The sequence below is a fragment of the Nyctibius grandis genome, chromosome 19, assembly GCF_013368605.1.
Source record: "Nyctibius grandis isolate bNycGra1 chromosome 19, bNycGra1.pri, whole genome shotgun sequence".
Lineage (NCBI taxonomy): Eukaryota > Metazoa > Chordata > Aves > Nyctibiiformes > Nyctibiidae > Nyctibius > Nyctibius grandis.
Genome location: NC_090676.1, coordinates 6503922 through 6576010, shown reverse-complemented (window position 1 = coordinate 6576010; position 72089 = coordinate 6503922). Strand labels below are relative to the sequence as shown.

At 39.6% G+C, this 72089-nt stretch overlaps 1 protein-coding gene across 1 annotated transcript in view; it reads right to left on the bottom strand.

Annotated features, from left to right (window-relative positions):
- Nucleotides 1-70296: 70296 nt before the first annotated feature.
- The window catches only part of CBLN4 (cerebellin 4 precursor), a 5028-nt gene continuing 3235 nt past the window's right edge, over nucleotides 70297-72089 (bottom strand). Inside the window, exon 3 of the mRNA XM_068416337.1 lies at nucleotides 70297-70494. Within this exon, the coding sequence (XP_068272438.1) occupies nucleotides 70297-70494 (198 nt within the window). The remainder of the gene's footprint in view (nucleotides 70495-72089) is intronic.

Below are 72089 nucleotides of genomic sequence, written 5' to 3'. Positions count from 1 at the left end.
GTGTTGCTTTTTACAGCACTGAGCACAAACTTCATACTTTCAAAGTGATCTGTGCTACTCCAAATGTAAGGTGTGGTTAATATGTAGAAAATCATCCTACTCCAGATACTGGTAAAAGCTCAGCTCACATCTCCCATGTGATACAATACTTTTCTGAATATTGTACAGCTAGAGAAAAGGAGGTATAAAACTATGAAATGTCTAGTGCCATTGACTTCCGAGTGTCCTTAAACAAGACTCAGTTCCAAGTTACAAGTTCTAATTAATTGATGATGAACAGCAAGCCAAAAAAAAAGTCAAGTAATCCTCAAGCTCTAGCTTATGCCAAGTCTGCCTGTGAAATATTGATGGTGGCTGCTGTATTAAGTTGTAATGGCAGCATGTATTTTCTTGCATAATGTTCTTAAATATTTAGTGACAAGTGATAATGCTGTCCCACAGAAAATCCCTGGGATATAAAATGTCAATGAAATGCCTCTTGCAGAGACCTTTCCATTACAGCTTCCATCTCAGTGTAAGTGTGAGGAGAAGGGTCAGCTCCTACTGCTTCCCAGAAAAACCTACAAAACCCATTCTCTGAATCCGACTGTTTGTGGATTATCTGTCTACTACTCACTTGTCCCAGTTTTCTCTCCAGTTCCTCAGCATGTTTACTCAGCTGAGGCCACACTAACAAAGACCTGTCAGGACCAGTGTCCCAGGAACTGCTCCATGCCTCAGATAATGCCACCCCACACTGTCACATTGCTGTGTGCCCACATCTCAGTGATGCCTGGTGGGAAGGGCTGAGAGCTGGTTCTGCCACCAGTTAGAGGGAAACACAACTCCCCAGGATGAGTCAGGCCCAATGCCCACATCTCAGTGATGCCTGGTGGGAAGGGCTGAGAGCTGGTTCTGCCACCAGTTAGAGGGAAACACAACTCCCCAGGATGAGTCAGGCCCGAGTCAGTGTGATCTCTTTAAAATGTATTCAAAGCTGCCTAACACGTGTGAACTCCAGTCTGTCATGCTGTGTGCCATATCTGGTAAAGACACCTAGAGCCTCTCTCCTCCATTACACACAATAGTACTGTCTGTACTAGCTGTAAGGATAAAACACTAAATAATTGAACAGTATTGATCTTAAAATTGAGTTACCAGAATGAGCATTTCCTATATATTTTCAAAATAAAGTCACTGTGTTCCTGTCTATAATCATCGCATGAGGCCATTGACGGATTTAATAGTCTCAGCTTGGCAGATTTTAAACGTCAATACAGAGAATGAGTGTGTGTGTTTTCAAACATCAAATACATTTTAATTGTTCTTATTTAAAGCTACAAGCTCTCCATCAAACAATGCACATTCTATCTTAGAACAAAGCCTGCGGAGGTAACGTAGGCATGCATTACCTAAATCAAGTTTAAAGACTTGCATTAGCCATGAAAACTGTAGCACATCTTAGAACGCCAGTTCCCCCATGTTCAGTTATGTTGCCAACTTTACGAAGACAGGTTTTTTCCTTTCTTTTCAGGAGATGAGCACTACAGCTTTCAAAGGTGAATATGGGCGGTATTCCACGTGGTGTATGGGCTGCTAAGGATAGGTCAAATAATGTGAGTTACAAATTCAGGGTTTTCAAAATATCATTTTACAATGACAGATACAAGTTAGTTATATTTATCAGCTATGTAATACAGTAACAACTGTGCTGCTTGAAACATGGGAACTTGCCTGCATTTTCAAAGGTTTGAATGCCAGAGTTGGACATAAAGTTCCCTGTGCTGTCACAATGCTGTGTCTTTAATTGTAGTTTCACTTGTGCCTTATCCAAGAAAATATTTGCATGTGTTGTGATCACCTGACGTTTTTTCACAAGATTTATTTCTACATAGAAATGTTCAGATATAGTGCTTGCAGAGGCCCTTATATTTTTGGGGCAACAGCTTTCCTGCCTTTCTGAGAAGCTCTGAGCAGGGCATGGAGGGGATTGCAAAGAGGGCCAAGGCAGCTGCAGGCAAACATGTAGATTGCCTGTTAGTAATGAGCCAAGGTTTCACAAAACTGAAGAAAGCTGCATGCTTGAAATTATTCTTGTCCCTTTCTAGGTGGCTCTGTGTGCAGATTGTGCTAGAAAAGCTCACAACCACTTAGATGAATCCTCTTTGTTCTCTAATATTCTTGCTGTCCTTCAACTACATCATTCTGTGGAAAGAGGTGTGCAGCCAGAAGAAATGGCTGTGGTCAGGATTTCCATTTTTGCTGATGTCCAAATTTTTTCAAAGAGCAATTCAGTTTCCAAGTCAACTTTGTTGTTGTGTTTGGTTTTGTTTTTTTTTTTAATAAAAGAAAATGTCTGCTTTTAGGGTAAAACATTAACTTTCACTGTGGAAATCTCCAGACCCAAGTGATAAAAAAAATCTTGGAGTTGGTCCAAACATTTCTTACCGTTAGTTTTGTTTGAGATGTTGAAAGGTTTTGTTGATTTGTGGTTTCAGCACAGTCAAGATCTTCTGTTAGGAGTTGAAAATGAGGGGGGGGAGGTGGTGGTGTTTTGGGGTTTTTTAAGTTATATTGTAGTAAATTTATAGATCGCCTTAATAATTGCCACACTATGTACATACTTTTATGTATTAAGGACAACAAATTTGGCAGGTGAGAAGCAACATAGAGCTGTGTATGTCAGATGAGCTATATTGACTTACTGTACGTGTTGCACTGGTCCCCCAAACCTTAACTTTGTGTTTAATTATTCTCACTTGTAGCTCTATAGACTTAATATAGGAAAGAAAACCTGTGCATTCCAATGTGACAGTAGTAACCTGGATTGCAGCTTCTTCAAGGTTACAGACAAAGTGAAATGACTGCACTGTAAAGCTGTCACAAGGGTACAGCTTTTCTAACTGTTACGGAGAATCTTCTGCTAAACTTGAAATGACAGGCTCATTGCCAGCTTGGGAGAAGTCTACACAAGTTTATTGGGAGCTAAACCTTGTAAGAAGCATCTCCAGATTCATTTTGATACAGAAATGTTTTACAGATTAAAATCTGTTAAATGTGAAAATAAAATTTGCCACATCCATCATCAGCAATTGAGAAAAGCCCAAACCTAGGGAAATAACTTGTAATGAAATCACTCTTTTATAGATTTTTGAGAGTGGCATTCTGGGACAATTTTACCTTTTATGCTCTCATAATTTCCTATTTGACTTTTACTGCCAATTGCTTTAGCTATTGATTAGGAAAGGAAGAATGTGAACACATTTTTGAATGATTGTTACAGAATGCTGTTAAATATGACTTGCAAATATCAGCAGTCATGATTTATCCATCTAAGGAACCATTGCATCATATGAAAAACCCAAATGCCAGAGAAATGTGAGGACAAATAGGAAATTCTGACTATTGGTAAAACTTCTGGGATGGCATTGCAAGGAGGGCAAGTCCCCATGCATTGATTCAGCGAAGTACTCTGGTCTAAGCCTTTAGTTTTAAGCAAGTGAGTTCTTAGGTACTTGGGTACTCTTGTGAGTACTAAGTGCACGGGGTGCTCCTGTTCAATTAAGTAACTTGAAATGGCCATTAATTATTAAATAAACTTGAATTGTACTAATGGACTTCATAAACTGAAGAATTAACTCAGCACTTCTCATTATAACAATCTTTTTGATCTGAGGTCCTGTATATATATAGAGAAAAAAAAACCCAACTTAATGAGGATCAGAAAGGGTTGTAAAGTGAGCAGTCTGGTGCAGCGTCATTGTCTGAATACCCAGTACAAGGACAAGAGTCTTACAGTACTATAGTGCCCCATGAAGTGGCACTGACCCAAGCACCTTAGGGTCTGGCCTTATGGACTCTTAGGAGTGCCAAGGATATTCCGATTTCTCTGTCATTTTTTTCCCAGTTGATTTGGAGTCTGCTGCCTTCATAGCATAACAAGGCTGTGGGTCCTGGGAGCTTGGACTCAGTGGGAGCTGGCACTCTTGGGAGCCTGCAGGACCTGGGGTCTCTGTCCAGGCAGAGAGCAGGGGCAAAGGGTGGTCCTATCTCATATGTTTTGGCAACTGCTAACTAAAACTTTACTCTTAAGCTTATGGCTCAGTGCTAGGAGCTTTGTATAATAGAAACATTGTGTGATCATCTCCCATTCCTTAAATTGCTGAATGCACCATTCAGGAAATGGAAAGACTGATAATCCAAGCAATGTGAACTTCTCCCTATGTAGCTTGATAATATTCTGTGTTTCCCGCTAATATATCACCTCTGGGTAATCTCTTGACCAGAGGTAAAGTCATGCCAAGGTTCTGTGATGGTGGTGATGGCTCTCTTCTGAATGATGATGAAGGCTTTTGCCCTTTAAAATCTAACAAAAAAATCTAATCCCAGCTTTCCACGTTCTCTGATTTTGTCTCCCTCATCCCTCTATTACACATTCCTTAACTTTATTCCTTGGGGGTCTGGGGAAGGAAGGCAAAGGTGTCTTTACTGAACAGGTTTTGAAATCTTATGCTTCTATCACTCAGTTTAGCCCAAAAGAAATAAATGATCAGAACTTCCTCTGTTATTAGAATCATTTCTTTAGGCAGATACTGGGGAAGCAGGGACTGGAGGTAAGGAGTTAAAATTTAGAGGTTTGAAACGAACAAAATGATCATAACAGTGCAGGAAGGGAAAGAAAATCTAAGAACTGGGATTTTGGTTCATTTGTTAAGAGCAGTTTTTCTCTCGGTCGTCTTTGCCTGTATAATTAGTTCTCTCTGGAGATATTGCTAAGAGATGTAGCTGGAAAAATTATAAGGGTGCATACTGTGAATCACAGAGATGATGATTCAAATAATATCTGATCAAGAAAGAGGTACAATGGACACACGTATCTCTTTTAAGGCTGAAAGGCAATTTCTGTAAATGAAGGAGTAGTTTTATATGATCATATTTGCCTACATCAGAAGCAGAAGGATATAATTTATCCCTCAGTTTTTCCTTCATACAGTTGTGTTCCACCACAAAAAATTTGCTATTTGTTAACCATACAGAGATTTGTTTTGGCAATTTTTCAGGTGATGATAACCATTTTACTGCCTTTCTTACTGTTATTCAATATCAATATTGCAGTCTTATTTCTCAGCCAGCAAGATGGTTCAAAGATGAAGAGAGAAGCTGTTCAATAACCACAAAGAATTCAAAATTATGTATTATAAGGATTAGGACAGTTGGGGGAAAGGGAATAAAAGCTGTGAGCTGTGAAGTTTCAGGTCTGTTTCCAAGCAAAATTTCTCAAGGGAGAGGGGAAAAAATTACACTGCAGCTAAAAATGAAAACGACAAAATAAAATATACACGAAGGTGAGAATCAGGTATTAACTTTGAAATTTGATTTTGTGCTTTCCCAGCTAGAGAATTCGAGCTTTTTGGGAGCAGATCACAAACCAAAACACTGAGGGGGAAAAAAGAGAAAAGTAGATGAGGAGGTGATTCATAAAAAGGGTTCAGTATCCAGTCTTTTTTAATGAGACATCTCCATTTATGCTGTGAGACTCTGAAACTTGGTACCATTTAAGTACAGTGTGTATCGTCATCTCTGGCAGCTTGCTCTTGATTAATTCCTCATACGCCACACACCATTTCTGACATGTATGGCTGAATCCTTACATAAGACAGCCAAAGGGGGCAACAGTATAAGCAAATAGTCTGGGTTTTTCTATGAAGAACCTAGAGGGTGGTTCTTTATTTGCCTTTTTCATGATATATCCAAATGTGTTTTATTTATCTCGACATGGGTGTCAGAGCAGACAAGGCTGTGCTAATAACCACTTTAATAAAGCAGTAGAAAATGGCACTGAAACAGAAACAGAAATAAATAACAAACCATCATCCTTTTTCTTTCTCACTCATGTGCCACACTCTATGTGAATCCAAGCCCCAAATCTTTAAAGATTTTTATGGCGGAGGGCTGGCAAAGAATTAATCAGGACAACTCATACCTCTAACATTCAGCATATGCCCAAATGCTTTGCCGATATGGGGTACCAGCAAAACTGTTGGGCAAAGACTTCTTCAAACAGAGTTTTGAACATCAGTGGAAGAAGCATCCTCCCAACCCTACATTTTCTGCCTCAATTGTCACCTGTAAAATTGAGAACAGGCCTCTCCACTGAGGTTTTCAATGAGGTCGCTAAATGTGCCAAGATATTTTAGGTTGTAGGTACTCATTCCTTTTTGAACTGAGCTCCTTTCATGAAGAACACCAAAGAGCCCTCAGATGACAGCAATGTTCCATTATATTTGGGCTCTGTTTTAACAGCTACTTAGAAACCTAAACCAAATCACTTGAAACTGAATTTTCTTTTCACCATATAAGCCTGAGACAGTGAAATTGCTCTATAATCTGTGCAGGAAAAATAAAACTATAATAACCCTTAAAGCAAAAGCCTCTGGACTTTTCCCTTCTGCACTCTCAGACACGGTTTGTATCTTAGACTGTTAATATCAGTGCAGGAATTTATCAAATTGCAGCTCTTTAGGTGTCAGGGATGTTGCAATCAAGTGGTTGTTACAGAGCACAGTTGCCTGAAGTGACTGTTCCCCTGGCCACATCCTCACGCTGTCCCTTGGCCGCAGACGGACTGGGGCCATTACTGCACTGGGGCAGTAACAGGGTCCTCAAAGCGGGATAAAGGGGGGTCCCAGCGGTGCACAAATCCTGCTGCAATTGGGTATGAGGCAGCTTCTACCTGTCCTGTGGTGTCTACAAGTGGGCAGTCTGGGGACCTAAATTGAGTTGTGCATCTGACATTAGTCAGTTAAGTGCTACTTTCAGGTTAACCTCTAGCATTGCACCCTGTTCGCTCTCTGCCTGCCTTCAGAATGAGGGCACAGCCCTGAACACCCCCTTCTTTTCTCACTTGTGTCCATTACACATCTCTGGGCTGGATCTCTTGCACAGCCATGCTGGAAACAGCTGAAACCTTAACTCATAGTCCATCTTTCACAGCTATAACCCTAACTGAGCAAACCACTCAAGTACATGTTTTATTTTTATGCATACTTAGCTCTCCCTGGTTTCAGTGAGACTATTTACATCTTTAAAAGTTAAGCCAGTTCCTAAGCTGGTGCCATGCCATCACATCTGTCTGATGCTAGAAGAACAGCAGATGGTCTAAGGAAAACCACATTAATCGTAATGGATATAGGAGCTTTGGTGGTTTATAAGGTATATCATTGGTAGTGTATCTTGGAAAGGTCAGAGGCCAGGCTCCTACTGAGTATTGGTGCTTGTTTAGAACTGCCCAATGTTGTCCTTTAAAAGTGCTTTTATATATTCTTACAGTAACTTTATTCTACATACTGAACAAATAGCAGTGGGCTCAAAACTAGAGAAATGCGTTCTGGTTTGGTTTGACTGATAGAAATCTGATTCTTAGTCCCAAATTCAATGAGTGGTTATTTCATACCAGGTGAGCAGGTGATATGGTTGGAATTTCCAAAACACAAAATGCATCTGCAGCATGCTTGGGTCTAACAGACCTATTACCTTTATGATCACTAAATTACAATAATAAGAGAATAGAATCAGCAGTTTAGCATGTAAAACCTACTATACACAATTTTTTCCAGAGCAGTAAGTACTGGCATAATGGTGATTTATCCATCAACCAGGGACTGCCAGTGTTAAGTGTGAGAGGCCTCCAGGAGGAGCAGGATTTGGCTGAAAGGAGTTGCTCTTTCCTAGCTGTGTTATGATGGAAGTGGGCTGTAGCTGGGGTCTCTCTGGGCTGAAATGAAAAGAAGCCACTTTAGGAGCACAAAAGGCAAGAAATCAACAGAAAAAAAAAATGTGTTTCTGTTGTCATTGCCTTTAGAGCTCTTTTTATCCATGAAGTAAATGCTGATTACTACTCATCACAACAGGCCATGCCTACCAAAATGCTGTCAGGGCTTGTGTGATTGCTCTCGGTGCTCGGAGTGGCAGTGCAGACGTGAGACTCTGAAGTCTGTGCCTTCTGCTTCTGAAAAGCACCATGTACATGCTGGAAATGCAGATACTTCATGTCAATGTGTATTAATTAGCCCATTTGACCCCTCACTGCTGTGTATATTGAGCTACTATTGATATTTTCCTTGCTTATCCATCCTGTGTCACATACCATCTTCCACTGCTACCATTCTCTATCTTGTTAAACTCTGGAGGAAAGGCAAATCCCTGTTCTCTAAATGTCACGGGGGCAAGAGAAGTTAAAAGTAAAATTTTCCCAGGAAGCGTGTAACATGCAAAAACTGGGTAAGGTTTCCATTAACTAGTCAGTCTCCAATGAGCTGAACTATCACAAAGCATTTGATCTCTTTGTAGCAATTTGTCATTACTATCCTTAGGTTTAGAAATTTCCAAAATCCATTATGGCACTTGGATTTTCATTGCCAACTGATACTCAAACATTTACAACCTTCAAAATCTAGAGGAAGAAGGGGAAGACATTAGATAAGCTTCTAATCCAAAGCACTTTTAACAGCTGGTGAAAGGGAGAATATTTTTATTCAGATCCCTGCAATGCTGTAAAAGAGATCCAAGCCTTGGTTCTTTCTTGGTTTTCCTTTTTTTTTTAATTTGTTTGAACAGCAGTTGTAAAAAGAAAATATTAATTGGGGTAGACTCACTGATTTTCAAGCATTAATGTAAACCATTTTAAATCTACCTTGCTGCTGCCTGATGCTTGAGTAACTTTCACTACCTACAAAGTCTTATTGTAATCTAGACATTAAATAATTTCATATTATGCAGATTAATTTTCTTTCCAGTTTTAATATCAAGTTAGGGTTACACTGTTTTTCCCTAGGAAGAAGATTATGCCTGCTGACTATGTGTAAATTATGTTCCCTTAGTATTTAATGTGGTTTAATAAAATAATGATACTTTCCTAATTGGGCTTACTCACAACTTGGCTTAAAGTCCATGATATAATAGCAGCAAAGACATGGAGCAGACACTCTCAAGGGACAAATCCTGATTCTCTGGAGTACCAGAGTATCCCAACAGGGAGAGAGCTGACCCCTACATGTGGAGAGGCACCGGGTGTGCGCTCCACAGTGCTTGCTGGGTGCTTCCACCGCTGCCACCGAATGCTGTGCACGGAGCTGCCGCAGCAGCACATCCGCAGGCGTGTTACCTTACAGAAGGGCTCTGCTGTTTCCCTTTGATGAAGGCAATATGTTGACCCACACTTGCAAAGCATGAAATTATATAGGCTTGTGGCTTAGTACCTTTCTCTGACTTTTTATTTAGAAGATGTGGACAAAGGCAGATTTTCAGACCGTGTGCCACCACGCTGCGTGTGAGCTGCTGAGTGCATTTTTAACTCCAGTTGTTCACACAGGAGTACAACACACGCAGAGTGAAATCTGGTTACATCCTTGTAGTATGTGTTTATGGTTTTCTGCATCTAAAAGGGTATAATAGCCATCACCTATCCTGGGAATCTTTCACTCGTAAGTCCTTAAAGAGGCCAGAGACTCACTGGTAACAGAGAGTTTAGCGTTAAAAGGTGAAGTATTTTCATGTTCAGAAACTGGAGACAGAGGAAAGCAATTTCTAGTGATCTATCTTGACCTTTTTTCTGAATCCTGATAGTCTCCCACCCTGCTTCATCCTTTCCTGGACATCTGTGCTTACAAAGGTTGCTAACAGAAGTGATGAGGGTTTCTGTGATCTTTGCATGTGTCGGCACAAATTGCTCTGGCATCACCAAGGCTGACTGCAGAGTCTGGCATAGCAGCTGGCAGATGCTAATGACAACACGGTGGCCGCTCACGCCCTGGATATGCTCCAGCCACCAACCTCGCCGTGAGCAGGAGCTTATGCCACTTCAGCACTGAGTAACCAAGTCCCTGGCACAAACTGAGGTTGCGCTGCTTTTTTGCATTACCATTTGTGGGATTTCTATACTAAGGACTAATTATGTGTGTCGTATGCAGAAAGAAATCTATTGGAGGTTTCTATTTCACAATCTTCCATTTAAAAAAAAAAAAAAAAAGGAAAAAACGAACCAACCAACCAAAAAAAAAACCAACCCACTCGTAATGCGACTTCTTATTGCTTGAAGCCAACAGAAAATCTGCTGTTTGCATCCAGTTGATGTTAATGTAATTTTGAAAGTTAATTCGTTCTTGAGTAAGTCTGAAAGGGGAGCTATCCCATGGGATGGATGAGCGAGCAAAGGATGGAGAGGCACTTGAGATTTCTGGCTTGTATTTATCCTCTCAAACATACTTGATACAAATATATGGTTTCCTGGACAACATCTTCAAAGGCCATCTGGTTCAGAGGCATTGGGCCCACTCCTAACTTTGCCAGATTCCCTCCTTAGAGGGTAAATAGCAGTAATTGTGATTTATATGGGAAGCCTGCGTAACAGTGCAACTGCCCTGGCTCTCCGTAGGAAGTCTGCCCTTCTGGGATCCGGCAGCCACGCTGTGCCATATGTACCTATCAATTAGATCCTACTTCTTGGCACTTATGTACCGCCAGAAATTGTACTTGCTGGAGGAATGAGGAAAGGATTTGAAACTTGTGAAGGCCATCTGGGCAAGGCCAAAACATACATAGCAGGAAGCTGCTGCCTGCATGTAATTGGGGACAGGAGAGTCTCAGGTAGCAAAAAGTCTCATGAGCAAAGAGGCAGGCAGCTGCAGTAAGGGCACAGGCTGAATATCTGCTCTCAGAGGTCGGTTATAAACTGGGCATGATCTCTGACTGGTCATTAGGGTATACACCACTTTCTCTCCTGAAGCAACTGTCACATTTTATGTTCCCCCCCATGAAAAAGCTTCTGCAGACAGGCAGGGACAAGCTCTGCTGGCCCTGCGAACCATGGGGAGCTGCCCAGGACTCATCCCGAGCCAGCTGGAGGTGGCGATGCTGGGCTGACACTGGAGAATAAGCCCTGGTCCTCAGCCCCATGGCAGTGCTGCATTGTCACTGCTCAGCTTTCTCTTTGGATCAGGTGTATGTTTAAATGTTTCAAGCCCAATCAAGGCTCCCAGGCAACTGCCTACAAACTGTCAGGTTGATTTACCCCAATCTGAAAAATCTAGTTTAACAGATAGAGGATCATTTAGTCCTGTAAGTTGAAATATAAACCGTAAGAGACTCCAATAGTTATGGGTAACCCAATCCACAGGTCACGTTGCTGTGCATTATACCACCAGATGATTCACACAACTCAAAACTGAGCTGGTCAAAGCTGTTCGGTTTTTCAGCTTTTCCCTTACACTAGAAAATCCCTATCCAAAGTCAGGAGAAAAAATGGTTACCCACAATTCATTTACTAAAATACGGTGCTTTTAAAAAGGCATCCATAATGAAAATCTTAAGCCTGGTTTCATTTCATTGCGAGGGTTTTATTTTGGGAAACTGTCAGGAATGTGCCATTGAAAGAGAGAGGTGGAAGTGGTTATAGATGGTGTTTAAGGAGAAGTCTGAGGCAGTGCCTTTAACTATGCCAGGAGCCTCTTGTACAGCACCAGGTAAACTAAAAAATAGTAGCAAGAGAGCTTGAGAGGAAAGGAGAGGCACCTGTGGGTCTCTCAGCAGGCTGCTAAAGCTGCCCAGAAGGGGTCTAAAGCGGAGGGCATGTCACATCAACCCAAGCCTCGCAGCATCCAGCATCCTTATGTGGAGAGGGGCAAGAGACTACTAATACAAAAACTTTATCAGGCAGTGAAGAAAGCATTTTCACTTACATTTAATTTACATTGCTTTTTAGTATTTTTCAATGCTGTAAATGAGCCCTTTGGCCCTGCTGTAGCTTTGTTATCATTACCTGCATGCATGAGAGCACTTACCATCTTCCTGGTAGGCACAGATGAATGTCATACATAGAGTAATAGGTACGTGCTAACATTTGCAGGCACGCTTCCTTAAAAAGTAAGTAAAAGAAAATGAATGAGTCAATCTGGAAAAGAGTGTTCAGCAGGGAGTCAAATGGCAGGCGGTGTGTCTTTGTAGTATCCCCAGAAACTCGAGGACAGATTGCCAGTTCCCCAGCACATTGCAAAACTGGCCTCAAAGCTGCTCATGTAGTTACATCAGCATTTTGAAGACTTTGTTGGGATTTTCTTGGTTTTGTTTTTCTAACAGATGTGGCACAATGGCAGGTCAGGCAGGGTCAGGGGAGACCTAAACCATAAAAGTTATGAGAGCTTGATTTTGGTGCATGTAATGGGATGGAAACACTGTGGTGTTGGGTTTGTTTTGTGGTTAGTGTCAGGACAGCTGCAGCCTGGGTGGGTCTTCAGGGCAGTTCCAGTGTGAAAGAGGTTTGTTGTGTGCAACCTGTACGGAGGGGAATTAGCTTCTGCGTGTAATGATCTCATCCTACACCTCCACCAAACAGTATTTTGGTGGTGCCATTTATGTGCGTATTTTGGTGGGGCAGAGGGTCTTACACTTCCTCACTGAAGCAAACTCCATGGTCTTCCCCATGAGAGAGCAGGTGGAGTTGGGGTTGAAGCAACAGCCCATAAATCTGATATTTCTGTAGAAAATTGTTAGAGTCTCTTTTCTGCTTGTTGTGTTATTATCTTTAGAGTGTGCTGCAGACCTCGAAAATTAAGCTGAGGTTTTGGTCAGGAAAGGTTTGCCATTATCCAAATTCGCTGTGGGGAAAGAAATTTGGGTGTGAGCAGTGGTAAGGGAATTCTGGATTTCATTATCGTTAGTAACTGTTCTAAGGAGACCTGTCATGAAAGATACGCTTTCCTTTAAACAATATATCATTCAGAATCAAGTGAGAAAAGCTTTTGTTTTTAGAACCCTGCAGATAGCACTAAAAGCCATGTGGTATCCCGGGATAATAAAGGAAATACCCTTCTGTGTATTATACTCTGTGCAGCATTTGAAGCTGAGGGATTTATAAGCCATCCTCTTTTCACTAGCACATTTTGAAATGGAATTTCACTGTATACTCACAAATAAAATGCTATTAAGAAAACATCACAATGGTTCCCAGTCAACAATTTTTCTTTTATTTGGGTGGAATTATGGATAAAAACTTGAAGGGAAGCATTGACTTCAATTTATTGTTCCTCTTAAGGCAGTTAAATATTCCATTAACTGTAAGCTAAGGCACAATACAGGAGGTGAATGATGGAAGATTAATGACCCAGTTTAAAGGTACACATTAAGTCATTTTATTTCAGCAGCACGGAGTAAGAAGTCTCCAATTGAACTAAGTCCACGTAAGGGGAAAAAAAATATGAAGCTTATGAGGGAAAATGCTTTTCACCGTTAAACAAACCAGATTGGAGTCTGAGCCACACTGCATTTTTCAAAAGAGCCATTAAGTTTATTGTTCCACTTAATATTTGTCTGAACTGGTACCCAGCCACCTCATACAAGGTCATTGACTACCCCACTGCAGTAACTGCACTGCAAACAGGTCTCAATTTCTGTCCAAGGATTTTGTGTTTTAGGTGCTTTGCTTCAGCTTACCAGTGCAAGGGATTCTGGAAACCATAAATCCTCACCTCTAGTTCTTGTTGATCATTTAATGAAGTGAATTGCTCTTGCTCTTTGTCAGTGACTTGTTACAGCCACAGGTAGACGAGGTCCCTCTGGGTGACCAAGAGGAGGAAGGCACAAATGCTCCGCTAGTGAGGATGCCCATGCGGGGTGCAGATGAGAGGGTTCGGGCTATGCTGTGGGTGACCCGCGCTCGCTGGGTGGGCAGGTCTGGAGCTCAACTCATCGTGTAGGCTCCTTCTCAGGGCCGGAGGGAAAGCAGGGCTCTCCACTGACGTTAGACCTGCATGAAGGCTGAGGAAATGCTACTGAGAGGTTTGTGTTTCCCCTCTCTCAGCTGTGGAGGGAGCAAAGCCGCCCGGCTTTCCCTACAGGTGGATTTTTTTTTTTTGAGGGCTGAAATTAGATGAGCGGAATCAGAGCCTCAATGTCTGGAGCAGAGGAACGATAGTCTTGTTGTAACAGCTTATGGAAAAACGTGCAGCAGTGAATCTGCATGAAAGAGCTGTGAAAAGATTCTATTTAGAGTGAATTATAATCTAAGGGAAATACATTTTTGTAAACAAGCCTTCGGTTGCAACGATGTGTTAGAGTGGGATATTTTGTTTTTTGTTTTTTCACTCCTAAATCTCTACAGTGTTTTGTATTTATAGGATGTGAAACTAGAAAGGAGGAGTGCTTTTTGAGGCATTTTCCTCCTATTTGGCAAAGCTGGGTGGCATTTCAATAGCACGTTGTTATTCAGCGCTTGGAGAAAACAGCGACTGTAGGGAATTATGGAGGTACTGGAGGTAAACTTTTATGACTATGTAGTGCTGAGCTTGATTTACCAAAAAAATGTTGATTTTAAATAACAAGGTTTAGGCTGTGAAACCATGATTTTCTGTTAAGTAAGACTTCATAACATTTGTGAAATATGAAATATAAGTCACACACTGCTGCCAGTAGGTTCTACACTAAAAGCTTTATTTTAGTAGCAGTGTAGAGCATAATATTTACTTTAAGCCCTAAATTGAGCACAGAATCTGCAATAAAAATATTTTTAAATGCTCCAGCAATAAACAAAGCAACAGAAGAAAAAGGAAAACAAAAGTCCTGGGTGTAGTGTATTGGGTTTTTGTCATCAAGGCAAATACACTGCCAGAAAGAGTTTAACAAATAAAGCAGTTAAACTGTTATTAGTTCCTTCTTTATCAACATTAGAATAAGTAAAGGAAAACCTTGTAGAGCTCCAGCTCCAGTATCTGGTGGTGCAGCTTTTCAGAAAGACCCCCACAAAAAAAAAAGGAAAAGAGATCTTTTTCAATGGCATTTTAACAAGAAATAGTGATTTCTGGAGGCATTTGGGAGATTTTTCTTTTCCAGCTCCTGGGTGAATGTCTCCTGTTGTGAGGTTGTCAGCTGGCCTTGGTTTATCCCATGTGCAGGTCACACCTGCGAAGAACACAAATTAAAATAGTCTGACGCACCTTACATGGTATAATGCAGCAGAGCACAACTGCCCTATGGAACTGGGGCACATTTGGATTGTACTGGTCATTATTGAGGTAGAGGACTTACATATGGCGCATGTAGGTTCCTTCCAGGAAATTCTTAAAGAAACCAGTCTGTGTATTAAGTAACAAAAAAAAGTATGAAAAAGTGAATATTGTAGGGAAACTCTAAACCAATGATCTTGAGGTTTTTCTTTGTGTTTTTCTACACCTATTACATCATTTGTATAAGCATCCTTTTTGCTTCATTTCGGGAAGAATACTTTTTAATATTAACATTTGAGCTAAATACTGGTGATGACATTTTTTCTGTAAACTAGACAGGACAGTAAAGGAATGAAAAATTTTGCTTATAGATATTCCCCACTAGAATGACCATGGCCATGAATATGCAAAAGAGATTTTCAACAGATTTCTGCACAGATATATGGAAGCTGAAGATATTGTTGGTCCCTCAGTGACAATAATGTCTCAAAGTACATTTTCTCCCCTAAATTTATTTATTTGCTATTAACAATAAATCAGTGGAAGCTTTCATATTTTATCAGAGTCATTTGAGTTTAAAGCTCCCAAGAGAAGCACAGAGAGAGACAGAGAGAGAGTTTAAGTGCTTTTATCAATAAAATGCTGTGCTTTTTAACACTTTTAAAATATGGCATATATCTTCTGGTATATGTGCATTTTTGCACATAAAACCTGTGAATTTTTACTTACTGGGGAATCTTTACTGATGCATTTATTTTAACAAGCGGTGAATGATAGTCTTTTTATTCCGAAATACTGGAACCAGGATTTTGAAGCAGGATTCTGAGCAGGATTAATCCTCCTTGAAATCAGTACAGAACTGTTGGGAGTGAAATTTCTCCGTGGCTGCAATTAGCCATGTATTCGCTTGGATGCTGCATGGCTCCCATACATTAAATAGTGGTGTTTGACTGGGAGAAGTAAATGATACCTGTTAGATATTGAATCAGGATCAGGTAGAGAACGTGCGACAGTTCAGGGCAGGGAACATGTTAAGCATTTTGAATCTCCAGTTTCTGCCCAGCAAAGGCCAGGCACACATCTGGAATTAGACCATCCCATGGACCAGATTTTCTCTCACTCCATTTTGAACTGAGTGCCAAGGAAGAGTTTGCCTTTGGGCTGCATCTGTCAGAAAACTGTAAGAGAGAAATAGCTTCACTATTACACAGATTTTCTGCAAAATTTTACAGACCAAAGATTTTGGGGAAGATTCACTGGTAATCTGGACCTTGATGTTTTAAATTTTGTATGCAGAAGTGCCTCTGAGGAAAGGTTCTTTTTTTACCCAGCAATAATTTTGTATGAGTGTGTACATGATTGTGCACACACAGTTTTAACCATGTTTTAACAGTTTTAATTGACTCAAATTTCAGTTGAGCTAAGTCTCCAAGGTTTGGGGCAGTTTCAGTAGACCTTGTAACTACTAATTTTAAAAAATAATTAATTCTCTAGTTTTCAGCTACACAGTGAAATCTGAAATTAGCCTCTTTTAATGGATGGGTGGCTGAAAATTAAGTGACAGAAGCATAGAAGATTAAGTGATATTGGCTCTTTGTCTTTCTCTTGCTCTCACACACACACAAGTTCTGTATTAAAAGATTAAAGCTTAAAGTTTTGGATCCTTTTAGCACTTCATTACATTCTATTTAATTATTTGGCACCAACTAAATGCAACCTCATTAATTTCTAATGTTGTTCTGATAAGCCAGCAGAAATCATATATTAACTGGCCCTCTGAGAGACATCTCAATAATGTGACTATGTCCAGTGTTTGCCATGATATAGAACCGAGACAAATAATGGGGAAGGTAATTTATAATCTTGGCCTGTAGGTCCTAAGATTATTTACATCTGAGTAATATCACAGAGTGAAAAACTAATTGCATTCTTAAAATTTTGTGACACCAGTCTTTTAACATAAAATCATTTGGGATTCACAGAACTATGGCTGAAATGAGAATTCATCAAAAAAGGTTTTTGCTTGTATAATGACTGACTTTTTTGAATCAATGCAAAGATTCCTGTGGATTTCGAAAAAAGCTGAGCTGGGCTGGGCCTGTAATTCCCAGACTGTAAATTACACACTGTGTCTGGAAGAACTTCAACAAAAAAAAGAAAAAAAATCCCCTAAATAAGAAATGTTTGCTAATGAAAAATGTGCAGTATAACAAGTCTTCAAGTTTAATCAACCCTTTAATTAAAGGAATCATTTGGTTTCCTTTTATTACTTTACCTTCACACTCTCACCTCCTGCTTTTTCTTCATGCTCCTAATCATTTAACCAGCAAAAACTTTGCATTTTAATAATCCTCCCTTCAAACTTTCTTTGTAATATGTTGATGTAATTTGTCTGTAATAGAGGGAAACGTTGGACCTGTTCAGACTTGCTCGTTATTTTGAAATTCTTCTCATACAGTAGCTAATATAAAGTGTGTGAGATGCTGGTTATTCCTGAATTCAATAAATTGATTGTGTGGGGATTGATTTAGTCATCAGCCTACATTTGGGAATAGTTAAATACTTCAGCTAGTAGATAAAAATGTGTGTTTTGTAGAGTTTAAGGATCATAAGGGAATTGTTTCATTGACCCTGTGGATACGTTGTGATATGTTTTTTCTAGAGGTTTGATCTAGGGTTATTTGGTTTTATTTAAGCAGACTGCAAGATGGACTTGTGGTCAGAATAAGAGACTAGAGTGTCATTACACCAAGGCCATGCTGTCTGGGTCAGTCACTTGTTTGCTGTATGATTTCAGAAGACACACTACATCTGACATTGTCTCAGCTTATCCATTTCAGTTAATCCATCTCTATAAAGGAGAACCGATGATTGCACCATAGAAAACTGCTTCTGTATGCAAATATGCTCACTGGGAAGAAAAGTGGCTTTTTGCTCCTGCCTAGTCATCTTATGGAGCAGGTTCCGGGACCCCCATCTCCCGCTTCTTAAGCAAATACCCTGTGCTGTAGCATCCTTGTGGCACTCATTTTTGCTCTAAGAATCTGACTTTCTGCGATAAGGCAAGGGCATTTACACAGGGTACAGTGCCACCCTGGTCCCCAGGCGTGTGTCCCAACTCCAGGCGGCTAGTGTGAATGCCTTGCACCATGTTCCTGTGAGTCAAAGGAGCTTTCCCAGTGACTAGTAGTATACTATTAGGCTTAGAGTTCATTTCACAGCCACAAGAGGAGGTTTTTGATTGTAGATCGATCTAGGATACCTTCTCATCTCTTTAGCTGGGACAACACCCTCCAACTAGTTTCTGAATTGAGGTCTTGCTTTATCAGTCCCACTAAGAGGTGGCTCTGGGCATGCCCATCAGCAGGCAGGTGGGAGCAGTTTTGGTGAAAGCCAGGGCTCTAAGGATTGGAAAAAACAGTCTACGGTTAGAGCATCTAAATTTAACATCAAATGCTGTCAGGGCTGTTAGATCTACTGTGCTTTTGTTATTCCAGCCCACAATCATAAAGGATTACAAAAATCTTAGTACAGAAGAGTCTGTAGATGCATACCAACATGGGTACAAAATGCCCACTCTGTTTGCAATCCTGCTGACTAGCTAGCAAAATTAATTGCAAGTAACTGGCACATTTCCAAACAAGCACTGTTCATCCCTTCATTATCACAAATCTTTGCTGTCACTTCTTAATCAACTCTTCATTCATAATTCCACTGCTTCTATTTTGTTTACATTTCCAGAATGATTGATGTAAACACACTTTATACTCAGCAGTTATTTTGCATGAAGATTAAAACTGTAGCAAGCAGTTTGTAAGATACTGAGTCTTGACAGAAAAGGAGCTCAGGAGACAAAATTCTGTAGCAGTACTGGGAACTCAGAAGTAAACCTCTGTCATCCAAATTATCCTTTTTCCTGCTCAGTCCCTTGGAAGCAAATTAAAACCAAATTTTCCTGCTTTTCAAGGGCCAGCATTGCTAAAATTGTTCTGCTTTCTACATATGAAGGAAAATTTGTCCTGTGTCTTAGCCGGGAAAAATAAAACTGAAGGAGTCTTCTATATAAGCAAGGAGAAGCAAGCAAGGCAATGGCAGGAAAATTAACTGCTAACATTTTGGCATAGTTCAGTTATTTCCCTGTATCAAATTATTAATTGTCAAGGAGGCAAATTCCTATTGCTGCTTGTTGCGTTATCAAGCTAATGGCAAGAATTCTTTCATGTGTCATACAAATAATGAACACAAAATGCCTTATCTGAAGACCTGGGCCATGCTGCCTGTACTGTGTTTAATGCCATCTTTTTCAATTCTTGTGTGATTTGCTTAAGTTTCTAACTTCTAGTTAAATTAAACCCTTCATTCTTCTGGTTAATTATACTTTTATTTTAGAGCTTTTGGCTTCTTTATCTCCAGATCCAGTTACAGTTTTCTCTTAGCTTCCTTGTTTTTCACATTTGCACATTCACAAGGATCTAAGGTTTTCGTTCCTAGCAGCCAAAAATCCTCCCTCGGCTTCTGCTGGGCTTTAGTGTGAGTTCAGCACTTCCAAAATTCATACTCTCTGTGGGGAAATCCATTGGAACAGTAGCTCTTTGGGAATTGCTGTTCCAGTCAAATTCCCCAAGTTAAAAATCCCTAATTTTAACCTGCAGATCCACGTAATGATAGTACTGTTAACTTATGCAAATGTTGAGGCATTTGCTTGATGAATGTTGAGACTTCATTCATTACTCTCTGTCAAATGTGCTTAAGATCATGCGTCACAGTAATTAAAGCGTGTATGGTGGGGAAGGGGATGAAGAAGGGTGACTAAAGAGACTGTTACTGAATAGATCATGAAACAGAGCCGTGTTTTGCTGCCTTCACCTTTAATATACTCAGAAGCCCTGATACGGCCTAATCTGTTAACGTAAATTGAAAAAAAGTCATGATAGCAAAAATGAATAAGGAAGGAGCGTACCAGGAGGCAGAAGTATAATTAAAAAAGCTCCCTTTATCTAAAAATTTCATTAGAAACAAAGAAACACTCAAACACACAAAGATATATAGGACATAAGTTTTAATTAAAAGTGCAGCTGCTGCTTTGCAGTCTCAGCATAGAGCACGCATTTCTCTCTTCCAAACAACTATTGTCTGGCTCTAACGCTTCACATTTGAGAACACCCCTGGGTCTGAGGTTACCACAAAACCTCACAATGAAATACAAAGCTGATCAAAGCTCTGTGCCAGGGATCCAGGACAGGGGCTGCAGCTCTGTGCTCCTCCCTCAATTCAGAGTGAAGGTTGAGCATCCTCACCTACACCACAGGTCAAGCCACAGCCAGGATGATACTGAGCCAACATCTGGGACCACAGCAATGCCAACACTCTGATTTTTCAATATGGAGCTGGAGTGGATTTTTGAGGGGTTTTTCCAGTTGGGATATGAAAGTCCTGAAAATTAAGCTAACGCAAAGCCATACAGCACTATAAACTCACTAATTCAGTATTTAACAGAAACAGAGTTGCTTTCTTAAACTGGCTCTTTTTGAGTGAATTTGAGTCAAATCTGTCTGAAATGAGCAGGCTATAGCATTTTACTGGAGAATTATAAATGCTTCAGCTTTCAACAGGTTTGGGAAGGTCGGGGTAAGGCTATAGAGGCATATGGGGACTGTTTCCCAAATAACTTTTGGAGTAAAAATAAGGAGTTACTCTGAAGTGGAAACTTTCGAAGTAACTAGCCTGTTGGCCCTGGGAAAACCCACCGAGAGTCTTGACCCAGCTCTTTGTTCATTCTGCTCTGGTACAGTAAAAGTACTTGCAAGCATCAGTCATTTTAGACAAAAGTTTCTGATATAAACGAAGCACAGTTTCTCCCAGCTCTGCCTTTCAGATTTGCTTCACAAGGCAAGATTTTATTTATTTCCCTTATCTGTAGATTGAGATTCTCACAAAAACATATGATGTCTGGTCATTGACTCTTTAAAGAATAACCTTCTCCTTTCAAAGGTCACGTGTCTCATGCCAAAAATCACCCATCAGTGAAATTAAGGACTCGATGATAATTTGCCTTTGCACACTGAGAAGTTACGTTTTAGGAATAAGCTTCTTTAAGTAGCTTTGCACACTCGCATTCTCAGCTATGACGGCAAACGTACCTCCAGGTCAGACTGTAGTGATTTTCCCCTTCATTGGACCAAAACAAGACCCCATGCAGCATTTACATCTTCAGAGGGGGAGCAGGATAAGGCCTCGTGCTGATCTTTGCCATAGGGATGACACTTACCCGTGGGTATTTCACAGTTACTTCCCCTTGGCAAACCTTAGGAACTTTACAAAATACTGGAGCAGCTGCAGAACTGTAGAAAGTCAAGTTGGAGTGAGATTAATTTTATCTCTTTGGTTACTTTTGCACTTTAAATTGGTCTCTTGTCTCATTCCAGTCATTTGATTAATGCACCGGCAGAGGACTGGAAGATATTGGTGCATTGCTAGGAAGTTGCTTAAGGATGGATCAGAGGAGTTTTGAGATACTTTCAAATTTTTATTTTATTATTTATTTATTTTAATGCTGTTTATTGATTTTCCCTCTTCAGTTTTTGCAGAGCAGACCTGTCACAAGTGTCCTTCATAAATCCTCACATCTGGTTTCTCACATAAATTTGAGCCAAAGAATTGTTAAGAAAATATTGAAGTAATTTACATTTCTGCCAAGGATCCTAACCTCCCCTCTTCATAAACAGCACAAACGTGTCAAGGAAAACTCCAGAATAAAGGCAATGTGTTAAAAAACATATTACCTGCTGCCTATAGACAATCTTGATGGGATAAAAATGAATCATATCTCCCTGTTATATCTTACTTAGCAAATTTTTCACAGTGAGAGCCAAGGTTAGTGTTCACTGGGACTGTATTAAAGTCTGTCTCCTTGGCACAGCCAGAGACACCAGCGTGAAAAGAAGAAAAGAAGTAAACCAGCCTAGTTTAGTAAAATTCAGGAGACCCCTCCCCATGGTAACCTCTGCAGGACTCTGAAGATGCTCCGAGTTTCCGTTAGAGGAGCCCCTTGCAGGGGTGCAATGTCAGTGCCCAGTGTCGTAAAAGCTTCCAAAAATAATTGTTTGTAGCTATTGCCACCTGCGTGACTTTGAGACAAAAAAAACATTTTACAAAATTGGGATCCATGATTAACGAAAGATTGAGGTTGCTGTTCCCATGTTCTGATCAATTCTTTACCCTTATTTGCCCTCCTGTTTGAAACAGTGAACACTTTTATACACCTCAGGCATTTTTTATGCTCATCTGAGCCAAGAGACCACTGTTCCTGCTGCTGTTTTGGCACCTCAGAGCCCCATGTCTGTCTCCATTTTAGAAGCTAGTCCATAGCATTTGCTTGGAGCACAGTCTGATTGCCACCCTTGAGTGAAAGACCAGATTTTGTTTGGGCTTGTAGTTGCTCCACACAGAGTAGTGTATGCTGCATGTCAGGCTGGGAGATAACCCTTCATCTATGCAATATCCAGAGGATGTTCTATAAGCATCAGAGATAGCAGCTCTTTTCTTTTTCACTATTAGCCTCCAGTGTACAGTGCATTATATGAAGTTCTTCAAATCATGGCTTAATATAAGCCTCAGAGTTATGTTTGTGTCTTCACATCTTGGCCAGGAAACTTAATTTAATCTAATTTATCTGTTCTGGTTGATATGAGGAGCTTCAAAAATGAGTGTTGGCAAATACAGTGACAGAAAGAAAGTAACGAAAGTTAATTTTGTTGTTCACAAATATCACTGTTGGTGAACAAGGATTTATGGAGGTCATTGGGACTCTGATATATTATTTCATTGCTTCAGTAGTTTGATAGGGATATTGCTGGTTTACAGTTGCTATTCTGGCTGAGCTTCATAGAAGTCAGTTCTTATTACTAAAAGTAACACAAGTAAAAGCGTACGTTATTATATGTAATGGGCATTTTTAGCTGGAACAAACTAGTGAGGGTACAGGGGCTGAGGCTAAATAAACCATTCTCTGTTTCAGGTGTTACCCAGCTAACGTCCCATTGAGTCTGGAGTATTTTGGAGCAGGAAAATTTGAATTTGGATCCTGAAGCCACTGCATGGTTTCGAGAGGTCTCATCAGAAAGTTGAGCAACACACATGGTAACTAAGTTACCTGAGCAGCTTGCCAAGCATGAGGGCCAGATGAAGAGCTGCTTTCCAGCCTGCAGATTGGGTAAGGCAAAGAGACCGCACCAGGTAAGCAATGCTGCCAGCTGCCTGCAGGGAGGGCTTTTAGGGTGCAGAGTACTGTTACGGGATGTATTGACATGCTTCAGTGTCACAGATGAGAGCAAGGAAAAACATGCCAGTGCTGTAGCTGCTGTACAAATAACCACAGCGCTGAGAAGCTTTGAAGGCCTTTCAGTGCAATTGCTGAGAGTCTCCGTGCCTCACGCAACTCCAGCCCCTGCACGGGAATTGCCTTGCAGTTCGAGTCGCTCCTCCGTCATGACTAGAACTGGTCAATAGCATTTATGAGATAATTGAAAAAACTCCCATTTCCCCACTGTTTTTTTTCTTGAGACACTGCCATAAAATCTCTGTGCAAACTCTGACTTAAAGAAGCATCAATACTTGGGCTCCAAGGAAAATCACAGCCTGCTCATTACACGTACCAAACGTGGGTGGCAGATAGGGCGTTGCTATGTTGAATTGCAGGTGCTCTTTGCAAGGGGCTTTGCTTCTGAATTTCCAACTGTTTGAGTTTGTGTTTTAAGTTCCACCTCTGCAAATTATAAATAAAGTTCCTATCAAACTGTGGATCATTGCTTTTATTGGTACAGTTCTCATGTCTGAGGTGTTTTTCTTTGTAGGTGAATGCTGTATAATTAGATAATCTGGAAGCTGAATTATGATACTTGAAAGTGTTTGCAATATCTGGATGAATAAGCTAATGACTTTCATGAAAAATGAAAAATTGTCAGTCAGATATTGCAGTAGTCAGAGACTTTACAATTAATGATAATCAATAATAAATAAATAGAGATGGGCAGGTAAATGGTTTTTAAACAAGCTTGGATTGTTGATCGTGGAAGTTTGCTTACTAATCATTAACTGCAGCTACCTCACAATCTTATTTTATACCTTCACGCTGTGAGAATATGAGTCTTCAGAAGTTTTGAAAATATTGTCTTCTAGTATAAATAGTGCTTATTTGACATCTAGCTAGATCTTCTTTTTCCTTGGTTTAAATATAGCAGTAATGACCACATCTAGCTTCTGAAATATCTGTGGCTCTGCCCAAATGAAGGGACTCTTCTCATGGAGTTTAATGAGAACCTAAAAAAACAGGCAGACCCCAAAAGCCAGAGAGACACATAGTTACTTTAAACAAGAACACAACACGTTTAATCTTACTTATTCAGCTATTCCCTGTGGAGATGTTTTTGAAGTGTGTACCTGGAGTGGGTTCGCAGGGTTATCTCTAACACCGCTGTTTCCCATGTGCTCACTCCTTGCCGGGGATGGCTGCAAACCAAAACTTCAGGAAAAAACTCCTGAAACTGGTGTGCAAATACAGATGTTTGAAATCTTCAGTCACAAGTGTATGATTTTCCTTCTCTTTAAGAAAAGGATCAACTCTCAAGCCCGTGCTTTAAGCCCTAAAAAATTGTATTCAGGAAGACTCTGCCAATTTTGTTGATGTTTTGATAAATCCAAATCTATTAAACACTCTCCAATTTATTGGAACTAACTTTTGTGCAGTAAAAATGCAAGCCATCAGCTTTATTTTGTAATCTACACACTGCCTGTTTTCCTGCCTATCCAAACAAATTAATCACTGCGATAGCTGAAGTTGTCAGTCAGTTACTGAGTGACTATCGCTATATCTTTCTTTTATTTTCTTCTTCTTTTTTAAAGAAAATATTACTTGAGTGGTGGGAAAAGTGGCTATACATTTAATTGAGGGAAAGTGAAGTTTAAATCAGAGTCTGATAACTTTGTACAGAACAATATCTTAACGACTTGACGCTCATGCTAATGTTAATTAGATTATTCTGGGTTAGAAGCACGTGTTTCTAACAGTTGGCACACTTTGTCAGTATATGAACAACAATGTTTATCTCCTTGCTAATTTCCTGATCTTTCAGTATGAATAATTGAAATATTTTAGTACTGGAAACTCAGTATTTCATCTCAGGCCAAACTTAACACATTTCGTTTTATTTTTAGGCAGAAATGCAGCAATACATCAAAATAATGAGAGTTCATAAATCCATGGATATGCTTCTATTATTACAGCTGAGAGTATTTGTAGGAAGAAAGCCTTGCCATCTTTTCTGTGCTATCTTATTAAATGGGTCCTTCTAAACGTTTTCCATCTAGGCTCTTCTTTTGTTTAAAGCTACTGAATTAGGTAATTCATCATTTATATTCTACAAAGATGCAGAACGGTGATCAATAGAAACTGAGGGCACTCAGTATCTTTCAAATGCTTGTAGTTCCTCTATATATTGTTTACAGAATTTGTTGCTTCAGAGGAGAATCCCAAGTGATCGACCAAAAGGGTGTATTTGTATTTTTTGTCTTTCTCATCGATTTGCAATACTTGTCAGACAGCCACTTTCCTGTTTAAAGTTCAGACCCCACCAATATATGCCATGTTGCAGACATGTTCAAATTTTCCACCCTTCATTTAAGTATTTCTTTTCCCCCGAGAGCTCTCTGCCAGTCCTGAGTGGTTCATTTCCCTGTGACTTACTTATTAAGTACAAATGTAAAATGCTTGTGCTGATAGGTAATGGTCAGCAGGCCATATTTATAAATAGGGCTGAACTGGAGATGTTTTAACGCAATTGAAATGTCTCTTGGCTTTGACACAAAGTATGTGGAAAAAGCCTCTTAGCCATGTCCTGGTCCGTGGTTAGGACCTAGGGCAAACCTAGCAAAAGCTTTATTTCCAGACCAAGTCATTCAACACAGAATTTCAGAACTCCTTCAGATATTTTACTTCTTGTATTAATCTGCCAGGCAGTCTATAGAGGACCTTCAGAAAAGAGGAAAAAAAAAATGCAAAGTCTATTTGGTTTAAGGAATTCATAAATTTTATCTGAGTTTATCTCTGAAATGTCATATTTCTTGAACAGACCTGAACTAAAACTATATTCGGATCTTTTTTGGATCAAAGGCTCAAGTTTGCTTTCAGTGTAAGGGTTTTATGTGAAACCTCAAAGAAAAAGTCAAAAGCTATAACTTGGAAACCATGGCCACTTTCTCCCTTCAAACTGTATTTTTAATTCACAGTGACCCTTAATATAAGAGGAAAGGCCAAAAAAGTTGAGACACGGGCATTTTTATTGAAAGCTGTGGGAAACAACAGGGGAGAGGGTACGCGTGAGCTGTCCAAAATGAGGTGTTATGTACGCAGCCCAAATGGTGACTGTCAGGTCAAAAAATAGAGACCAGCCTCGGTGTATTTCTGCTTACTCTACTCTTGGATTATGCTGAATCCGAGCAACGTGCTGCCAGGCAGCCAGCTGGGGTTGTTTTGCTACCTCTCTGTCAGGAGGTAGAATTAGCAAATTTGGGACAAGTTTACTTCCCAGCTTCTTTCTCAGCTGAATGTCAATATTTTCATTCATTTCAGTCTTGTCCAGGGTTAAGTTCTTTTTCCATATGGAGAGGAACAATGTCACAGAATGATTTCTTGAAGCTTTAGTTCTTTTTCAGGATTCTTAAGGGAAGAGCTACTCTTTTCTAAATTTCCGAGCAAAACAATCAGAAACCAAAGTCAGACACATTTAGAGAATTAGATGGTGATTATGAGTGAACTTCTGTTTTCTTTAATAAGGCAGAGGGAAATTGCCTGTTTCTTTTTTTCTGAAACAGAATTTCCACTTAATATAATACCAAATTTTGTTACCAAGTAATGTTTCATATAGACTTAACGGTTAGTTTGTAATTGTTTTCTTTTATCTATGTGACTAATGAAATGTACATGATAAAGGACTGTACTAAGACGCAAATTAGGGTATTAGGAGTTTTTATATGTCATGAGTTTTATATATTAAATGTGGAAATTAAATTAGGCTTCGGTCTTCTAGAAATTTATATCTTGGCCCTTGTTATACTTCATATATTTAATTAAAATGATAATATAGTTGGCTGCAGTTGTAAAATTATCTTAAAAGAAAGTAATTTCTTCTGGGGCCTTATTTGGGTTGTGAATTAAAAGATGTAGAGATGCAGAAATAATAACAGGGTATGTTGGGAGAGTGGTCAGAGGCTATTGTTGAGAGTTTATTTAGATTTCTGATAAATCCAGATTAAAATGTCTCCCTAAAGTAAGGTTTCTTATAATTGTGGTGGCTGCATTAACATTATAAACAGAAACATTTTCCTGATGCTTTTCGCTTGTTTAGCTGTTACAATTACAGTCCCAGACTCTGCTTGGAGTTTCATAAATCCCAGAGTAACACACTAATGTGTCCATTTCCTTTATCTTTTAGTGTAGTTAAAAGTAGAGCTGTCTTTTCAAAGACACTGTGATTGGAATGACTTATGCTGACCAGTTCCAATTTTCTCTCCTTGTAAACTCTATTTAGTGTTACAAAAACAATTCGAAGGCAGATTGTAGGTGCCACACATCTCCTCTGACCTTTAAATCAAATTTAGTATTTCACTCTGTAGTGGGCCACCAAGCAAAACTTGACAGCTTAATAAAGTGGAAATTTTAGGCAATAAATCTAAGAATTCTTCCATCATTCATGAGAAAAGAGATCAAAGCTTTGCCTTATTGTCAAATATCTCCCAAACAAGAGCTTCTGAAACTTGGATGGAATAAAAACTTGTATTGTCAGAAGTGAATTCTCCTGCCCTAAATGATATATCAAGGAATATCCTACTGTCTACTTTAGCTCTGGGATAGCCTGTGTGACATGCAGCAGTCGTCTTGAGTAACATCAGTTAATGCAATGCTGTGATTACGTTACTAGTGATGAGCTGTGAATTTCAATGCATGCAATCCCAAAAGAGCTCCCTTCCCCCAAAAATAAAGGGTATACTTTAGAAAGATACTTGGTCAAATACAAAATAATTTGGGTCAAAATGTTACTCCCCATAATTCATGTAAAAGGATGTCTCCCAGCTCTAGACTCAGTGAGAGGAATTCTTGTCAGTCCTTGTCAGGAGTAACATGGTGCAGACATTTATGAAAACAGCTGCATATTTTTTTTTACTGACAAAGCAGTTTTACAGAACTACCTTTTTTTGACAGTGATATGTGCCCAAGGTTAAGGGCATCATGAAAGGCACTTGAGGTAATGACAGTGGGAAATGCAGCTTTGGTATTAAAGGCAGAACAAAAACCAAAGAGAACAATTAAAATGTTTGAGACAGCATGGCAAACAAACATCATTTCTGGGTAGAAAAAAAAAGCCCTTCAGGTACAAAACTACTCAGAGAAGGTCTAGCTTTCATTTGAGGAAACGTGTGATTATATGATTGGCCTGAAGCATGTTCTTCAGTGACCTGTTAAAGCAAGACCTGATGCAGAATAGAACAGGCAAGAATGATGCTCAGCTGTGCAAAACCACATGCCATATACGTGCCTCTCACAAAGACAGGGTTTTCCCTCGAATCCTGCCAGGGATTTACCATGTTTTGTTGACACGTTACTACAGTCATTGTATTTTTATTACATGGCATGTGCTAGATCCCATTTGATTTCTCCTCAGATGTTACCGCCCTTACTCTACAGCTCCCATAAGAGTTTTTGCACTCTTCATCATTCCCCAACCATAGGCTAAAGTAGTCTGGAAAGACATTTCCCAGCAATTTACTGAAGGCATGGAAAAAAACAAAGTGTTACAGCTAAGCCAGTGAGTAACAGCACCAAACTAAGCACTGTCTGCTGTATCATTTAATAGCATTAGTCACCAAAGGCTTTTGAAGATCAGGTCTGTCTTGCCTAAATATAGGGGTTTCCAGCATGAAATCTATCAGGATTTGGCAATTAAAAAAAAAAACAAACCAAACAACATGTAATGTACACAACGATGGAAAGATGGGCGTGAGCGGTTGGGCTGGAGGCGTTGGTGCTCTTTGTCTTTGCAACTGAAGAGATTGTATGGAGTGCTTGGTATTATAAAGTCCTCCCTGAAGAAGGATAAATTGAAGCTCCCTGATTTCAGACATTATACTTGTCTAGAAATATGTATTTTGTAAAATACTAGGAGTTCTGAACTAGGCTCTTTTGATCTGTGGGAGAATGAAACTCAGATGTTTTGAAATTGTTCAGGAAAGAGTGTGAGATCTGCCTCAGACAGCCAGAGCTGTGCTGTTAGGACATTTATCTGGACATCATTAGACAGGGTGGGACATGACCTCAGATTTTCCATATCTTATGTAAGTTCCTTCTTGCTCATGTTTTGATTAGAAATTTTACTTTGAAATTGGAAAATGTTCCTATTTCAATGAGTCGGTATGTTCTGATGGGGGAAAACAGGGACTATTTCACTTGCCACAGAAAATTCTCATCTTTAGCTCCTGGGTGAGAGAGGTTAGCAGTATCCGGAGTGTGATTTTTTCAGAACACTGGCAACATCTTTCCATACTTGTTATACTTGCTATATATTTGTTTGACCTGTGTTTCCCTGGAAAAACCTGCTGAACTTAGAAAGGAATGTGAAAGGGTGATGTCTGCTCCTCGTAGAAGTCACTTAATGGGGCTTTCATGGACTTACATAGGATGTAAGCCAGGGCTGGAAACCTTGTTTTTTGAAAGGAATGGCAATGCTGCCACACAGAGACCCTCAGTCCCGTTATTCTAAGTACTTAAAGAAGAGTTTAAACAAGTCCTGGAACCATTTTGCAGATCTTCTGTCTCAGGATGAATTTCATAGTAAGACAGAGAGGACATAGGCTTCCTGTTTGCTTGCCAGGTTCCTTTTTAACTCTTTTGAAATAAATCATTAAGTTCTTGTGTAATACTAGAACTGTGAATGAACCTAGAAGTACCTCTCTGTGTCCCCTCTAAAGAATAAAACCAGGCTTCAAACATTACTAATATGTTCTCTATAAATCCATGGACTTTGCTAAGGCATTAATCTTCCAGCGGGGATGGGAAACCATTATCCACCATATGAGTCACTTACACTGACAATATCTGATAAAAATAGTAAAGGAATTGGAATTTGCTTTTATCGGTTTAGTGTAAGTGAGAATTCAGATGGGATCCATTGTTACTGTGTTCCTTTATTGTCTATTATTAGCAAAAAAAATCCATTACTTCAATGGAAATATCAGTAGCAATGTATGTAATTACATTTCTTTTCTCCTTTTTTTGCATGCATGGAAGAGGGAGACTTACATTAAAGAGCAGTAAAATCTGCAAATAGGAAGGGAGGGTGATTCTGCAGGGAGAAGTCTAAGCATCCACACCCCCTATATTTGTGGGAGCTGTTAAAGAGAAAAAACATTTAAAGATGAAAGGATGAGTGAATTAAACATCTCCAACAATGGAGGATCCAAAACCTTTCCAAACTGTAGCAGAGCTCCCACTGATTTTTTATGAGCCTGGAAGGAGAAGACGTAGGGAAAGAGGCTGGGAAAAAGCAGATGACTTGTAAGCAGCCGTTGGGAGCTGCAGGCTCCCCTGCGTGACTGTGTGTGTTCACTTACTCTTCTGCACTGATGGGGAACCGGTTGCCAATGTCTGTTTTCAAGCCCAAGCACTCTCAGTCCCACTGCATGGAGACATTTTTGCAGCTATAGTCGGTTGCATGGACAAAAATGAGTGCCAGAATGATGGTCAGGTTATTTTAGATGTGCACTATAATGTCTTTGTACAGGAGTCTGAGTCAAAGGTTGAACTGGCGGCCAATCAAAGCAGTTATTTAAAATGAAAGATTGAGACCTGCTTATTGTAGCAAGGGCCTCGGAGAGGGATTTTTTGGTTGAGGAGCAAAGGAGATAGAGGAAGATACCTACCTACATCCCTCAGTAGGGGACTGTGGCCCAAAATTTAAGGTTTAAGACATGTCTACTTTTCACACAAATCATTGAAGCAGTCAGTCAATGTAGGCGCTAGACTTTGTAGGATTCTTTCAATTTTTCTGGTCTTTTTTTTTAAGCATTTACACTTGCAGAACATTAAAAAAGAAAACAACCAAAAGCATTTTATTTTATTACAGAAAATACAAATTTTCTGTCAACCTTGCAAATGAGAGAAAAGAGCTTAAGTTCTTTCTTTTGGACATTATTCACAGAGTAATAACAGATGAATTTGCTCCCAAAGTAAAGATATATTATTTCAAATTAGTCCTGTATTTAAATATGAAATGAGCTGGCATTTTGTCCTGTCAGCTAATGAAACTGCTGGGAAAAATCTGAGGATGAAAAAAAGACAATTAAATGGTTTCTTTGAAAACAAAAGAGGGATTTGCATATCTCTTAATAATGATGAGTTTGCAGTTCTTTTGATCCAGGGTACCAACAAAGTGTAAATGTAATGCGTCTGAGATCCAGAGCACTTCAGGTTACTGGGATAAGAGTGCTTTGTGTTATTGCTGTCATCTACAAAGACAGACGCCTCAGGCTGGGAAACACTGAAAAAGTAATGGATAACCATTCCCTTTCATGATGCCAGAATTATAATTCCATCAAATATTTGGCTTGCAAAAAAGGACTGTAAGACGTGAATACAACGGGTGCTGCTAAAAGCTCAGAATTCATTGCCTTAGGCGTTTGCAGTAGTTGTAACACATTCCTATACTTAACAAAGGAGATACTGCAACTTAGGAAATTTTACCAGCTCCCATGGCATCTTTCAGTGTAGGCAGGTCTAGTACAAGGCAGAGGAAACGCTGTTCTGGGACAGACCCCTGGCTGGTCCAGTCTGCTGCACAACAAAGGAGTTCAGCGAGACTCGGAGGCTGGGATGAGACAGATGGGCTGTGATTTATGTGAAATGGTGCCTATAATGAGGAAGGAGGTTTTAAGGAAATCAGTAGGAAAAATAAATGTTTGCATGGTTGCAGTATTACACTCTGATATTCCAGATGACTGAACTGTAATCAGGGTCTACCTGCACGAGGGGCAAACAGGCACAGGACAAGAGACAGCCCTGAGACTTAAAGTTCTGATAAAAAGAAATCTAGTGGAAGATGATCATATATAGGATGATGCAGCAGTTTGCCATGGCTAACGCAGTAGGAACAAGGCTGGGAATAGAGTCCAGCTCCAAGGCTCTGTCCTCTGAACTATTCACTTTCGCAGTTTCAGAAGGGATTTGCTGACACCTTTGTGCCTTGGATATAAAAATCTACTGTCCTACTGTCATAGCAGTATTAATATCTGAGATGCATTTTCATACAGCCATACAGATGATGGATATTATGTGTCTTCACAAGCTTGCCTGGCTAATCTTTCATGGTTTCCTAGGCAATGAAAAGGGAATGTACAATGGACCACAGATTTTCATTTAGTTTGTATTCAACAGTAATGGAAGTGTCTATATTGGCAATAAAAGAATGAATGTAGAATCAGAAAAATAAATAAGATACATAAGTCAGCCAGTACTGATGGCCAGAAAGCATAACTTTTATCTCATTTATAATATGGGTTTGAAAACAACCAACCACAAAAACAAAACACGAAGCAACCGCTTCTCAAACAAACAGAAATCTCTCCAATTTTTCAGACAAAAAAAAAAAAAAGTTTCAAGAGACTTCAAATGCACATTTTGGCTTCTGCTTTTCCCATTTTCCTGGAAGAGATTTAGATGCCAGGTGCATCATTTGAACTCTTTTGATAAAAATGATATTTTCTCAGAGAAAATGCTGGTTTTTAAACCACCATTCTCATTGAAAATTCCTGACTGCCTTCATCTTTTTGCTCCATCTTCTTGCATAAACTCCTATGGAATAAGACACTGACTACATTTGAAGGATCATTTTAAAGCATTAGTTTTACTTAATATTGTCAGACCTAGGCCCCTCAGATCTATGGAAAAAAGATTACCAAAAGTGAGCTGATCTCCAAAAGACCTTTAAGAATATACTGTCGGTGTCTTCTGGGACATCTGCTGATAAGCCTAACCATTCCCAATATAGTTTGGTAGACAAGGCTTTAGAAAAGGAAATTAGGTAATCTCGATAGTTTGAATCTCATGGTGTGTTTCATGGAAGGGTTTGTGCCAAATTCATGTTACATTTGCCATTAAGAATGTGCTTCCTTAGTCCTTTAAGGCTGCTTTTCAACCATTGCTATTCCACTGACCCCAATGGCATTGTTTCTGATTTATCCAGAAGAAAATCTAAAATAAATTAAAACCCGCTGTATGTGACCCTTGGATTTTGGAAATTGCCTACATTCAAAGTATTTGAAAATCTGTCTGTATCATGTGTGGTTTTGAACAGGACTTGAGTCCTTTCAAGTATTTGACTGTTGGATGCTTGTAATATAAAGTCCAAAATTCTCTATTTAGTCCCTAGGCAGGAAAAAGTGACTGACTTTGAAGAAACAACAGGACTGAGAGGCACAAGGGCATTTAGGTAACTAAGAATACACATATTGGGATGGGCAAACATTGACTACTAGCAGAGTAGGAAGCTAATTCCCAATGAACTGCCCTGGGTGCCAGACCCTGGCACTTCTGAAAACCCCCTAATCAGGGTACCAACCTTCCTGGTGCTATGGGCTTACATATAGCAATAGCTATAGCTGAGCCCCTGTGCTTCAGACAGCTTAAGGGGAACACAAGTGACTCATGGGGGGGAACACAAGTGACTCACAGGGATGGAGCAAGAGTTTCTTGTGAGACCCTCTTTTCCCACTGAGGGATGGGACTGGGATAGAGTGAGAGCTGGCTCGCAGGCAATGTCAGCAGCAACAGCCCCTACTGCTATTTCCTATTCCAGCCAGAAATTCAGGATGCTTACCAGCCTCTTGCACAGCACAGTCCTACATGCTGTCACATGCTGTAAGCCAAGCATGGGAACTGCTTTTGAACTGCTGAGAACCTGCAAGTCATTTACGGGTTAACCATCCCTGCACAGGGTGCTCACACACACAAACACATCGATGCGCTGCTTCCCCATCCCAAAATAAGCACTCAACGTTGCCAAAAATATGCAATAACTGACTTTTTGAGTACGCACAATTCCCCTGAGTTGAGCTACAACTCCAGTATACAGAGCACTAATTATAACGAGTTTTTGTCTATGTGCATGCAGTAAGCATATCACAGATGCAGAACACAATTACCTGCAGGCTTGGTGGTGCATTCCTACTGCTACTGCCTCTCGCTCTGCGTGCAGGCAGCCTCTGGAGACACACACGTGTCTTGGCAATACATCGTGGTCTCCCAGTTATAGGTATTAAAGCTGAAATGAAAACTTTATGCAAATAAGTGTTTTTTAAAATTCAGGGTGGAAGGTGGAGGTGGGGGGTTTCCAAAAATACTGTCATTTAGGAGTGTCCGTTCTTGGCTGGTTGTTTCATGTCTGGGGCCATTCTTCAGTTTTTAGAAGCAGTACTCAGGGAATACTGCAACCAGCAAACAGATGGATTTTCTTTTTTTAGATGTGATGTATCATCTCTGATTTTGCAAAATATCATAAGTAATTATAATTAGTCAGATTGTGTCATAGTTGGCATTTTTTGGTGCATTTGAGAAATGCCTGTTATCACAGTGTAAACTACTTTCGTCTGACAGAAGCTACAGATTTTTTACATTTATTTCCAAAACCATTGCTCTGGGATGATACTTTTTTAAAAAACATTCTATGTATTGACTACTTGGAATGACTGTTTCATGTATTAAGTTGTGAAACCATAGAGTTATTTCTCTGAATCCTTTAGTAAAGTCTAGCATATTCACAGCAGGTGAGATTCATTGGACTGGCAGCTGCAGCAGTGTGCCAAGCTGTCTGATCTGTATGAGGAGCCACAGATGCTAAGCCTCAGAGCTGTACAAAGGTCTCGTCCTTCATGGTTTGCCCAGTGTCACACAGAGAGCAAATGGGCCAGTTAGGGAGTGCCTCTGAGCTCCCCCCATCATCATCCTCCCTGATCAGACAAGGAAGCATCGCAAACTTTTTCATCAAGACCTCCCAGATTTAATTATTAAACTATACAGAAATAGAGCCCCTGTGCCATTTTTACCTATGCCAGCTTCCCAGGGATTGCAGTCCTGGTCTCTTTGAGCCGGCTCCTTGGCTCCATGGAGCCTGTGATCTCCAGCTAATTTGCTGCCAGCACTGTAGAGAGGAGGCTTCTTCCCTGCTGCCAACTGTGCCTGTTGGCACGAAAACCTCTTTCTCTGAAAAAATGCACACGCATCAAGAGAGGGAGCAAGATGGTAGTGGGGTGATATTGTCAAGAATTTTCCTTGTATACTCAGTTGTGAGCCAGATAGTCAATCAACCTTTACTGATCCTTGGGAAACTCCAGGTGAGGGCACAACTGACAGTACCTGGTGCTGACAAGTCGTGTAGATGAGCCCTAACCATCTGTATGGGCTGCAGAAGAGAAACTCTGCAGCTTCAGAAGCAGTTTTCTGTAGCACGGTGTCAGCAGGACCTTCTCTAAGTGCTGGCAGAGATTCAGACTGTGTCTGAGTATGCAAAAGGCATTTCTGCACCTGGCACGTCAAATCAACCCATTCTCAACACGGAAAAAAGACTCTGGCTACACAATTGGAAACAAGTGTCTAAAGCAGATTAGCACAGGGTAGCTTAATAAAAAGTGGAATATATATTTTTTGCTGCTGACATTTGTTAAAAGATTGTTCTGCTCTCCAATGGCTTTTATAGCAGAAATAGAAAAGCTCATTCTGCCAAAAATGCTTGAATGTTGTATTGAGCCGGATAACTGCTACAAATTCCTTCACTGTATGTTATACCTTTAAATCTCTGAGGAATCCTCTGGCTTTCAAGGTAGACATCCATTTTGTATTCAAGGCAGCACAGTCTCTTGTAGAGATATACAAACACTGAGAGTTTTCTTAGGGATAATTTCTCTCATTTTTAGCCTGGTTCCCTAAGGAAATCCTCATGTTTTGGAGGTGGGTGGGAGGTTTATGCATATACATCTGTCCTTCTGTGTTCCCTTCTAAAAATTCCCATTGTTTGATTTCATTTTTCTCAGGCAGACAAGCAAGTGAGAAAAGCTGCAGTGGGAATTTGCAGCTTATTAGACACCAAAGATTCTACACCAGCCAGCAGCATTATAAACACTTAAAGATTCAAAATGATGAAAAAAGCTTTACTGGGGGCGTGCAACACCTCAAGCTCCAAAAATCCACATGGGGGAAATTGCGACCTGGGAGAAAATAGCTTTCAAACTCTAAACATACCGAGCATCAGTCAGGAGATAGACCTGAGGCTAGTCAAGGTCCTTAACCAGTGAGTTGGGGGACTGCTCAATGCTTGGGGCCGGTGGGATTGGAGGGAAGGAAGAGGTGGTGGATTGCTTTAGCCCTTAGCACTTGGAAATGGCTATTGATAGGGACTGAGGAGAGGCTGGGTAAAGGCAGGCTGCTCAGGACTCCTCTGTAAGCATAGCAACACCAGGCTCCAGGGGTTTGTCTATGCTAGAAAATATTGCAGGGAAATCAATATATATCAATATAACTAACTCAGGAGATGGTAACTACATGCAGAAACCGGTAGATGCAGATGACAGGAAACCTTAGTAGAATTCAGGCAGAATTAGTTAATCAGGCAACACAAATCCATAGGAATCAGAATTCATTCATTCTCAGGCTCAGCAGCCTGCCTGTTTTTCTTATTTTCTCTTGTTCGGGCTGGATTTAAGAAGCTGCTTCTCGTGAAGGGAAAAACACAGACCCTCTATTCTAGATTTAGGGCACGTCCCAAACCCTTTGAAGTTAGAATTTTGTTTGGCTCTTATAAAATGTATGTTCAGAGCCACAGCATATTTCTCCATCTTATTCCCTGATCTTTCAAGAGGCCAGGCAATAATTACTTTCAAACAAGTTTCCTTACTACGTGATCGTAGCAGGCTCTGGGTTTCTGTGCCAGCATCGGGAAGGATGAAATCTACAGGCTCTTTTTTTCTTAGCTTTGTACAAGTCAGATTCTTTCATTAATATCTACAAGTGGATCCACTTGTTGGTATCTAAGCTGCAGCCTGCTGGGCTCCACGCGGTAGTCCTGCCTCATGGCCTCCCCCATGCCAGGATGAGGAGGGGGAACCCAGGTTTGTACAGCCCTTCCTCCCCTTGGGACAAAATCAAAATGCAGGGAGGGACCTTCAGTGTCCACCTTGGATGACTTGGTAGAGCAGGAGCAGGGTGCACCTGCGTGTTGTGTAGGCATCTTCTTGGGAGCAGAGCTGGGTGCTCAGCATTAACCACAGGAGCTGTATGAAACAAGGGGAAGCAACAGGTGATGATTTATTCATCAAACAGACAAAATGAATAGCTGTTAGGAAGTTTTTTTAAGTTTGTTAGGAGGAGAACTAATTGCAAATTGTTTTTTTGCTGTGTCTTTTCCCTAATGAAACAGAGTAAAAAGTCAATTCCTAAAGTGTCAGGTAGAGGAAAGGAAAGGGTTTTTTATTTCCTTTTATCCCTTCTGCTTTCATAGGTCTGACTTACCTGCTATTCTGATTTCTTTTCCTGGTTTCTTTCATTGTCTTCATCCCAGGGCACCAATCCATGGTTATTGGCAGATTGCAAGATAAAAACTCAATAATCTCTCTTGATACTTCCCCCCTCCTCTGCCATCTGCTTCAGTATTAGTACTTTCTATCAAGAAAATACCAGATCCTCATCCTGTGCCTGTGAGGAGTTTCACTTAGGAGAGAGTCAATTGGAACTGCGTGCATGGCAGCATATAAAGTGATTTAGAAGGTGGTAGGCATTGATTGATGCTACCCAGGGCTTCATCCAACCCTACTAAATCAGCGCTCACATTGTCCCTCTCACACTGACCTGAACAGCTTTAGTATCTCCCTTAGTAAGAGTCTTCTGGCAAGCTCTGGTAAGGTAGTAAATACATAGGAAAGAGTATCTGAGCCAATATATATTGGGCTGGTGGATTACTGAATTTAGTAATCCTGTCAAGGGACCACTCCTGTCCATGTAACATTGGGGGAACCTCTGTCTGGAGACTATGGGAAGGTCAAATAACCTGACACTAACACTAGCACACTGGGAGAAAACTTCTTGTATCCTTATTGGATTACCCATTTATCACCCTAGAAATAACAGTAAGAAAGAAAGTTAGTATCAACTGTCATAGATTAAGTGAATGCATTTAGAATTACCCTTGTTTTCTGTAAATGTGTCAGTGTTTGACTAAACAGATATTTATATTTAAATCTATATATCTTTTTATTCCGGAGTCCGAGGCAGAGAAGATATAAAAGCAGAACTCATACCCTATTCCCTGTTATCTGTGGAAGTTGGATTAGAGCCTTCTCAGGAGTGAGGAGGTAGCAATATTTTAATTATTTTTTATAAAAACTGCACAATAACAAAAGCTATTGTAGGCTGATGAATACCTTCAAACTAATTATCAATCTGAATATGATATGAAAAAAGGCTTTTCAGAGCTTAATCAAAATAAAAATGAGTAAGACTGAAAATTAAAGGAAAAATATAAGAAAAGAGACTAAATTTTTTGAAGAAGCCAGAAAAAAGAACTTACGGAGGATTAAGGAATCCTGAATTGCATTATAAGATTCTGGGTTACATCCAAGTATTCCTTTAATTGAAAGGGTATTCTGAAATCAAATACCACCCTTTACATACTGGGAAAAAAACGCCACAGTCTTGCTACCCAAGCCAGGCCTGTGTACACTTCTGAACCTCTAAACTAGAAGCCAGTACAGCTTGTATACAATTTCTGTGAATAGAGAAGTTGAGTGGTAAAACACAAACAGTATTTTTAGACTGAGAACATCAAGGACAGGCTCCTGTCTTCAGTGATATATATCCCAATGAACTTAATCCCATAAAATTCTGAGTACAGGACTTCAGCTCCTGGTCCTGTTTCGGGTTCTCCTAGCTCATTCTCAGCCTAATCACAATTTTAATCATCTATTAGAAATACTATCATATTCCAACACCAATAACCTACAAGCCCAATCAGCATGATGAACCGAGCACCCACTTTGACATACGTGATTCGTAGCTGGGAAATGCAGCAGCAGCTCACGTGTGCTCTCCGAGCAGTGTGTGCACGTTGCACGCAAAAGCATTGCTGAATTCGGTGCTCACTGAGTTTGGAGTGAGATTGGCAGTGAGATTGTGGGAAACCCTCTAATTTAGCAAAGCTGTGAATCGCACCTCTTAGGTGGTGGTAAAGTCCATCTCTATCCAGAAAGCCATGAATATGCACTTAGCACCCACTGAATGCAAAGGGAGTTGAGCATGTTCTTAAAATTAATCACATTGGGAATGAGCTTTTTTAAAATCAGGAAATTTATTCACAGGGAGAAGAGCAGGGCAGCTTTTTTGCTCCAACCGTTTTGCACCTAAAGACACTGTTTTGTGGGCAAAGCAGGAGGAAGTTTGGTTCCTCTCAGTGCTGGGGTGTCAGAGCACAGCGCTCGCAGGCTGCCTCCTGCTCCTTACTGCCTGCAGCGTGACCTGTGCCAGTACCCCCAGCGCTGAAAAACAGCCAGGTGCCAGTTTCTGGTGCCTACTGAATCACAGCCGGGGAAGTTTAATTGCCAGGACAGTGTGGAAACTTTCAGACTGACTTTAGAAAAGTGAAATAAATTAGGTTTTGCTGACTGAAATACTTTCTGAATTAGCAAAGGCAGAAGCTGAGGGAGCTCTACATACTGTTCTGGGTGTTACGGTTCTGGGCACCTCCTGAGTTCTGCCTAATAGCCAGCTGAAACCAAGGGGAGAAAATAGTTTCAGGGTGATTTTTTGAGTTTCTTAAAATTTGATACTGGAAATAGCACCTCTGAAGTCAATAGCATTGCTCTTGGAGAAAATACCTATTCAGCAAGGATAAGGGTATAAGAGTCCATCCCAAGGTACTGGGAAAAGGCTGCTCAATACAGTATTTGTATCTAGTGTGTAATTTGAAAAATATTGGCGTTTCAACAGTACCACAAGACTGCAAATGTTTCAATGGACTTGTTATAGTTGCCTGGAGTTGCAAAAGGCAGTTTTCACGCAGTCAAAATTGCGTTTCCTGTTGATTAGCAACATTTTTTCTCTGTAGCTGAAAAGTGAAAAAGGGAATCCAGGCTACAGCTAATTTGCTTCAACATAACTTTTGCTTCTCTCTGTTTAATTGAATGCTATGAGTTAGAAATGCAAAGTGGAAGAATCTATTACAGCTCACTTTGATTCCAGGAAAAAAAAATAGAGTATAGCACCTTGATTTTGGAAGGAATGAATTAATTGAATTAATCACCAAGTAATTATTTGAGTAAATTAAGGATCTAGTAAATTGTCGGAGCTGCAGTCAGATTCCTGTCTGGATGCTAACCAGGTGATTCTGTTTGTGTCCACAGTCCGGTCCCTTGTTCATTTAAACATCTGCTGGTCTAACCAGCTTTGTCTCTTCCATCTCTCTGGCTCATGTCCTGGAGAATGACCTTGCCTGGTGCTCCTGGACCCCCCATCAGCCTCTCTGACTCCCACCTCCACCCAGCTGCACTCCCAGCCCTCACCCATCGAGCCGGGTGGGAGCTGTCGTTGAGGGTTTATCTCTCTGGGATAGCTGGCAATGAGAGCACGTATCTGAGACATCAAAAATGGGGGATCCCAGTGTACCTACACGTCTAACTCGTAAATTATTTACTAGACAGTATAGAAATACACAGGTGCAGTTAAAGTGCACGTTGTTGCTACTGAATCAACAGCAGGCAAATATGGCAACGTCAAAGTCAAGAAAAATAATTTTCAAGCATTTTTTAAATCAAAAAGTTTGAGAACTTTTTTGGGGGGTACTTCTCAGTACTAGCACGGGAGGCAGAACTCTCATAAATATTTTTAGATTATCAGGTGGCAGCTCCGGGGTGCTCTTGTCTAATCTTACAAGGTTTAAAAAGAGCCTTTTTGATCAGATTTGTCTAATGAAAAATATTAATTTAGGGCCTGGTCAGTACCTTTTATTCATATTGAAAGGATTCCTATTTATTTACATCACTGAGAGTAGTATTTTGCCTCGGGCTTGTGAACACAGTGAAAGTAATTTTATTATAATACAAAATTCAGGGTTGCTGAGATCTTGTTTTGTTTATATTAACTTCTCTTTGCATGAGGTCCAGAAAAGTTTTTAAGTTTAGTAGTTTAATTTTTAAAAATCTTTTTTCTCTTCAGTCTGTTCCATAGAGTTGACAAAATGCACACAGACTTTTAAACAAAGTAGTTTTCATGTAAATATCTTCTTGGTGAGAAGCTGCTTTGTACTATTGTAGGTACAATTTGAATCAGCTCTTGACTGGGGCCAGAATTTCATCCTAAAGATTTAGGACTCAATCCAGAAAGCTTTTACTCATACGAGTGATCTTCGCTTCTGTGTTCCAATGACTTATGCCAGCTTGTCACTAATTCTAATAGAAGTACTATTTTCTCTGCTTCTGTATGTATAATGACAGTTGAGCTGCAAGGAATTCTTAGGCTAAGTGATGGTTCACATCTGAACCAGAAAAGCAGTTACTACCACACATCATCTGGAGTTTGCTGTGATCATTCAAGCCATTAATAATAAAATTAGAAGGATCTCATTAAAATGATATTCTGTATTTGACATCACTGGTTAGTCTTAGTATATAATGATAGACTTAGACATGAGAAAGGAACATTGCATTGCTGTCTGCTGGAAAAATAAGATGCTGTAGATTTCTGTACCTTGGGAAATATATGAACCAGTCTAAATTTCTCATAATTACAGTAGGTAATAAATACGCATTTTAATAGAAGAAACTAATAGTGGGTGGCGTTTGGACAGATGATATATAGCTGTATTCTGCATATTTTTTGTAAAGTAGTAGGGTAAAGCATTTGAGTTGAGGCATTAAATAAGTTATGAGACTGCAATAAAATACTGACTGTGGCTTTAAAAATATTTGCCCTTTTAAAATACTTCCTACAGATGATACAGAAATAAATGGATTGTGTAAGACAAGAAATGCTGGCTCTCCACTCCAGCAGGCAGTTCATTCTCTTTCATTCCTTAGTAGCCCAACAGAATGGAACCACATTTGAATTCTGGTTGCTCGTAAAACAGTCAATCTGGTGCTCCCAGTTGTGTTATAACTTCTCTGGGAAGCAAATCCACAGTGCAGACTAGCAATAAAGCATGCTCCAAACAGGGAAGGTATCAAAGGTATGTTCCTCTCGTATTGCTGGAGACACAGAATCACAACAGCGGCCCTGGCAGGGCTCTGCTCGTGAGGATCGCCAAAGGCATCGGAGGAAAAGGAACAGAGAAATTATTTACTATCTCTGCATATAAAATCTTGTAGCTAAGCTTATCTTTTGGGTGAAAAAAAAAACGAGTAAGACCTCATTAAGGCTGTATTTTTTCCTCAAAACACATAGATGCTTATTAAAGCCCTATAAGGTGCCCAGCTATACTCTGAATATGTATTGATCTCAGAGAAAAGTAGCCCCTGAGACTAGAGATGAGACAATTTGACTTGCAGGAGGAAGTGGCAGCATTCAGCAGTGGCAGTGACAAGTCCAGAGCTGCATTAGAAAGGCAGAGTTTGAAACTCCATTTATTTCTCCACATTTGACAGTCTCGGTCTGATTTGAACCTCATTCATAGAGCTGGAGGTTGATAACATGTCACAGGATACAGAAATATTTCATCTGGAAGGAGCTAGCTCTCAACTTGGCAGGCTGTGGTAAGGCTGAATCAAATGTTTTATCTGGGAAAATATTTGCTTCAGTGGCAATTGATGCTTCCAGATGACATCAATGTTTCAGAAGACCAAAATTTTTATTCTTTTTTGGCAGCGTCTGATTCAATTAACATTGACCACATTAATGATTTTAAGTTTGGAGAACTTCAAACAGGGAGAAATACATCTGCAAGATCTGTGTAGTTTGGACTTTTGCAGTTTGGTATGAATAAATTAATTACAGTATCACCTTTTCACCCAGAACAGTATAATTACTGTAGCAAACTAGTATAATTTCTTTGGTTTCAAAACATAGGCTGGGCACCAAAGTTATTTTGCTGTCACATATTTCAATAAGCCACCCAGAAATAGTTCAAGAGCAAACAAGATGCAGGCTGAGCTGGATGAACAGTCCTGTGGGTGGTGTCCTGTGCCTTTCTAGCACTTTTCCTAAGGACGCTAGCCAGCAACTGTTGGGAAACCAGGAGAAAGTAGATGTCCAGTAGATACGTAAGCTACTAAAAAAAGTATTTTAAAAAGCTGCTCTAGGTGCCTTTCAAAGAGTATCTTTTTCTACCAGGGTGTGTGAAGCAGATTGCAGTATGGACAAAGGCAAGATGCTGAAGTTAACTCTGTCTCCATACTTTGGGCCTTGATGGGAAATAATATTTGATATATGAATCCATGGAGAACCTGTGACTGGACCTACCAACTCTGAATTTTTGCTAACTGTCACCGTAGGTATATTGAAAACTCCAGCTTTTCAAAGGACATTAATGTGGGGTGGGATGTCAACAACCTATTTGAAATGGCGCGTACTCCAGTGTCTGATGCTGGTCACTGGATCTGAAGCATAGTGTCACTCCTGTCACTTATTCACATAAGGATTCTCTGTGGTGCAAAAGGATTGATAAGAAACATAAATTCTTATGGTAGGATATGGCTTTTGAGAGAATTTAAGGCTGCTAACAATTATGGAGTCCTCTTCATAGCTCCTCTTGTGCTCCTTATAGGCAGCTCCCAGATACTATAACCACCAGATCTGTGATGCTTCTTTTTTGTGGCTCATGAGGTTAATATTGGATTAAGTAGGCTGTTTTCAATGAAACGGACCTTTGGAAAGCTGTAAATGTTGTGCACAGGAACTTTTCTGTCCAAAGAAGAACACTCAAGGTGGCAGCTACTTTCAAAGATATAAAAGCTTTTTTTGAGCAGTCTGAATTCTATATGATTATGATATAATAAAATCAACTTTTTGAAAAAATGTCCAAGTTCTTTTACTATAAACGGCTACTTTCTCATTAAAATGGTGAGAAAATATGTGTATTTTTAACAAATCTAGAAAAAAGTTACACTCTCGTATTAACTATATTTAATCTTACTTCTTGTTCTTACATGGAGACAGATTGCCTTAAGGAATGAATTGGCACTGCTCCATAGAAGTTAACGCAGTTTTGTCAGTTCATACCTTCTAAGAGTTTAATCCATAAAAATATAATTTCAGAAATCATTAAAAAGTGAAAGACATTTCTGGCTCTGCATCCCAAACCATTGTAGTCAGGGGAGCTGCCAGCACTATTCTTATTCAAAGAGATTTCTGTGTTTAAGTGATGATTAACAGCACTTAATGTGTTTATTCTGCTATGCATGCGTGCACACTACTTCCATTAACACTAATGTGGCTTATGCATTTCCTGTCTTGGAGATATAGACCCCTTTAAAGATGATGCTATTTGTTTTTTCTATCCATAAAGTCTGACTTGGTAAAATTAGAAATGTACAAAAATCTCCTGCAGCTTTGATTGATATTAGTTCAGAGTGTTGTACATTAGGCTGATGATGCAAAGGGTGGGAACCTGACTCCTGCCTATGTGTATGAAAGGTGATGCTAAAGCTCAATAACACCTACAACACTTAGGATCTCAAATTTGCATCTTTTCCTAGAGGCCAGAAAACACAGTGTCATTTTTATTTGCATCTTGAACTACCAAAATAATTTCAGAGAAAAGCAATTCTCCCTACTGCTTTTGAAAAGGCAAAAAATACCTACCTCAACACTGGGCATTGGCACCACGGAGCATCACAGCATGTGACGTGTCGGTGGCTGTCCCTGTGGCTGTGTGCATGCGTGCCTCCGCGATGCAGGGGAGAGACAAAACGGCTCAGAGCAAGCTCACAAGGTGCAGTACATGAGTAAGGGCGTTGCCAGTGCTGGCTGAGAAGGGAACAACCAGCACTTGCACATCTTGTTACTCTGCCATCACCTGAGGAATTGTCTCATAAAACTCCTTCCTTTTTTTCCTTAAGAGGAAGCGAGGGTCTATTTTTTGCTGTAATAAACAAAGGGGAACAGGGCAGCAGCTCATTTAGGATGGATCCCACTCACCCAGCTCATTTCCACCCTCTGCCCAGGGAGCTGAAACAGAGCCACCAGGAACGTGCCCTTGTTCCCAGGCCAGTGCTCATCTCACTCTCCTTGTTGAAGCTATTCACGTTTCAAAAACAGATAAAGATTTAATGCTTACGTGGGATGGAGTACAACCTTACCTTGAGGAGAGGAGTTCTGCTTCCAAATCATGTTCCAAAACCACCTTCTCTTTTTTGTCTGCAAGCCGTTTGGGGAAGGTGCGGTTGAGGCCTTAGGTGATAAAGCAAACATATAATTAATAATTAATTCAGTAAAAAAAGGGGAATCTGACAAAGCCATCAAAAGAGTGCAGTAGAGAAAGAGAAGGTGATAGACGTGAAAAGAAAGTTGTATTCTATTATATTTCTATTAATTTCCTACATAAATATTCAATTTTCCTCACAAAATTTATATTTTACTGTTATCAGTGGTGCACAAGAAGTAACCAGATCAATGTGTGATCTTTAACTTTATTAATTACATGAGATACTTCTCCAAAACCCCTCCAGAAACTGCCTGATTCATTATCTCATGTTACAGCGAAAAAATTACATTATTTGTTCTGAATGAGGAATAGCCAACATCCACTTAAATATAACAATGTGCAATGTATTACAAAAGTTAGATAAGAGGAAGACGCAGAGGTTTGATTCTCAGACTGTTAGGATGCAAACTAATGTTCCTAGTTTCTGTGCACAGTAACTGTATATGCCAATTGGGTGACAGAAAATATGCAACTGGATGTTTAGGTCTGCAATTATCTGATTGGGATGCACAGACATGGGAATTGCTTAATCAGTTTAGGAAAGCAATTACATATGCATTTTATGAACTGCATAGGTTAACTTGACAGAAATCAGTCTCTTGAATCATCAAATCTGGGGCCAGTGACTGTTCTGTGATATATACAATATTAGTTCATACCTTTAAGGTTCCTGTATTTTGTTCTATATATCTCATATCTTTCATCCCCGGAAAGTTTCCAGCTGTGCTTTTAAATATGAAAGAACAAAGCTATGGGAAGATGATCGTGTCAACCATACTGTTCTGTCTCATAAATCTGTAATATGTGACTATAAAATGGCTGGAGCTATTCCTGAAGCAAAACCCCCACGGTGGTCAGTTATTCAATCGGAGTCAAGCCTATGTCTTGCATTGCTCAAGGTGGATCCAGGAGGACCTGGAGGAGTGGGCATTCATTGTCCATAGATCAGCTGCTCTCTCTAATTTGGATGCTTTTGCTACCTTCTGATTTCTTCAAGCCCTGCTTCCTCTCTGAGATCAGAGGGATTTAGAGAACAGCATTGTTTAAATGAACTCAGCTGACACGGCTTCACAAGATAGCAAGGTAATTTTATCAATAAGTTATCAATCCAGGGGAAAACCATTTCTGTTCACAATGGGACATACGAAACACAGGGCTTTTTTCTTTGGTGCTTTTTTAGACTAGAAGGCATTAGAAGTGTCTGAAGATGCAGGAGTTGAAAAAGTCTCTGCTTATATTCCATTTTCAAGAGTGCCTCAAGTACGTAAGAAATTAGGGACCCACTGACTCATACCTGCTTGCATCCTACCTATTCAAATTTCATCCAGGAATATTTTATAATGCTGTTAGAATAACATTACTATGTTTGCTAATATGGCAGTGAAGTTTATTTGGGTGTTACTATGGCTTTCTGAATATAGGTGCTATGTAACAACTACATCTTTTTTCCTAATGTAAAAGGAATGTATGTTTGTTTACCAGCTGTTAATTCCTTGGCTATCTAGATTTGTACAGTGTTTTACATTCAAGCGAAATTATTAATAGAAAATAGTGCTGGAAAATTTTCATCTCTTTTTATTTAGTATTTTTGCCTTTTTCAGAATACTTAAAAGTATTGCCATTAAATCACTACAACTATAAATAACAGTGTTAATTAATGTATCAGTGTAAATAGATATAAAAACTGAGTGGGATGCTCACTTCAAAGATTTACATATTATTCACTGCAGTTGATTTACCCTAGCTTAGTATGTTCATGAGTTTATTTTACTTCTACTAAATACAAATATATTCAACGTATTTTCATTCAAAACTTAAAGATTTGTTCTCTGATTTATCCCAGTGGAATTTAGGAGCAATTCCAGCTCCACCGTAGGAAGTGAAAGGATGCGGCTCAGTCTGGGTCCAGGATAATCATGCCTTTCATAGGTTGGATTAAAGAAAATTATAGGACTGTATTGTCAGTATTAACCATCTTGCCAAAGCAGAACTATGGTTGTATAAAAAAACCTGTCTCAATACTTTGCTGGTACTTCAGGATATGAGCACTCTGCTGCTCTCCAGAAATACTAATATAGATCAACCCCTGAGTTTTTGTAAGTTCATCTTCTCTGTGGACTCTAACAATTTAATAAATTGTTAGTGCCACCATGAACTCTCCTTCCAGCTACAGCTGATACAGCACCAAGAGCTCTTATTTTTTTAATGGCTAAATCAATTTCTTTTAGTCTTTGCAATACTGTTAGATCACTCTGCATGACAGTTTAGAGAAGGAAACCTGACAAGCATATGCCACATGGAAACCCAGTCCTTCCCCTTCTCCCTGCCCTTCTCCGCGTGCAAATATAATTGATTTGGCAACGTTTGGTTTCACAGGTTACCTGGGTCTTCCCACAGAACTGAAGACCTGTCTGGGAGCCTCGCCAAACGCCTCTCCCAGCACAGCTGAACGTCTGGAAAGGTGTGAGGAATTTCTCCATAGCCTAGCAGCTCAGGTACCCTCCGACAGCCTTGTTGGTCCTACCAGGGCCACTGCACCTTCCAGAACTGCACACCACAATGTGGCAGTTTTAGGCAAAAGTCACCCAATTTTAAAATGTGCTCACAACTATCCCCAAACACCTATACCTTGATATGTTCTGATTTTCTTTATGAAAGCATGTCTTCCTCCTTTTCCCCAGAAGATGCACCTCATGCCATTTTCTAAGATTGTCCAAAGCTATTACCTTATACACAATAAAAAATCAGAGACTTCTCGGGAAAGCCTGATGAGAAAAATCCACGTTCCACCTCCTCCCCTTTCTTTCAGTGAGCTCAAATGAAATAGATTCCTCTATCATACTGTGAAAGAGTCAGTATATAATCATAGGAGAGTCCTTACACAATATTATTCTGACAGGGCCCACGTGAAATGTAAAGTCCTTTTCTACATATTGAATCCACTGCATTGCCTACCAGAACATCATCTGTGCCACAAGAAGGCAATGGTTCTCACAAATGGATATCTGCTGCTGACCTTGGAGACTCTGTTGTTCAACCTGTGCGAGATGCTAATTTTGTCCACTGTGAGAGGCAGAAATTTCTCTCCTTTCTAGAAGTTAGGTGACAGATCCTCAAATGACATAAATTGCCCTGGTTCAGTCCAACAGTTTGCATCAGTTGGGAAGCGCATGAAATCAAGATCATTTATTCCAGCCTGCCTCTGTCCTTCATCCAGGATTCCCCTCTGCTCAGCTGGGATAGAAACTTAACTCAAGAGCAGGGGACCTCAGATGGGGTGAACCTCTGATTTATAAATAGATTTTTTTTTTAAGAAGGATGATTATGGGGGTGGGCAAGACTATTACAATATCCAAAATTTTGCTATTTGTCAACTTGCCTACAAGAGGAAAGAATAAGAAGAGCTTCTCTGTCAATATGTATTATATCAAATATTTAACAACTATTTATTGGAAAATGGCATGTAAAACAGGACCGTTGATCTTGGATCAGATGGTTTGTATTATTAGATTACAAGTGAAACCTGCAAACGGAAAAAAAATATGCTTAAACAACAGGAAAATTTATGTAGCAATTGCTGTATAATGAGGAAGCTCAATAGCAGATTATTGCATATAAAGTACTTTAATGCTAACTACCTACTTTAAAAATTTTTGCAAAATTGGGTTCATAATTAAATTATAATTATAAGCAAACATGAAATGGTGATTATTCTCACATTTGTATGTTTTATTTTCAAAGTTCTGTAGCTTCATTTTTCTTGTGACTCATCTTGATGAGGGTTACTGTGCTCCTTGTTTTGTACCTCTTATATTGATTTTTAATCTAGCGTTTATATAAAATAGTATACATTTCTGGTGAACTATCATTCACCTCATTTGCAAGCAAAAAAAAAGGGTGGAAAAAAATCTTTTCCCTTTACATGTGCTAAAAGTCAATGACCTCTGATTAGGGAAAATCAGGTCCTGGACTCTGCCTCTGACAGTGATTTGCTGCCTAATCTAGAGCTTATCTAACCTCATCTGTAACACACTTGTCCTATGGAAGTTATGCATCCCTTCTGAGTTACTCTGCATCACCAGCCTTTCTAGGGCTCTAGATATCACAGATGGGAAACGCAAAGGGAAATGGTCTGAAGAACAAACCCCATCTTGTCCCAGGAGGGGGGAAATTTGCTGCCAGCGAAGCTGCCTTAAACTGTCCTGCCTGAGCTTTCTGATGGTGCTGCAACTTCAGGGTCTCAAACCTAAACCAAGTTTCTATAGCCAGCAGTGATGTAAATGCTCTGTCCCCTACACATCCTCAAACATAGAGGATAATATTTTACTTAATACATGTATTTACATCTTCCAGTAGCTAGAATTAATACTGTCTTTCTCCTGTTGAACACCGTTGGTATACTTCAGTGGAAAATATTTAGAGCTCCAGGAGCACATCAGCACTCTGTTACTGTGGGAAGTCTAAGCGCTCTCGCTTGCTTTGTGCAAACTCCATCTGTTGGGAGGCAGGATCCTCTATTGAGCCTTGCAACCTAATCACATTGCCTGTCACTCTGTGAAAGTACAGGTGAAAGCACCGGCTTCGGTCTTATGGTCCCTGACATTGCTAGGGCCCACTTCTGCCATAAAAACACAATTGCGTAGCCCTGATGTAGATTCCAACAATCTCAGTTTTATTTATAGGTAATCTGGTTTATTCATTCATTATCCCGGTTTTTATAAACATGAAACATTTTTGGTTGTGAAAGAGAACAAACACAATCCTTTGTGGAATACAATAAATGTAGTAAAATGAATCAGTGTGCAAGTAAAGCATCCTTTGGTTGGATGCTCTTTTATTTGCATCCTTGTGATATGAATCTCTGTCTTTCTGCTCTGATGAAAGATGATTTCATTTTCTCTATCTCTCTTTTTCCCTCTTCCTCCTGCACACCCTCCATTAGCACCATCCAAATCCCTCACATTGCATTAGAGGCTCATTTTATTTATGATTAAGCAGTGATGCAGTCATATGTATTGTTGCATTTGAAAGATGCTCTCAGCTATGCTGGAAAGCTGGAGATTCTGAGCAGGGTGCATTAAGGTTAATTACCTAATAATTTACAGTATAAAATGCAGCTGCAGACACTTTGATTTTCACTAATTGTGGCACTGAACGAAGTAAATAAGAATTTCCTCATATTCCAGCACTGTGACTGTGAAACAAAAACCCTTTATGACATTTATGATGTCCTTTCTTTCTCCTTGGCTTCAGTGGCACATGAGCAGCCAGGGTATCATCCAGGTACTGGAATCTCACCGTATTCATTTTATAATGATTTTCCTTTCTATAATACAATTCAGATGTCAAATGTAGACCAGCTGACTTGTATTGCATTATAGGATATCAAACATGTTGTGCTATAGAGGCAATACTAATAGGGTTTGATGGTGTTGGAAAGACAGTTTTGAGGGTCTCAGGACGAAGTGGAAAGACACGAAGCCATGAGCATGGATTGAGAGCTAGAGAAACTCCTGACTACAGGATCTTGGTCTCTTTTCTGAGCCTGTGCAACAGCATATGGTCCCAGGTCTCCAGGTGGTATAAATCTGTGTAGCTTCACTGAGTTCATAAAAATGGGCAGAAGACTAAATGTGAAAGGAGACAAGTGTAATTGTTCTAATAGGTGTATGCCATGTATCCTGTACGCCTGCTGCCATCACTGTGTTTCGTGGTAACTGCTGTTCTGTCAGGAAGACCCAAAGGGACCAAAAGCGCAGCCCTCACTCATGGTCATCCTCTTAAAGGTGTTCTCACATCAAGGAGTATAGAGAGCTAACATTCCAACTCCCACTTCATGTCTTATCGATGGCTTTTTTTAGTGATTCTCAGATGAATATAATGAGCTCAGCTCTATATAGGACAACGTGGAGCAAAGGGACTGGGAGAAAGCACACTGAGCAGAGACAAATACCTGCAAGGGAAAGGGTAACAGCCTACGGACCAGCCTCTGTACCTGTCCTGGCTTATTCCAGCAAAAATATTCAGTAATTCCTGTTGCCATGATAATTAATTTAATATTTTACTCTGTCAGAAACAGATGTTTTGGTTCATTTGGGGTTTTTTATGTTAGAAGTATCATTTGGAGTTTAAATGTTCCATGACATTTAACAACGTAATTTCAAGTTCAAATCTTGATATAGTTTTCCTCTTAATTCTCCTATCATGAATTTTACCCCTTTGCATAGCACCAGTGCAAGGATTTTGTGTCTCTCAATCCCCAGTTAACCCACCCCTCTGTGCAGGAGTGAACTTCATTCAACAGTTTCGGGAAAGGGCTTTTTGGTTTCTTATAGATTCTTTTTTTCTGGTGCTGACTATGTAGAATGGCTGAGAAAGAAATTAGGATATTTTTGGATACTATAAACAAATGCATTTCACACATTGTGGCAAGTTTAGGATCTTTTCTATTAGGTGTAAATGGTGTGTGAAAGCATTAATTGCATTTAGTAAATACTAACGTTTTTAAGAATGAGCCTCACCGTCTTTCCAGATTTCTGCGCTCAGGTAAAAGCAGCACACAGAAGCAGTGAGCAGCAGAAACTGAGAAAAAACCTCTCCTCAGGAGACATCAGCCTTTCTGTACAGAAAGGATAAAAAGATCAGATTTCAACATTTCATGCTGCAGATGGTCAAATGCTTCCCTTTCTTTTTCCTATAATTCTTTTTTGGTGTTCAAAATCCATTCAGAAATCTTTCCATTAAAGGTTTCTCAAAAGTTTCAATCCAGAATGAAATAGGCATTTTTCTTTCAGCTGGATTCCAGTCTAATAATTTGAATTAAAAACTTGGGTCCTTTGAATTTCTTACATAGGAAAATGGGAGTTATTTGGGGAACAGATTCCCCTCACCACTACCACTAACATTTCTTATATTCTGTTAAAGAAAGTGGTAACAAAGTGAAACAAGGAGAGTGTAAAGATAATTTTCTTTTCTTTTTTTCTTCATTTCCTGCAGGAAAAACTTGGCAGAAAGCAAAACAGGGGTGAGGAACTGGGGCTGGCTCAGAATGCATTCTTACTTATTAATATTTGTAAATATTCTGAATGGAAACACTTAACAGCTAATAAGAGGATGGGTTTGGAGTTTTTTGGAGCTTGCTTGCTTTAGACCTTTTCCTCCAACATTTTCTATGGGAAAGACTTAGAAAAGTGAGACAAGGAGGAGCCCTTAATTACTCTTAGTTGTTCATAGGCTCTTAATTGTTCGTCATTCCCTCACGAACAGAAAGAAGGAAAAAGGGAATATTTTAAAAGAATAGGAGAAGCAAATCCAAAGCAGCCCAGGAATGCGAGACCATAGCATTTATAAAACAAAACAAACAAACAATTTAAAAACCCACAACAGAATGCAATAGATGAATGGCCAGGAAAAGGGGAGATCAAAGCAAAAGCTTCAAAACCATAATTTATTGTCAAAAAGCAGTTGTTTTAAGGGTCTTGTGTTCCACCTGTGATCACAACCCCATGCCCCCAGCAGCTCAGAGCTGCTCCCAGGAGGGTGCTGCTGGTGCCCTGGCACTCAGTCCAGCCTGGCCCGGCAGTAGCCACACTCGCTCATCCCAATATCTCTTATTTATCCATGTAGTAATGAGCCAGATTCCATGACCCTTAATCACTCTGAGAAGTGCTTTCACCCGCAGGGAGCCCAAGATGACAACAAATGCAACTCAGGGTAAAGAGGTGAACATTAGGGCTTGCCGATATGCACATGAAATTAAATCTATACAATGGTATTTTACTTAAATAAAAGTTAATTAGAAAAAATAATCCAGAATGTATATATGGGGCCTTGAAAACTGATAAAACCTTTGTTTTAATATATAATAAAGCTTTCACTATTGATGATCAAAAGCCAGTAATTCATGAAGATTCACTCTAAAACAAATTGTTAAAACAAAGGGTGATATATTGAGAAGAGACCTTAACAAACCAGGCAGTCACTTCATCCTTAAAATACTGTTGCTGCATCCAGTGTTGAACTGTGCAATCTTTATATTTAAAGGGAAATCAATATAATTGATTAAACAAAATAAAAGCTGCTCCTTAAGAAACTATTACTAAATCTGACTGTTGGAAAAATACATCCTTTTTAAATCAAACTGATAAAAATCAGTGTGAGTTTCTTATAGCTAGACATGATGACTAAAATGCACAATGAGAAGCAGAGAATCACACATTTTATCAAGCAAACATATGCCACTAGTTTGAAAAAGCTTATGTCCTTGCTTCTCTCATGCAAACAGCTCTCTGTGGCAAGCAGTTTGCTGGGGGCTTTTATTTAAGTGTAACGTTTTAATGGATTTTTTTTTTCCTCTTCCAGAAGATGCATACAGCAGTCAATCAAATTAGTGTAAAACCCTAACCGCAATAAAATAGCCAGCGTAGTACGATCGTTGAAGGCACAGCCCTCAGATTTAGCTGTGTATGTCTTCATAATATGGTTGTGGGCTTCCATTCAGCAATACTTACACCAAACACCTTTTGTATTGGAAGGAAATGTAGCGGTGCCAGTATTGCTGACAGAACTAAAGGGCTGTTTTTCAATTTTAGTAGCACCATTCCACCCTAGCACCGAATTTCTGTTTTAATAGTTTTATCAGTCTTACAGAAGCTGACATTAGATAATTAAACTGGCATCCGAATCACCAATGTAAATGTACAATGGTATATTTAAAGGCACAGAATAAAGTAAATTATGACTTAGGCTGACATAAAGCAAAATTTTGTATGCAAAATAGTTTCTCATAAATTTTTTTAAGTAGGTTCTTCATTAAAGCAACACAATTCCTTTAAAAAACAACCTGTCTGTCAAAGACACTTCAATTATCTTTATTTAACATTGTTTTTCTTCTAGAAATAATAGTAAAGAAGGTGCTCTGAATGCTTTTATCTGAAGCAATAAACCTCCAGGATGTTCAAGTGTAATTAATTACATTGCTTAAAAGTAAGGGCTTCTAGCAGAATATATGGGCTTTGACATTCTTGTTATGCATAAACTCTACTAGGCTTATGCCATAATTAAGCATCAGGATTATATTTTCATTACATTCTTACAATTTTCAATAAAACTAGAATAAGGAAAACTTACAACAAAAGCTAACACTTGAATAAAAGTGATGACACATTCCAAGCTTGAGGTATGTAAGAACTGAGAGGATAATGTCATAAATACATTTCTTTCACATGTGTCAGAAGAGCTATTAACTTGGAATTTTAAAAAGACAGTAAATGCTCCAAAAAGCAAGCCAGGGTTTTGCACTTCGCAAAGAAATAATAGCAAAGCCTTCTTTTATAACACAGTTAACACAATTTGCTTCTGAGTTATAAAGCAATTAAACGTTATTAGGCAGTTGCATGGATGGGCTGGGTTACGGCCCGGTTTACAGCACTGCAAGGCAAAAAAAGATCTCGTCGGGTTTTCACGGGAGAGTTTGCATGTTAATGAACCCTCCGCGTCTTACGGCAGGGTGAGATAGCACCGCGGGAAACAGCCACAGCGTCACACACACCGGTGTCTGTCTTGCCAGATGTTGCTGCTGCTGCTCCGCTTCATAAAAGACAATAAGACGTGGTTTATTTTTACCCGAATTGAGACAGGCTGTGGCTTCGAACAGTGGGCTGAATCCTAAAGACCTTACACAGCTAAATCCAGGGGTGCTGGTGAGGATGGGAAGATAGGTGAGAACTTAAGCATTTAACTGAACAAATGACTTCCAAAGGACTCGGATTTCCAGATTCTCGCTGGCTGGTATTTTTCAAACACTGGCTTGAAGATTTCCAGCAATCTGCATTTCACCAGAGTTTTTTATAGAAACTACCTACAACCTTGAGCTGTTCTTAATCAAGGGTTTTAGCTGCTTACCCTGAAATGTTATTTTTCTACTTTTAGTCTTCTTTTGACCTTTAATCTGTCTGTTTAGATCCAGACTACATGCAGATTATGATTCAACATTATGATTTCCTTTAGCAGTAGGATATTTTTCCTAATATTATATTGGTACCAACTTTTCTTCTCACATGAGGTCTCTTTCTGTTCATAGTCCTTATAGCATTTACAGCCCTCTCAAATAAGAAAATATCTATTCCCATTAGTAAGTAGAGGCATATATAAGCTACCTTAGCCTCAATTACTTACTGTCAGGCATGTGGTAGTAGTTATGGCTCTGTCAACTGAACTCAAACATGTACCGATGTGCTTACCTATGGTTTTACTTTGGCCATTGAAGACACTGAGTAATGAGCTGATGGAAGTAGGGAAACAAACTGGATTCCAACTTGGAGCTGATTTTCTGTAACCCCTTTCTGTCCTGTACAGCATGCTCTTTGCCTTCTCCTACTCTTTATACCCTCTCCTTCCTTCAGTGTGCAGCTCTGAAGGAGGGTGGCCTTAGTAAATAGGCTGAAGAATATCACAGTTATCTGCTATTTATTTAAGACTATTATCTGTGCATACACAACACTTTCAGAAAACCTTGGCAGACGGCAGTGAGTAGAACTTTGTGAAAGCAGTCAGCAGGATGCAAGCGGGATGCTGAGCTCATCAGTGACTCGATATATCTTTGTTAACAATCAGGACTAATTTTGTTCCTGTGCTTCCTTCATGTTGGAGAATGAAGAATTATCAACTGAGTTCCTTGAAGTGCAGCTTTTCTAAGCTGTGGCCAGAATACTGAATGCCTGAAGTATCCAAAAAGGACAAAGCAAACAGCTTTGTTATCACCACGCAGCGAAAGCAAGTGCCAGTCCCCCTACACAGAAATGCCCTATTAGAAGATATTTCTCTGTGTCCTTGTTTTTAAGCCTGTTAATTTGACTTCCCTCCTATAGGCTCTGCAGTCCTTCTCATTAAGAAAAGGTCTTATCTGTGATGCTGAAATGTCATCAAATCGAGGTTTGGGGAAAGAAAATACAGTTCAGTTCCAGGTTAGGAACAAGCTGAGTCTATACAGCTTTCAGATCCAAATTCAGTAGAAAGTATCTCATGCTCTTCCTGAGAAATTGCAGACCCAGTAAATGAAAGGCTTTAGCCAAAGTCTCATGAAAGCAAGTAAGACGATTTTAGCCATGTCAAATGGAAAGCAGAAATAAGCAGAGCTGGCCCACTTCACAGATCAGCAAGTTAGGCTCTTGTGAATCATTTTTTGCAAAGAAACAGTCTAAGAGACTCAACCAAAGATATAAAGTATATAAATTAGGAGTGCACTGAAAATGTTTAATGCTCAGGAGACAAGTGCCGTAAGTATGGGATAGCATAAACCTCCCAGACACTCCTCTGCTGCTTCACAACAAAGACATGGGATGCATAAGGCAGTGTAAGTGGACATCCATACCAGTGTCTGAAATACACATAGTTGCTGACATTTCGCACATATTTCAAGACAAATCATCCAGTCCACCCTGAGAGCTTTGCAAAGTTGTAAATATGCAGACACTGGAATAAGAATGAATCAAGCTGAAGTTCCAGTATGAAATATGTATGAATTTTTCCCACAATTTCTGTAGGAGTAATTGCATTTTCAGTTTGGATATGGCTTTTACTAAAATCACAGGGGTGAATTAGGACTCTGTGTGTTGAATTTAGTTCCCCCATCTCCAGAAATCTGAAATTGAAGATTGCAACTTAGAGCTCTCTTCAGACATCGCTCTGCAATACATACCACTTTCTGGAGGGAGTTTCCTATATCACATAAGAACATTGTATTTTAAAGATCTGTTGGACACATAGATCATCTGTTGAGTAGATCAGTCCTGGCCAGACCATTGCCATAAAGCATATGTTTTCCTATTTTTGTGTGCTTGAGGCTATATTACAAGAAAAAAAAAACAGTAGCAGAGGCCCTTGTCACCTAATTCACGCACTTCTTTAGCTTGCTTTGTTTCTGATCCCAGACTCAGCAGTCAGTTGTGCTCCTTTTATAGCCAAAAATCCCCCAAGGCTTGCAAATTAAATAACCAAGGTGAGTCTGAGTGTGTCTCTCTGCTCTCAGCTTGAACTGCCCCTTCTCCAGCTCCCCTCACACCTCTGGCTTTTGTAGCCATCAGTCCCCTACCTGTGAGTTCATTTGGACTGAAGTAGAACCAGGTTTTAAGCACTTTGAGCTCTGACCCTCACTCAGTGCATTAATTTATTTATGTGGCTTACAGGCATTTCTGTAGCCTACAGAACCATAGTAATGAGCACAGAGATAAGAAAAACTTTGCTAAACTGCACTGTTGAATTCTGTAATATTTTTGTAAAATAGTAGCTGGGAAGAAAGCTGGGAGCAAAGAAATGTCCCTGTGCTGTCTGGTTCTCGCTTCCTCTGTAACGAATTCCAAAATTCTCTAACTTCAAAGAGAAAAAAAATATATTGTTGATGTACTACATTTTGCATTGCCTTTGAACACATTACTCAATGTTTAAAGGGCAGGCATTGTTTTAGTACAACTCCTACGGATGTGGAGATTTGAATTTAGAGTCTGGCCATAAATTAAGATGATTTAATCCTGTTTCATTTCAGGTTCTCAGTTCTGGTTTTTACTTATGTAGCTAACAAAGATAGACAGCCTCTTCCCATCGAAAACTCATGTTGCAGGTGAGTTAAATGCAGCCATATGACCCATACTGAAAGCCATTCATAACTGTCTCTAAAGCACTGTTTTAACTACATTTTAACCACAGTGCTATGTTTGAGGCCAGTGACGTGGCAGCTCATTGCCACATAAATGAATCTTGCTTACAAAACACTTCCTAGCAGTATGGTCATATTCTGCAGTATTACAACTTCACCCAGACTTACATTTAGAAGTCTAAACGGGGACTCCTTATCTGTTGGTAAAGAATAAGCATCTAGAAACCATGATGCATAAATACATAAGTAATCCAGTTCCTAACCATTTCAAAGATAAATGCCAACCACTCGCCCCAATCTATGTAGACAACATCAGACGGAATGCCAAAGGGAGCTTGTGTATTCCCGATGCCAGTATGAATTTTGAGAAAGTATCTTTAATACATTAAAGGATAATATATTTTGTAACCCACTCCATGCTGGTACTTCTTCACTGGCAATAACTTTGGTTATTTGAGGGAATAAAAATATGTGAAATGTTTAGGGATGATAGGACAAGTATACATTTCCGAAACCTGTATAATCACTCAGACGTATCAAATCTAGTGTGTGTCTATAGAAAATACAGGACTAGACTGTACAGGAAGGATTAAACTGTAGGCTCTCACTCTTGCAGAGTCCAGTCAATCCCAGTACGTACATGACAATACTCTGCTTCATCACCTGGATCATGCTCCATCAACAAAAGATATTAAAAACCCATCTTGGTGAATTTACAGGAGGTCAGATTCAACTGACCGGACAGACTTTGCACTCCCGTTTCTCTGGATGTTTTCTGGCATGCCCCTATGTGATATAAATTCATCTTTTCCAAGCCATGACCCTGCTCAACTCTCAACTGCATTTTTGCACCTATGTGATGACTGTGTAACTCAATGTAAGTTGAGCTGTTCCTTCTTTACACCAAGCTATGTGACATCAGAGTGAAGATCATTGCTTAAAATAGTTCTAATTACTAAAGACAAAGGAATTGGTTAGAGCTGGGAGGCAGATTTTGGGAACCTGAGTTCTGGGTCCCTTTCTGATAATCGTTTCTGGGGTGACTGGGGACAAACCAAGCAAATAAATTGTCTGTGATTCAGTTTCCCTTTCTCTACAGCTGCGATAAGGACAGCTCTGCAGTGCTACACTATTTTGAGACGAGAGGTTCCACAGGTGGAGAAAGCAGTATAAAATGTCATATTATTACCATGACTCATTCAAAGAATAGGAAGACTGGTAAAACTTCTCCATCTTTTTGCAGTAATACAAAGGAAGAAATAATGGTAAATTCCACTTGTAGGGCATCTTTCTGAATCTTTGCTTTCACCCTTTCTTTCTTTGAACAAAATCATTTGGCTTTTATAAATTTGTAGGAGTCCATTTCACAATGCTTTGCCAGAAGAAACTTTCGTGTCACAGACTGCTCTGGGAAAAGCAGGGTGGCAGCTGTTAGCCTGGCCACTCTCTGCCTGCCCAGGCCAACAGGAGGATCCTATTGCTGCAGGAACACGCACCAGGATCAAACCCAGTTCTTAGACCACCTAGAAACATGTCTTTTGAAGAGCACCAAAGGCATTTAGGAGCATCCCAGGAAAAGTCTCTAGGCGTGGTACATCTAAGATGCCAAGTGCTCTGGAAAAAAATTCTCACTGTAGTCCACTTGAAAACTGAAAGAGGGATTGCACGGCCTTAAGATAAAGCAAAGAGAAATTCTTTGGGGCCCATCTTACCATCAGGCGCGCAATGAGAATTACTCGCAAATGAGGGGGGGCTCACCAACGCTGACTGGAGGACAGTGTCCTCTGGAGATCGGCTCCTTTGGTGCTCAAGGGAAAGAAACTCCATCCTGTGAGAACAACCTTGGGAGAGCTGACATCGTCTTTAGTCCAGCAAAAGGGCAGGGAACAGACACAAGTCCCATCCTGGGTATTGCTCCTCTTCCCAGCCGAGAGCCCAGGTGGGGCTGGGAGGTCGGTGGCTGCAGCATAGCAGCTAAAGCAACATCTGCTCCCATAGCCCCCACCTGGCCTAAAGGGGTGTGTTTTTAATATTTATTATCTTGTCATATCCCTTCTTTTGCTAGAAGAGGGCAAATTTTTTATGAATACTAATGTGAGTCATCTTGACTTTGTCCTCCTCTGAAGGCAGGATCTGGTGCCCAAATCTACCCACACTGTTACAGTTCAGTCAGAGACTCCTGAGAGAGGGGAGGAGATTTCAGCTTTGAGCAATGTCCTTAGTTTAGCACATCAAGAGAAATTTGGTTGGTTGATTGCATGTCAGATTACTTTTTAAAGCATTACCTATCCCTGTAAAGTCTCTTCTGTTGGTTCAATAAAGAATTAAGCAGATGTGTAACTTTAGACGTGGAAGCAAGTGTATCAAAATCCGTGATATTGCTTCAGCTTTTAGCATTACACGTGTGCTTAACTGTCTGCTGGATCTTGTCCTGTTTATGTGTGTAACAATTATGTAAAGTCTATTCAAGATCTGACTTACAATTATAAATAGCTATGGGATCTTTTTTAGAGTCTATTTTCCCAGTACCAGAAAGATTATGATACTCAAGAATTTCTCCAGTAGAATGGTTTGCCTTTCACAATTCAGAAGACATAAATAATGCCTATACTTTTCAAGTTAATTTAAGTTGGATTTGGTATGCCATCAGTTTAAATCTCACTCCAAAATTGAATCAATCTTAATTCAGCTTCAAAATGTGCTAAATTGTTCAGATATTCTAGAACTCTTCTTCCTTAAGGCTTCTGAGTGAAATTCTACATTTATTTAATAAAGCAACCAGGATTTACTACACCAGTAGTGGTAAGCACTTTTTACTTTCCTCAAGATAGATTAGAGTTGACTGTATACTTTTTTTGCTACAGCTGCACAAGTTTACAAGTCACAATTGAATTACCAAACTGAGGAAAAGAAAGATTATTCCTGTGGGTGCAATGCAGGTTGCAGACTTGTTTTCTTTTAAAGAAGGGTTTAAAGAATTAGCAATAAATGTTATCAACTGCAGCTAGAAAATGATGCTGACTTATTACTTTGTGGGGACCCTAAGGGGCATCATGAAAACCAAATTCCTTAGCTGAGCTTTCCAGAAGAAAACAGAAAAAATGTAACAATGCTTTTTGAACACCTTAAACTCAGATTTACTATAGAGAAAAAGACTAAGCTTATAGGCATCCCTGGCTTGCCCCTGAAGTTGCACGATTCTACAGTGCTTAAACAGTTACTGATTTATTTACTACTTAAACAATATGTTCCCATTGTCACTAACAATGTATGAGATGAGGACGTTTCTATTGACAATCATCCATAACAGGGGAAGGCAGCCAGCTTTATCGCCTTCAGCGGAAACCTCCAGCAAAGCGTATGCTCTCATAGCCGAGAGGAGCACCAAGAAAGGCTCTAACTTTATTTCATATCACACTGGGGTGAATGTTCTGCTGATCTGGACGGACATGACTTCTCTGACGATTTTTCCCCTTGTTACCTACCACCAAATAACCTTGTGGCTTTAGGAATACATTTGAGGTCTGGAAGACACAAACTCAGGGCAAAGCAGAAACTTTGACCTGACTCTTCCATGTATCAGTTGCGTGGCCCTAACTTTAAGCACTATCATGATGTTCCAAGAGGCAGAGGTGTTTTTCAAAGGCTTTTTGAATGTTACTTTTGCAAATTTTGCAGGTACTGTTGCACATCAGGGTTTTTTTTTCCTGCATCTAAAGGAAAACAATATTGTGAGCCATCATTTTTTTTTTCTCCATAAACTCTACTTGCTTTGTCCAGCTCTGCTGAGCAGTCTTTCATCTTGAAACCCTCAGACTACATGCTCAGTAAAATTTCTCATCTCAGGGTGAGTTTTTGACAAATCATCAGTTTAGAAATGCTCACAATTGTTACCTTGCATGCTATCATTACTGGAAACCCCATTTAAGCCAACTCTCTATCTTAGCCAGGACTGACACTGACAAGCACAAAAAAAAAAACCAAACCTCACAGCCTTTCCCACCACATGCATGTGCATAATATTCAATACAACTTAGATAGATTGGAGGACAGCCTGCAAATCAGAACTCTAAACTCCACATACTTACTGTTTCTAACATTGTTATTCGATCAAAGTTATATACCCTCAGCTGTCTCTGAGACACCTGAAGAAAAGTATCTTCCATACTCATTCAGTTAAGTAATTCCTGTGCAAAAAAAGTACATGACAGCTGCATCATGCCCCATGAATCACTGTTTACAACACACTAAACCTAGACTATCTTACTTAACCTGTATTGAATTCAAGACAACTAAGATAGATGCTCTTGGAATTATCTTCTTCCGAAGCCTTTATTTTGTGAGAATCCATTTAAACAGTCCGCAAAAACTAAAACACATGATGCCACCGCGGAATTCATTTCTCTTACACAGCAGTGACTGCCTTAATATTCCTGTGGTTTAGGTATTCGTTCTTCAAGACTTTTCATTATTTGGGTTACACTTCTGCTTTCTAGAAATGAACCAGAGCTTATTTCTCCCAAAAAAATGAGAAATGAGGTGTCCTTAAACAGGTTACACGTACATCAGGTTATCTTCTGCCTTTCTAGCTATAAATCTGCATTGCATTGGGTAGTTCCACGTGTACACTGATGACTACAACTGCTCTGTAGGACTTTTTGCAATTGCCAAGCTTGGGGTTGAATGCCTTCTCAGGCAGCTGGTTACTGTCTTTCTTCAGTGCCCATAGAGGCTTCTGGTTGTCTTGCTTTATTAAAAGAAGAAAAATAAAAAAAAAAACCACCCAACAGGACCAAATCGTGTAGTGGTTGGTTAACTGAGCTAACACCTGTTCCAATAACCGTTGAACTAAGACAACATGTTTATCAATATTTCAATACTGATACTGATTTCAATATCAATGGTTCTGTTTGGCCACAAGTCCACAGAGAGGAGAGGAATGCAGGGAGTATGGTGCCTGGCGTGCGAAGGGTGAAAGGACAGATGTCCTCTATCTGCGCTTTGCAGGGACTGATTGTGCTTCTTGGCCAGACACTCAGCCAGTTCGGAGCATCTGGCAAGATGACCAGAATTTGAATCTATGAAAAAGCTTAAGTAAACAAATAAAATAACCTGGCTACCAACATCATATTTGGAACTAGTAGCTGAGAGTGAAGGTGGAGTCAGGTTGTAGACACAAATTAAAGCATCTTTTATGTGAGACCTGGACCCCTTCTTCTACAGCCTGACCCTAAAGTGTCAAAGCTCTACATGAAAATTTCACTGAACTTGAATACTAATATGAGCCTCTAGTGAAATCTTTAAGCCAGGTGTGCTTAACTTGATTTGGGTTTTCTTAACAGAGGAAATCTGCAGTGTTTGATCCCCCCTGAAGATGAAAACAGCGTTCCTCATGACATTAAATACATATTCTGAAATAAAAAAAAAAACCACCACAGTTTGTGAAATCTTCATGCAGACCTTTCAACAGGCAGTTTTGTATGCTTTAGCAAATCAATTAATAGGATGAAAGTAAAGGGGAAACCTTTGCTTTCTGCTAAAAAAAAAAGAGAGAGAGATTTGGAAATACAGTCATCCAAAAATATCTGAACAAACTTGCAAAACTGTATAATATTTAGCCAAATGAAATTCTGGTGGCAAAAATCATTTTAGAGTGGCCTGAATGTTTTGTTTTCAAATATTTATTTCAAAAGCTCAAATGTTTTATTTCAGTTTTAATTCTTTCCCTTTTCTATTTGAACTAATGTAATCTTTCAAATAAAGAGCGAGTTTAAAATGAAATACAGAGGCTCTCTGATCCAAAACAATTCTCTCCTTTTATCTGAAAAAAAACCAAAATCTTTTCTTCTCATGCGTCTGCTTTTTCCAAACAGTAATTGAATTCAAATGGCCTTTCCTGGTAGGGAATTGTTTGAAGTAAAATTTTGCAACCTGCCGTAGGTCGGAGCATTGCAAAGGCTGGTCAGGTCTGCCAGGGTGCTTGAGAGGCTCCGGAGGAGCCGCATCGAGCCCGGTGTTTCCAGGAAGATGCTCCAACACCGGCACTAACCTTCCTGTCACGAAAATGCATCTGGCTAGCAGAAGCCGTGTCAGCACTGCCCGGTGAGGCTGCCCGGTGGCTGTTTCTCCTACTGCACAGGGGAATAGCCAGTGTAATGAGTTGTCATACTGTTGTACTGAGAGTCTGAGCTGTTTTGCAGGTACATGGGATAGACGCCAGAATCAATTTTGCTCCTTTATGTTTCGTTGTGCAGTAGAGCACAGATGTATCTTTATTTTAATTTGCTTTGCTACTTAATTGCATGCCTTCAACTTAAGAGACATTTAGCCTTGCTAGGTACTTAGAAGAACTTTTGCTTAAATTTATTTTCAGGCAGTGTTAATTTTAAAGAATGCCTCTGTTTGAAAATCCCGTATGTTCACTGTAAACAGAGCTTTGTTTGCAAAGAAAGGGATAAAATAAAACCCCAAATATTGTTTTTTAAATTGAGTAAAAGTCCAGGGCAGCTAACAGCATGCCTGACTCTCATAACACTGCTCTAAGACTTCTACGGAAGCCCCCACCACTTGGATCAGTACAGACCCTCCATCTGCGGGCAGGTCTTGTCCCCTCCGCAGAGCTTCGGTCACTCTGCCCTGGTGCCGTGGGGATCTGCCTCCTTTCAGCATTAGGACCATACAGCACATTTAAATGTCCTCGCAACGAGATCAGAGCACAGGTGTTTCCTTGTGTCAGCAGGAATTCCCCATGCTCTCAGCTTGTTTTTAAGTGTGTCAATGTCATACACGCATTTGCCCTTTGCACCAAAGTGCCCCAGGGATGACAGACCTGCTTTGTAGGAGTAAACCCAGGCACACGTGTAAGTACAGAGATAAAGCTGTTTTATTTGCCGATCTCCAGTGCTCTGCACTACACTTCTACATCTAGTTTCCTGCAGCAGGATTAAAAGCCAGCAGATTACAATACGGTGGCCTCAACAGGATGGGTCAGTATCATGCATTGTAGAAAAGTATTATGCATATAAGCAGAACATATTTAGGCAATTCACTGAACTGGACAATAGGTCAAGAGTGTATTTGGGTTGTCAAGTTGTATGGAAATCAACTTTGCCATTTCCCCCCCCTTTCCTGCTCGTTTTTTTCCCCCACATCAGATACCAGGGGGGAATAAAATTCTCCCCTCCCTCTTAAGAAATTAACTTTTCTTAGATCAATTGTCATCACATTTTTTTTTGCAGCTAAGCTGAACTACAAGGCAGAAGGAAAAAAGGAAAAAAAAAAAAAGGAAAAGAACCTGTTAAAAATGATGCAACTGGCTTCTTCCCTTCCCCCAAACTGTGAAGATTAAAATAGTGATTGCTTCCATCAAACGCCTTAGATCACAGCTTTCACTAAACAGAACTATTCAAGCCACATTTCCATTATTCTCATCATCACTTATATAACGGTGACTGATTTGATCATTATTCTTTGTATGCATTCCCCTTAGTGCTCTAGGGTAGGAAAAGGGTTTCCCCCCTGCCCCATTCCTAACCCAGAACAGATAAATAACTTTAGCTCAGCGTCTAAGACAACGTGTTTTCTCAAAGGAGCTTTTTCTGTCTGGACAACAATAGTACAAAAAAATATGTTGTTGTGGCATGTGCCAGCCAATAAATTCTGTCACTGGGGCTCTCCATTTATTTACATTGAGTCATCTGGTTAACATTGTCTTTAGAAGACAAAGAGTTTGAATATTATAAAGAGGTCTTACAATATGAAGGGCAACTGTAATGAATGGCTAAGGTAAAACATGTTACCAACCCAGAAACCCTTATAAAAGGAGAACATATATCTGCCTCTCTGCTCCAGCCCGTATTTCATGTTAATGGTTCAGCTTCCTTGTTGTGATTATGATATACTGCTTCTTGCATTTATCTTCTCTATCCTAAAACCTGCTTGTAAAAATACTATACGTACTGCAGATGTGTTCCTTTGGGGGCTTGCAAAAAAAAAAAAGAACAGAATTGGTAGCTAATTTTGAGTTTCTTAGGTCATTCTGCGATTCTGTGATTTCAAACTGTCTTGTTTCACTGCACTCATCTTTATGGAAATAGACATCTAAATAATATGGCAGAGGAAATACAGCAATATGCCATTCACTCCAAAAACATCCTCTTTTTTTCAAAAAAAAAAGCCTTGTATCAGAAAAAGGAGCAATCCAGCAAACTGAACAGGACCAAGCACCAGCAGTGGGTGCGTTGGCACTCGGGGTGTGGCACTGGTCGGTTCCCAAACCCTGTCTTCGTTTTCTCAGTAGTAACACTGAGGTTGCAATATTTACTCTTGCCATGACCTGGCAAAAGTAATTTAATTAACACTCAGAAAATGTTCGGATACTACTTGAAAATGACATAACACAAAACAAGTACAAAATGTTGCTTTAAAAAAAGAAATATTATGTTTTCCTTCTCTATGCTTCAAAATTAGTTTTTCCTTTTTATGTCAAAACAAAACTGCTTGTGAAATTTTCAGAGCTGCCTCAGAGCCAAAAACACTTCTGTTACCCAGGCTCTTTTGAGCAGTATCTTTTTTGGCTCCACAGTCATTTGGCATATATAGCCAAACTCTTCATGGCAAATGGGATTCAACAGAATGCAGCAGCTTTCTACACAGGATGAATCTAGGAGACCAGAGTATCCCTGGCTCTGCCAAAAACATTTATATCACCTGAGGAGGACAATATGGTTCTTTTTTTCCCCTTAGTTTTATAATAAAATATGAATAAAATATAAATAAAATCTAGATTAAACAGTAAAAATACTGATCTCCTTTGGAAAGAGATCACTGATAATAACAATATATACATTATTCTCAGAAAGTAACTTTTTTTTCTTCTCTTTACCACATATGGCCAGAAAGTTTTCTTGCATGATCAATTTTGTAAGCTACAAAGTTGACTGCAGAGTGGGTTTATGTTGAAGGATGCGGGTATAGATCCTTGGCATGTTCTGTAGCAGGGATACACAGAGTGGGAAATTCTGCCCTCACCAAAATCAATAGGAGTAGCGTCATCGAATTCAACAGGATCAGAAATCCGTCCCTGACCTTTACAGTGCAGCTCAATGGAGTTTAAAGTTCTTAAAAAAAATCAAACCTCTAATCTTAAATACCCTTTGAAATTTGAAGTGTCTCCTGAGCTGTTGCTTCTGAACAAGAAAACTACTGTTGTAGTAACACAGGAAGACAGAAAGCAAAGGAATGAGGAAAGAGAGAGAAGAAAACCTGTGGTTTCCACCCCAGCTCCATCTAGGCTAGCTTATCTACTCGGAACACCTCTTCTGGGAGAAACTCCTACTGACATAACTGAGGCATGGGACAGTACAATAAAAATGAGCTCAAGATGTGGAAAGTAGCTCACATTGTAGTCTAAAAACCATAGTTCATTATTATTAAAATGTTTAAATGTGAGCTAAGAGAACGGGTGTTCAGTTGCCCATCTCCAGAGGCCACCTCTGAGTGGGGTCAGTGCTCAGCGTTGTGTGAAGATAACACAAGCTGCTCTACAGTGACTTCTCTGGAACTTTTTTCCTTTAACTAGCAAAATAATTAGTTAGTAATTCTGATTTTAGAGGCTGAGGAGAAAAATTTAGGACATTACCATCAGAATGTATCATCTCCTTAATTGAATAACTTCCTAGACTCTCTAGTTAAAGTTTAAATAACTGTTAATGACTCTGAAGCAATCAGAAATGTTTTGCCAAGGGGAAATCAACAGTATATTAAGATAGTTCAGTATTATTCCAGAATGCTAAAGGCAGCTTTTAAAGATCATATGTTTGCAAACTAAAGAAATTAGATACATTTGATCATTCTGAAAAGTATACTGACACCTTTAATGCCATTTTTCTTCTGTCTGTGTAGGAACAATATTTACTTTACATTACATGTATATCCATGGGTAAGGTGAACTTTCAGATTTTACCAATTTTATACAAAATACTGATGTTCCTCTCTGAAATAAACTCTCATGACAAAGAACCTTTTTATAATATCATGCATATTATGTGCTGCAGTCCCAGGGTTTTTTAGATATACACATATATACACACACACTTTTTTTGGGTACAGTAGTGATACATTTTGATTAGTCATAATGGAAAATTTTTTATATTTTTCAGGGATGTAAATCATTCACCTTCTTGCTATGTCTTTCCATTTCCTCCCAAGGTGCAGCGTTCTGTATAGAAACAACACAGTGTCTAACAAATTACCTCCTCATTTGACTTACCCTATAGGGGTGCAAACGTACCCACCTATCTGCCTGAAATTCCCTCCAAAATCCTGTATGTTGGGTCCAGAAAAATAAGGAATTTGAGCACAATTCAGTGCCACTGATTCCCTGACATTTTTATCAGGAGCATCAAGCAGCCATGCATTAGATTTAAATCAGTGAAATATCCATGTACAGCGGTTAGAGCAATACGATAGACTGCACTTGGCTAACAAGTGAAGAAATTGGAAACAGATGACCTAAAACAGCAAGTCCAAGCCCAAGCTGGCTTTTAGAGAAGGTCCCAGATTGCTGGATATTCTTCCACCCAAAACGCTTCTCAAGTTTTTAAATTTAGAATTGTATCCTTCATGATATTGCAAGGCACAAATATCCATCGAATTCAGTGTATATTTTGGGCATGAGGGATGGCAGTTTCATTAGCAGTTCATGTGAAAATAGTTTTTAATTGATACTCAATTTGATTGCACTGGAGTTTAATGCTGATGGCTAGACCTAAAGCACAGGTCTCATCCAAAAGCCTTTGGAATCAATGTGATTCTTAACACTAACTTCAGTGAAGCCAAGATTTCTGCCTAAATGTTTTTTTAAATAAAATGCATAGGTTATTTCTAGATCATTCTGATTACCTCTGGGATTCTGCCCGACTAAACTATGACAGTTTGCCTGCCTCCCAGGACAGTTTCTGTGAATCCCAAAAGCTTACACTTTGCATATAATAATTCTATCCAATAAAAAAATAGCATGAAGTGACTTCCAAAATCCAAAGGTCAAAAAGTCAGCTAACATATATTAATCTTTATTATGTAACAATGATATAATAAATAAGTTTATGAATTCATATGACCTGTACAAAAAGCCGAAAATATATTGCACCGAGTTGGGTACCGGCTATTTGGATTTCATATCTGTTAAACATATGATCTAAAATTATATACAGTTGTGGAGTTAAGGCAAAACCAGATGATACTTTAACACAACAGAAGGTTTGAAAAATAGACATAATTACAAACAAGGGGATCTCATCTCCAGCTAATAAAGTGGTTGTCTCTAAGGAAGGAATCCCTTAGGTTTTTAATAAAGCAGTTATTATCAATCATGTTAATTAAAATTGAAGAACAAGTGTGAGATTTCCTGCAGGGCAAAGCTGTTTTGCAAAGTTGTGCCTCAATGATCACCTTTAACCCTGTTAAGAATAGTTTTCTTAATGGTTATTATCTGCTCTTCTTTTTAGAAACAGCATGTGGAAAAGAGAAATACCTTACGTATCCAACTAAAATACAACCATAACCTCTTAGCTTTATGGAAGCTAGACTTGATTGTGACCGGTGACAGAGCATAAATATATGGGTGAACCATCCAACACACTACACACAGAGGAGAATTAAAGTCAACCACTTATCAATAATAATTACCTTTCTCAAGACAATGGCATAGATCATGTAAGTTAAGTCCCTGTGACAAAAACATGTATGACCAGTATATCAATATACAGTTCTTTGGCAGCAACACACTAACTCTTGATTGAAGTCTGAACTCAGACTCTCCTAAATTATAGACCTGGTTGCCAGTCTTTTCATAATTAAAGAAAATCCACTTCTCGCATGAATCCAATAAGTCCAGTAAATGAAATCTGAATAAATCTTGCAGGCAGCTTTAGACTGTAACATTAAGCATAGATATTTATTGTCTGCTTTAGTTTCAATCCAAATATATTGTATTTAAACACACAAAATTCTGTGAAACTTCTGAGTAGTTCAGATGGGGCCAAAATCCATGAAGAGAATCCATATTCACCCGTGAAAAACCAATAAACATCAATCCCATGATGATAAAATGATCTTCATCTAACAGAGGCAATGATGAGTCCACACCTGGATGAGTGTCACAGGAAAATTGACTTTACAGGGGGAAAACCAGAAAGCCAGAAAACGTAGAATACTGCCATCCACCGACCAGATTACCTTTCTCCAGTTTCAGGTAAACCTTATCCTCCTTGTCTAGATAGAGCAGGACTCCATTAGTGGCAGCTTCACGTGTGACGTCCTTGTCCCCAGCAAAAGCAGAAATGACTGGCTTTCCATTTAGCATCAAATTAACCTACAAGAGAAAAACCACTGAAAAGCTCTAATTAACAGAAAAACATCAAGAACTATCACTGAACATTAACTACAGTGTAACAGGTCTGCTAACGTCCCAATCTTCACTGCTTGGTTGGTTTGTTTTTAACTAATAATTGCATTTATTTGGAGTGTACAAGCACATTCGTGTTTCATGGGCTTGACCTTCAGTTGAGTGCAGTCGGTGGGACACTGCCCACCGCGTGCCTTGGTCTGGGCTCAGTCGGTGTGAAAGGTTATGCGACACTGCTTCCATCTGTTCCTTGTTGTTGTAACTCTCTGGTGATATGGACCTGTGAGCTATCACCTCAGTTTGTTTCACTTTGCCTACCTCCCAGGTTATTTAGACACGCACTAGCAAAGATATTTTCAAGAATCTTAGGCACCAGAGATGCGATATAGACACCTAATGAGATGTCAGAGGTACTGCCATAGGCTGGGAGCTTACACTTCATTGACAGCAAAATGTATGTCCCTTCCATTACTGATGGCAGCTTTGTTTTAAAGTCTAGAACAGACCTTCAGCTTTATGAACCACTGCACTGTGTTTTGGTACTGAAACAGTTTTTCTATAAAACACTTCTGAAATCCAGCACAGCCTCTGCTGTGAAAGCAACATCACACAGACACTTGGTAAATAAAGATGGGCAGGGACCGGGGGAACGGACAGATCCAGGCATTTTTCCTTTCCCCAGTGGCAAACTATTAGCTTTCTTCTGCTTTTTCTTTTTAAGCAGCTATAATGCAGTCACAGAGGGGTGAATTAGGAAATGCTTATTCATATCGAGTATGCTGGCCTTGCATATGCTCCCATTAATTTTAATGGGAGTCACCACGGAATAAATTAGTGCTCAATGTAAGTCAGGGCAGCAGAATCTGGCCCTGATTTGGGATTCATCTATCTGGGAAATCCACTTAATCAGATGTCCCCAGGGCACCAATTTCATTTTAATGATATTTAATGACACTAACAGATGTTCCAGGGGCACAGTAATATCGCTTATGTAGGAAGCCTCCAGGTGATTTAGTGGTGTTTAAGTCTGCATGTGGCTGAGACTCAAGTTGGTTTGCTCCACTGCAATGGCTTTCAGTCCTCTCCCCTAGATATCACAGATGCAAAAAAAGAGCATCAAGAGTTTACTCATTGCTTGGTTTTGGTTTATCTCACTCCTCCTGTACCATCTTTCTAGGTCAGGTTTCCCTGCAGGTCATCTTACAGCTATTTTAATCACAGCAGAAGACACATCACAGGTTTGCACCAGACGGTCTCACGTTAACTATGCCAAAATGGAGCCAACAAAACCTATCCATCACTTTAGAAACTCTTGATCTATGTATGAAAGATTTCAGGTCATGTGGCAGGTGGGAACGTTCCCTGTTACAAGCCCCAGACTCCCAGGTTTGAGCACCTGGTATGTGAAACACCAAAGTCTGCACTGGACTTCCAGAATCCAAGCTTTGACATCTTTCTTGGCAATAAGGATTTTAAATCCAGTGAAGCTGGCTGACGTACGGTTATTCTAGGCCATTTCAACCTTCAGCATTTAAGAGAGAGAAAGGAACAAACTTTGAGCA